The sequence below is a fragment of the Balaenoptera borealis genome (genome assembly GCF_965194805.1).
Source record: "Balaenoptera borealis genome assembly, chromosome: 21".
In the NCBI taxonomy this organism is placed as follows: Eukaryota; Metazoa; Chordata; class Mammalia; order Artiodactyla; family Balaenopteridae; genus Balaenoptera; species Balaenoptera borealis.
In genome coordinates this window covers 6,974,693-7,041,009 of record NC_138880.1, presented here as the reverse complement: position 1 = coordinate 7,041,009, position 66,317 = coordinate 6,974,693, and the positions used below count along the sequence as shown (strand labels likewise).

Genomic DNA, 66,317 nt, shown 5'->3' with positions numbered 1-66,317 from the left:
TGCTCTGGAAGGAGACATAAAGACTTTTCCTTGTGTTACCACATTGCCAGGAGTCAGAGTGCTGGACCTTCTCAGGGTAAGTGTAGCAGCAGAGAAAGAGGGTTAATATCTGGGGTAGAACAGGTGGGTAAGTTGATTTTCTGGTCAAGAAAAATGGTGATGCCACGGACCTCTGTGGACTCAGGTGGGATTAAACCCTCTCTCCAGGGACTGAAAGTGGTGCTGAGAACAGCTTATGTGATTCGTGTGGACGGCAGGACTTACTGTTTCTTTACTTCCTATTGCTAAACAATTTATGCCATTTGCTTTTCCTGACTCAATTAAATTTTCTTTTCCTACATTGTGGCCAGAGGATTTGGAGATCAAGGGAAAGCAAACTATGGCGTGGATATCCCTCTATATTGGGTAGGGGCTTGCTCCTAGAGACAAACTTATGGTTACCAAAGGAGAATGGGGGGAGGGATAAATTAGGAGCTTGGGATTAACAGATACACACTACTATGTATAAAATAGATAACCAACAAGGACCACAGGGAACTGTACTCAGTGTTTTTTAATAACCTATAAGGGAAAAGAATCTGAAAAAGATTCTATATGTGTATAACTGAATCACTTTGCTGTACACCTGAAGCTAACACAACATTGTAAATCAACTCTACTTCAATAGAGAAATTAAATTAAATTTTTAAAAATCGCCATAATGTTACCACTTTCTTCTTTCTACAGACGCCCCAGGATGGAGGTTACAGAAGACAGCCATCCCGTCCCTCCCTTCCTACTGTGGCAAAAGCAAAGGCAGCTGTGCTGAGCGCAGACAATGTCCTAGGGGGATGTTCCTTGCATTAAAAAAAGGCATTGTGTGAGGAAGCGAAATCCCAGATTCATTTACAAATCTCTCCAACAAACTGAGGCTCAAGTGCTATTCTTCCTTGAGGAGTTTAAAAAGAAAGAAAAATCTCAAGGGAGGGAAAACGTAGGTATCCTGGAACGTCTTCCATTTTAATGAGAGGAAGAAATTGGCTCCTATCTTGAAACAAAATATTGAAATTTCCAAGGTTCCTGCACCCACCGCTGTAAAACAAACATGGAGCAAACAGAAACAATGACAAGAAGACACGCCTTGCTGCTCATCTAAAAAGAATGGGCTAATAACCCTTAGTGATGCTAAATGATAAAATTACAAACATGAAAGCAAATAGTCTTGATATGAAAGCTACATGTTTTGTCAAACCCCCGCTGATACAAAACCTCTTTTTTTTTGCTGAAGGCGTCTGTCTGCTGCTCTTGAGCCATGAAATGATTTGTCATTTCTCCCTAGTGAACTTTTAATGGAGAGCATGAAAATTCAATTTAAAAGTGGGAGTTACTACATAATACTATTGTTGATGATGGATTATGGGATTTAAAGGAATGTCCACATCATAACTTTTTTAAAGTTATAAACCATCAGAAAGAAATGGCCTTTGTAATACGCTAATGCAGGAGCAGACAAATATGTTCTCAAGAAAATAGTTATTCATGAGACTCTATCATCATCTCATGGACAAGATCATCATCTCATTTCAAAGATCACCAACACCACCACCACCGCTCAGGAAGAGGGCACTGGATCTAGGTGGGTAAAATTATTATTACATCTCAGATGGGATATTGACAGCCAGTGGCAGTTTCCTCTACCTTCTGGACCATAGCTAGACTCCTTTCTTGCCCCATGTGGCAGGATGCGGGGACATGGCGTGTGATTGGAAGTGACTCTGATTCAATGTGCTCCATGCTCCTTCCACACACTCCCCTCCTTGGCCATCCCACAGAAACATGGCTGAGCCAGGAGATGGAAGGAACCAGGTCTCCGAATGATTGCACAGAAGATGCCACTGATTAGATATACACGTCTGGGTTTTACATGAGTGAGAAATCACTTCCTGTTGGAATATGCCATTGAGATTTTGGAATTTATTGTATCAGTGGTAAACATTACCATCATTTCTTTGGCTTAATTGACAAGTAGTTTTATTGTTTTAAATTTTTCATTAATTAATTAATTAATTTTTGGCTGCGTTGGGTCTTTGCTGCTGCACGTGGGCTTTCTCTAGTTGCAGTGAGCGGGGGCTACTCTTTGTTGTAGTGAGCAGGCTTCTCATTGCAGTGGCTTCTGTTGTTTCGGAGCACGGGCTCTAGGCGCGCAGGCTTCAGTAGTTGTGGCTTGTGGGTTCAGTAGTTGTGGCTCGTGGGCTCTAGAGCGCAGGCTCACTAGTTGTGGTGCAGGGGCTTAGTTGCTCCGAGGCATGTGGGATCTTTCTGGACCAAGGATAGAACCCGTGTCCCCTACATTGGCAGGCAGATTCTTAACCACTGTGCCACCAGGGAAGTCCAACAAGTAGTTTTAAAAGGTGGTCAAGAACATAGGCTTTGGGGCGAGATCTGAGTTTGAATCTCTGCTCTGCCATCATGGCCACGTAAACTTGGACAAATTGCTTAATTTCCCTGAGTCTCAGTCCTCTCATCTGTGAGAAGAAGATGACAATGCTTACCTTTCACATTTTAGTGAGAAAGTAATAAAATCATGTTTGTCAAGTGTTGGCACGAGGTTGGCACACAGCAGGTGCTTGTTTTTCTCTTCTTTACACCAGTTCCGTCCATTCAAGATCTAGGTGCAGCCCTGCTTCAAACCAACTTTTCCAAGACTCAGAACTTGGGAATGATTACATGTCATTATGCATCTACTGTAGATTTCTCCAATTCAGGGACTATAAAACTAGAGGCCTCCAGGCTGAATTCTACCCTCTGCCATATTTTGTTTGGTGTGTACAGTGTTGAAGGCTATTAAATGAGATGCCAATATTTAAACATCACAATAAAAATCCAATTTCTAGCTTTTCTTAAGTAATTGACTCATCTGGAGCATTGGGCCTGCATTTCCACCTCGTTTACGATGGGATGACAAAGATAGAAAATGCCATGTAATCTTCCCATGTGCCAGGTACTGGTCTAAGCATTTTGCTTATAAAGTAATCTAATTCTTATAATACACTTGTGAGAGAGGTTCTCCTATTATTCCCATTTTTTAGGAGAGAACACTGAGGCATGAGAAATCAATTGACATGTCCAAGGTCATGGCAATGAGAAGTGGCAGAGATGCGATTTGAGCCCAGGCTGTCCAGTTGCAGGGCTAAACTCTACCACTGCCCTCCCACTCCACCTCTTATGTTAACCGGACCATTGTTGGTGCTATAAACACAGGGTGTGTGTGCAACACTCACTTCTGCTATGTCCTATTGGTCGGCAACTCGCAGGAAAATCTAGATGGAAATTCATTTTTTAAATTGATTCCTGAGAAAATACTGCAGAGGACTTCAGTGACTTATGGATGTAGACTAATTACCCATGACTTCGGTCAGGTAGAGAGAGTGACAAATGACATGGAGAGAAAGCCAGATTCAGACAAAAGGAAATATCTGCCAGATGCCTCCTTCTTCCAGCTCTGTAGGAGAAAATAAACTGCATTGCAACAAATATCCAGATCCTTTTATCCTGCAATAATGAGGTAGTTTCTGAACTAATTTATTTATGGGCCCTTCATGTCCAATTATGCCACTGGCTAAGATCTCAACAGTGAGGAAAAAAAATATCAAGTGCCCATGAGACAGCCTTATTTAGGGTAGTGAATATCCTACAATCCTGTGAGGCTGATGATATTAATAATATCACCATGTAGCTCCTGGAAGCCTTGAAGTATCAGAAGTTTAACCAACTCCTCCAGGCCCACAGTTGGCTACTACCCAGTGCTCTGGCACCGTCTCCCCATGGTTCCAATAATAATAATCCTTAAATTAGTATGCTGACTATGGAATTGTTTCTTCAAAACTGGAAAGCATTTTTATTTGATTTTGAATCTTATAACAACTCTATTGCTTAGGTAAAACCAACTTCTCTGATATTTTCTAATGGTAAAACGTGACCCAAAGAGAGATTACTAACTTGCCCCTGGTCCAAGCACAAGATAATGGAGAAATAACCCCACATTGTCTGATTCCAACCCCAATAAGTATTTCATTACATTAACTGGCCATGTACCATTTCCTTCTTATGGTCTGGACTTCTGCAGCTGTTTCAGAAGGCTGAGAACAAAGGATATTTATCAGAAAGCATTCTGGGGTCAAGAAAATGGGTCTGGTCTCTAGGTGGGTTGTTGGAAAAAGTACAGGATCAGGGTACCTGGAAAGAGGAAGTGGGAAGGAAGTGAGGTCAAAGGCTAGAGAAGCCATTAAAGAGTTTGAGTTGTGAGACCTTGGGACAGGAGAAAGTCAGGAAGGTTATGTGAAGTCAGCATAAAGCAAGCAGAATTGGAGAAAAGTGCTAACTATTGCATTATATCTGTATGTATTACATCTGTTAGCATTGCATTGGCTGCACGTGACAGAAACCCAACCACGCGACTCATCCAAATATGGATCTGTTTTTCTTATGCAGCAAGTAATCTGGAAATTGGAAGCCCGTGGCTGGTACCGTGACCACTTCAGTGCCTTAAGGCTCCTAGACTCCTTAGCTTTCTGCCCTTCCCTTCCTAGCACATGGCTTTCATGTTCACGCTCAAGACATGGGCATGGCATCCACTGTCCGTGAAGGAAGAAGGTCAAGAGCTAAAGAAACAGAGAGGCAAACCAGCTGAGCCCTTCCCCTTTTAAAGAACATTTCGAGAAGGCGCCCACCCCTCCACAATTTTTGGCTTCCCCCCATTGGCCTCAGTTATGTCACATGACCACTCCTGGCTACAAGGGAACAGGGTAAGCTAAGTGTTTGGTTTGGGCTTGAGATCATCACATCGCTCTCCCAAACAAAATTTGGATCTGTAGCTGTATCAGGAAACAGATGACACATTCAAATGAAAACATCAAGACAATAAACAGATTGCACACAATGTTGTGGCTAGTGTAGGGCACCTTCGAGGATCAATACAGTAACCGGGGACTAGTAACAGACCATCCTGAGGCCTTGAGGGATGAGGAGAGAGTGTCCAAGAACCAGGTAAGGGCTGAAGCAGGTAGAGAACGCCATTTTGAAAGGAGCAGAGAGTTGGTCAAAGGACATAATCAACTCAAGACCACCCCAGAGAGAGAGAAAAGGGACTAAGAGCCCGAACTCACTTTCTACCCTCCCTCTGATAGCTGCCAAAGCTCCCTATTGTCCAAACCAAAGAGAAGCCAGATGAGTAAGAGTGCTTGGGAAGGAACAGAGAACTTCTGTGTTCTAACACAGATAAGAAACCATCCCAGGATTTTCACCCTCACGTTTTAGGGCTCCCTCTTCTTCCTTTCCTATTTAACACTGGGGATTTCCTCCATTTCTTTTTTAGGGTTTTCTTTTTTGAGGGGGTCCATTTTCATAGGGTGAAACGATTTCACTAGTCCTATTTTTTAATCAGCCGAAGTGTCGATGTTTCTGCCTTTGGGGGAGGTTTGCCCGTCAGGTGTGATTGAGAACAAGCAGGTCTGCTGAGGAGAACAGAATGGATGACAGGGCAGGATGGGAAAGAGGCTTTGCTAAAAACAAGAAAGGCATTGCCCTGCACTGGCTGCACCTTTTAGTATAAAAATCTTCATCCAACTCTTTCTTAATTCTTCACAATAAAAAAGGACTGATTGCAAGATCCCTGCTACAATCCTCACACTCGGATTGAATTTATGTGTAGTTAACGAACCAGCACCTCTCCCAATGTAGGATATGAGGGAAGCTAGGAATGCCAGCCGATGGCCTGGCTGCTTGAGCAGACATTCACAGGGTCACTCCAGCAATCCACCAGGACCCCCTCTTGAGTCTTGGTGGCCAAAGGCTCAGGGATGATTGAGCTGGACGACCTGCACATGATTACCAGACCCACGGGAAGTGGGTTTATAATCGAACAGACCAAATCCTTCTAGGACTGGAATTTCAGAATAGGGCATCTTCCCCCACCCCTACCCTTGCTCTCTTCCTCTGTTCCCTCTGCTTGCAACACTATTATTCCTGCCCACTGCCTCTCTCTCTCAGTAAGCTCCTCAACCTTCATCTTGAGAATCACTTCCACAGGGAGGCCCCTCTTGGCCCCTAGACTGGACCAGCCCCGCTGCCGTACTTTCTCAAGGCATCAGGAACTCCTCATCTGAGGCACACACTACCTGCTTAAGGGACATTGTCCTCACCAGGCTGCATGTACCTTTGTTTATTCCTTATGGCCCAGTGCAAATATAGCACTGAGATATTCAGATGTTCAGTAAGTATGTATTTCAATTTATTCTTTGAAATCGAAATTGCTAAACTGGCCACAGCTTGGGGAGCCTGGGGTATATAACACCAACAGTTGGTTGTCCTGTGCAATATTTCATTTCAGCCTGGAGGACTGGCCCTGCTCTAATGCTGAGAATAGCTCTGTGAGACCAAAACAGCAGATCCAAGGTCTCTGCCCTTGACCATGTTGGAGAGACACGAACTTATACTTCCAGGGCTTCCCGCACAGCTCCGTCCTTTGATAATGAACTTGTAGCTCTTCTCTCTCTTGCTTGGGTTATGAAGGAGGAGGTGGAACAACACTTGTACCAGATAAAGGAATGGCTTTGGCAGGGGAGGTGTGCGTGTGAATGTGCATGTGGATGTGTGTATGTCTGGGTCTGTGTCTAGTTGGGCACACATATGGCCGTGAGCAGGAGGGATTAGGGAGTGGAGCTTGGTCAAATGGTCCCAGCACATCCCTCTGGCTGTGAGAGAAGGAGTGATGTGTGAATGATGCAGGGAAGCTCATTACAGCCGTAGCCCAGGACTTAGCAGACTCGTCCCCTGATTTCGTCCAAGGATGACAAGAATTTCTGGCTTCCTCTTAGAAAACAGCAGGAGGTTTTTCTAGTTGCATGCTGTAGTTCCACTAATAAAACCTTTGCTCATTCTGCCCCCAGTAGAGACAGAGTCCTTAAGTACTCTTTGTACATTCCTTTCATACTCTACAAAGATGTCATCCACTTAATCGTATAATATGAAAAAGACAACTAGGCTGAGCACATGTTTATTGCTAATTTGTTCAGTATTTTAATCACGTCATGTAGTAAGCAACTGATAGCTGCTGAATAAATATAGAGGTAACACACTGTCATGATACCTGGGGACTCCGGTAGAGCCCTTCTCTCTTTTGTGTCAGTACTTCAGCCCCTTTTATTCCTCACGGTGACCCTTGGAGTATTATAATCCTCTAGTCCCATAGCCCCTCTTCCACTTCCTGTGTCCCACTTTCTATATCACTGCTGGTACCTTCAGCTGATCCACTTTCTGGGAATGCAATGACCTCAAAACATATGACATGCTACAATTATTCAATTACAGTTATTCTTACTTTAGTTATATTTTAGCCTACTTGATCATATTTGAGAATGCCTGGATGAATATTAGGATGCAATCTAGTGTGATTAAATAGCAAATTTTCAAAATTATTAGGAGATCGTGGTTTTTTTCCTTGATTCTGAGGTGCTGGGGAAGACGCGACTCGGGCCTATGAACAGCTATGGGTTCTAAAGACGAGGTGCTCACGCTTAAGTGGGTGCCCAGGATAACATGAAGATAGTCTTGCCGATCATTTAACCTATGCAGGGCTATGTTCACTTGAATGTTCTGTGTGTAGATTTCTACAGCACCTTTAAAGCTGCTTGGAATGCCTAAATTCCACGCGTATGGTAAACTGACACCGAACTTTCACTCATTGCTGACCATTTTGTTACTCCTTCCATCTGCCAGGCCACTTCCCGTTCTACCTCCCAGGCCCCAACCAAGTATGGATCCACCTCCTACTGATGAATCTCGTACTCAATTCTGTCTCTATGCTTTATCTATGTCACCCCAGGAAAGCCCATTTTCACCTATTTCCCTTATTTCCTACTTGTCTATAATGGGTAATTTTACATTTCATTATCGAATTTCATTTGTTTTATGTATGTACACATCTTAAGCCCCAACTAATGATAAAGGCTTATGTTTATCGAGCACTTTCCCAGTATTCATTCGTTGAATCTTCCCTGTAATTCTAAATGTATGTATTTTGTCATCTCCATTTTATCAGATGAAGTAATGAAAGCAAAGCGAGCTTAAGTAAGTTTTGCCAGGTCACACGCATTTAGATTAATTCATCTGTTCCTTCGATAGTCATTAAATATTCATTTGTATCCATGTTGTATTAGGTGTTAGACATCGCATTATAGGTTGTTCCTGAGCAGGGCCAGCAGTTTTGCAGCTATAGCTACACCTACAGCTCTAACCATAGGTGTCAGGCACATAGCAGCTGCCAGATATATACTTGTTGACCGAGTCACTGTGGATTGCAATATTATATATGGCATATGATTTTTAACTGACTGTAAGAAGAATCTTGTTGCCATAACTGTAATGTTAAGCTAATGGCAGTCCTAAGAAATCACGTGTCCTATGAGATCTGTTCTTTCCCACTGAGCAGGACCGGACAGCTGCACAGCCCAGCTCACCCAGCAGAAGAATACTGCGTTGGAGGGCTCTGCTCCTTCCCGAGAAATCTGCTGTGGGATTAAGGATGCGCTTTTAAGCCAAATTGTCCACATCCTGCTGTTTTGTTTTGTAATTGCATATTGACCTCAATGCTGTAAATGTCAAGGTGCCTCTGTCTAGCTGTCTGTGACTGGGGACCTTCTCGCTGGGATCTGACCCAATTGATCAAGGGTTTCCTTACAGCCAAAAGATTTGTTTCTGTCAAGGTTTTTTAGTGGGGGGAAAGGTATTATTTTCTAGATAGGGTTACATAAAGCAGTTCTCCAGTGCTAGGAAATACAGCTTTGCTAATATTTCTGCACACTGCGAAAAAAATAAGCGAGGTCCCAATTCCAGAATATATGGCAAAGAAAATATAGTGGAGCCACTAACATTTCCCAGCTCAGACTCACTGAATAGGTAACACTGAATGCTTTGTCAAAGAATTCCTGGAACGGGATGGTGTCTAGTTTTCGACATTTCTCACTTAGCACTTGATTAGATAAAAATCTGAATTGGTTGTGACTTGTCCAGAGCTATGATTATACAGCTAGGTGGTATCAGAATGGGTAATAGAAAACAGCCCTCATAATCCCTGTTCCAGAATTATTTTGTCAGTACTCAGGTACTCCTAACTGTTTACAGAGTATTCCACACTAACTGCATTGAAAATATATTTCAGTTAGGGAAATTCTGATAGAAACAGAACTATTTTGAAGCACAATCTGTGAGGCAAAGTGAAGCATGCCTCTGACATAAACTAATATATTGTTATATAACCTGAGGATTGGTTCACTACAGAATTGGCATCTTGCTCGGACCCTGTGGAAAAGACAAAATAAAACCAGAGAAGGTTTTGAACGTGGTACCAGAACAAAAGAGCTGAATAGCATTTAAGCAAATACCCACTGACTGCACCTGACTCGCCAGCATCTTTTACTTGCTTCTGCCTCTGCTTTGCTCCATTCTTTTAGAGGCAGCATTAGGACCATTCTGTATATTTGGAAGCCCCAGAAGCCTCACAGTCTTAGCTAAAATGTAAGTGTCAGTGAGTGAGCAACCTAGAAATTGTATGGTCTCTAAGTAAAGTTTGGGGACGTGCAGAGAGGCAAGTCCCATTTGCGCTTTGCTGGCTGATCCATCCACTGGAGACTAGATCCAGGCCAGAACTAGAAGAACAGACCCCAATCAATATATTCTCTGCAAAGGACAGACTGTTGTTTTTCCCATGACTCGCAAAAACAAAACGGGAGCATAGAGGTCAAAATGCATTGCATTTCAACCAGAAAAGACTAGTTCGAAAGATTTAGAAGAAGGAGTTTTTTTGCATAGAATAAAACTTGTGAGAAAAATCTGTCTCGGGGGTCATGCATATGTAGCAGTGATTCCTAAAGAACTCAACAAGGTGATTCAGAAAAAAAGATACAAGAGAAAAAGTTTATTTTACCTTTTTTTTTTTATGGAGGTGGGAGTCTTTTAAATGTTTATTTATGATGGTTTTAATATGAATATTTAAGGCCATTGCTTTCCCTCTTACTCTGCATTGATTATGGTAACTTAAACACTGATGTTTCTGAAGACGATAATTTCCAGAAAGATAATTTCCGTGGTTGGGAAGGAAATATCATCTTACTCAAAGAGTAGTTTTGATGAGGTCAACGCACCATCATCCATATGAAATGCCTTTTCATCGTTACCCACTTAGTGGTAGCTGGCTTTCATTCATCTAACCCAGATTTGGTTGCCTTCAGGATATGCACAGCTTCCTGGTCCTATCAGCTTTGGTTAGAAGAGCAGGGCTGTGTCCTTCCTTTTAGGTGCCATGAATGTCCATCACTCATGATCAAATGAACCGCTCAAAGCTCCCTTTCTCGGAAGGGCTCAGTGTACCTGACAGATACCGTGAAGTATTATGGACTTCTGCTGTAACCTGCCCAGTAGAATGAAGAAAAAAGATAATTCAGGTTTCGTTATGTTTGCTTAGACAAGCCAGTGGGACCTCTAACTGGAGCTGTTCAAGAGGCATTTTGTACAGAGATGTGTGTGTACGTATAAAGGAACTCAGGGGGAAGAAAGAAACGGGCTGAACAGCAGGGAAGAATTCTAAGATCATCTCTCAGATTTTCATACTCGTCCTGTATAATCAACCTCTTCAAGTGGGAGTGGGACTTGTACGTATAATGATGTTTCACTTCCATGACTAGATCACTAATTAGTTGAGTCCCAGTTAATCAAAAGAGAGATTATCCTGGGTGAGCCCTTAAAAGAGGGACTGGGTCCTTGCTGAACAGAAAGATCCTCCTGCTGGCCTTGAAGACATGAGCTACTATTTTGTAAGGGGACCTACAGAGAAGGACACATAGCAAGGACCTGAGGATGGCCTCCAAGAGGTGAGAGTGTCACCTGCTGACCACTAGCAAGAAAACGGGCACCTCAACCATACAGCTACGGGGACCTGAATTTATCCGACAACATGTGAGCCTGGAATCCCTCCTGAGCTTCAGATGAGATCACAGACCCAGCCACCAGCTTGACTTCAGCCTGGTGGGAATCTGAGCCGAGGACCCAGCTAAGCCACACCCGGACTCCTGACCCATGGAAACTGTGTGATAATTTGTCTGTGTTGCTCAATAAAGAAATGCATTTGTGGTGATTTGTTACACAGCAATAGGAAGGCAGTGTTTGGAGTCATCAGCATACTGATGATAGTTGAAACCCTGGGGGTGTATGAGATTAGATGTTAAGAGTGTGTGTACACAGAGATGAGGAGAGGGATTGAGTGAATTCCTAATGAAGAGTGACATTTAAGGGAGAAGAGAGGCAGGGAAGCTGTGAAGGGGTGGCCAGCCAAGGAGGAGTAGAATCAGACAGATAAGGTGGGATACACCGTGTTCTTTTTCTCCTGGCCTCCTACCTTATCTCGTAACACAGGAACATCTACACCCTCACTCATTGCTGTTTGGTGAGATTGTCAGAGGCAAGCATGCCTGGTCCAGCCTTTCAGGGTTGCCAGGACCACGAGCCCAGTGTCGTCTTCTCTCCATCCTGCCTTCCCCGTGGGGCAAGCTGCCTGTGATGAGAGGGAGGCGTGATGGGGGGAGGTGTGCAGTTGTCAACTGGGTCACTGGCTGGATGGGAGGGAACTACGATCTCATGTGGGTCCAAATTTTGGGGAGAGTAGTGAAATTCTCATTTTAGCTATAAGTAAACATCCCATAGTTTTTCTGCAATAAAGCAAATACATTGATTCTGATTTGATTCCTATTATGTTTCTCAACTTTCTAGAACTCACTGGAGAATTCTGTGATTAACATTGTAGGAACAGCCAACAGCATTAGCAGCAAAGAGGAGACAGAAAGTCAAAGAGAAGGAAGGTACCACAGAATCAAAAGTTTCAGGGAGGTCAAGGGCAGTAAGCCCTCAGTAAACGGCAGCATATTAGTCAGGACCTAAGCTAAATTCGTTAAATACATTTCCTCACTTAATCATCGTGACAGTCTTCAGATGAAGCACTTACATAGGCAGAAATGAGGCTTAAAATCAGGCAACTGCAGAAGGTCAAACAGCTTAGGAGGAGCTGGAATTCATAACCAAGAGTATGTGAACCCAAAGCCACTTCCCACATCCAAGGGATCTGACAGCAAAAGAGGTTCTTGATGACCTTGGGCACTATTTGCTGTTTCAGGGGAGCATGGAGATTGCGAACCAGATTGCCACTGGCTAACCAGATCGTGGGTGGTAAGGAGAGAGGAAACAAATATAGTTAAATATTTAAATGTTTAAATGAAGAGGTGTAGTAGGGGAACATGGGATGCGGGGTGGAGGGATTTTTTTTTTTTTCATTAAGAAAGGAGAGAGGGACTTCCCTGGTGGCACAGTGGTTGAGAATCTGCCTGCCAACACAGCGGACACAGGTTCAAGTCCTGGTCCGGGAAGATCCCACATGCAGTGGAGCAACTAAGCCTGCATGCCACAACTACTGAAGCCCGCGCGCCTAGAGCCTGTGCTCCGCAACAAGAGAAGCCACTGCAATGAGAAGCCCGCGCACCACAATGAAGAGCAGCCCCCGCTCGCCGCAACTAGAGAAAGCCCGCGTGCAGCAACAAAGACCCAACGCAGCCAAAAATTAATTAATTAATTGTTTAAAAAAGGTAGGAGAGATTTTGAAAATATTTTAATGCTGTTAGGAGGAAGAGCAGGTGGTAGGGGTGAACATGCCTGAGAAATTGAGGCTAATTCGAGGCTAATTGAGAGAGTGAGGTCTCTGGGGGGGTGGCTGGGGGCGGGGGAGATGGAGCCATGTAAGTTTCAAGAGTTCCTTTTCGTGGTTTCCATTTTCTTTTTTTTAAAATTTCTTTAAATTAAAAAAAATTTTTATTGGGGTATAGTTGTTTTACAATGTTGTGTTTAGTGAAGTGGAGTAGACTTCCCTGTGCTATACAGCAAGTTCTCGTTAGTTATCTATTTTATACATATTAGTGTATATATGTCAATCCCAATCTCCCTATTCATCCCACCCCCTCCCTTCCCCCTTTGCTGTCCGTACGTTTGTTCTCTACGTCTGTGTCTCTATTTCTACCTTGCAAACAGGTTCATCTGTACCATTTTCCTAGATTCCACATATATGCGTTAATATACGTATTTGTTTTTCTCCTTCTGACTTACTTCTGTTTTCTTGGTGAAGCAGAAAGTGAGGTTATCCACCCAGAATATGTGAAGGAGAAGAAGAGGTGGAAATGATCGTCCTTTGAGAGATGACTATGAATTATGGATGAGTTTCCAACCAGACACGACGACAGAGGAAATGACCTGAGAACCAGCTTGTCTGGATGGCCCAGCCTGTCAATTCTTTCTCTACAGAAATTATGTTTGGAAAGGAAATGTGTGCTCATCACCACCTTTACTAAAATTTTAATAATTTAATTTTTTTTAGTTTTCCTATAATTTCCTTTTTACCATAGACAAATTTTGTCATTGTTGTGTTGTTGCTTTGTTTATAGGTTGCTTTTTATTGTTTGTGTGTTTTTTTTTCTTTAAGAAAAACCGGTTTTCAGGGATGCTGATTTGAATAGGATTGATCTCATTCAGTTTTACATCACCAGCTTTGTCAGTGAAAGACACTGACTGAGATCTACTGTCTAGGCTATGACTTCAATACAATCCATTCTAACTTTGACTCGTTGGCCTTGGAGAATGTAGTTTCAAAGGTTCTAACTGATGCTGTAAACTCTTTGAATTTTCTCACTGAATTCCCCCCTCATTAAGTATCAAATTTTTAAAAAATAAACAATCACATGTGAATGAGCTCTTATAATGTATCCATGGTACATGCTATAGAACATAAAACACTAACAAAACAAAACAAAAAGCAAAATACATAGTTTCTAAACTTAAGGAGCTTATATTTTGGATGCCAACCTAAAACAGCATGCAGTAAACAAGAAGAGAACAATATTAAACAGAAAGTGCTACATCCTTTAGGGCAAATGATTATTAGTGTGGGCTGGCAAGGTCTTCATGGAGAATACAGAACTGAAGTGGTGACTTAAAGGTTAGTAGAACCAGACCAGCCAAGAGAAAGAGACAAGCTCACACCATTGTAAAGCAATTATACTCCAATAAAGATGTTAAAAAAAAAAGAAGAAGAAAACATCATACAATGTAAAAACTGTATTACACAGCAAAAGAAATTATTATAAAATCCTATTTCTTAAAAAAATAAAATTTCAATAGTATGAAAAAAAAAAAGAGACAAGCTATTTCTAAAGGGGAGACAGAATGAAAAGGGTTAGAGATAAGATTAACTAGGATATAGATGAAGGTTAGTGAGGAATCTGTGCAAGACAGTGTTTGTTTTTATTAGAGAAATCTGGGTAAACAAGTTTGATGGCACATAGAATCATATGATGAAAGGAACTTTCAAGTCAGCCTGTAATATCCCTTATTTAAGACTAAGGCTGAGAGGTAACTGATTTCCCAAGGATGCCTCAGTGATTTTGTTGGCAGAACTGGGTTAAGGATTCAGTTTTTATTCACTGACATTCTTGATGGCAAGGTTGGGGACTTTGCCATATACAACGCTGCCTCTTATAGGGACATTTACAGGGAGGCTTAATAGCACAGGACTTAAGCTTCCTGGCTGTGTGATAGCTCCAGCTGAAATACTGGTATTGATCCCTATAGTCATGTAACCTTGGACAAGGTTGTTGTCTTTTTAACCTCTCTGTCTGTTTCTTCATCAGTGTCCTGGGGATGCTGGTAGTGTCCTCCTAAAATGGTTTGTTTACGTGTGTCTATTAAATAATAGAAGTAAAGTGGTATCATAGAACATATTAAGTATCCAGTATATGTTACCTGCTGTTTTATTCATTTTCATTCAATGTTTATTTGAATGTTGACTATGTTTGGTAAGGTTATTTGAGATGTATAAAGGTAGTTAGATAGAATACTTCCTGCTTAATAGGAGAGATAAGACTAATAGATAAAAATGTATAATACTAGGTAAAAAGTGATTAGCGTTGTCAGTAAAGCATAGATAGAATAGGCCAAATACTGTGAGCATTAAAAAGCAAGAGGAATTTCTTCCATGTGGAAACAGATTTGTGGAATTAATTGTAAAAGAAAGATGCCGGAAAATAAACAGCTAAATAAATACTATCTTTCGGTCACCTTGGGAGGCTATATATTTATTAATATACATGAGACTGCAGCTAATGGTCAAGAGATATTTGGACACCCCTTTAGGAGCCACCTCCACAGACATTTACACAGCCACCCCAGAAACTCCTTGCCAACCTCATTTCAGAAGCGTGCAGCGCTTACTTGGATTCTGTTGTTCATTTATTTCTGAAGACTCTTCTTTGCGGTGACTTCACTTTAAAATTTTTTTTCTTTCTCTATCTTTTTTTTTTTTCCTTTTATTGTGATCTAATTTTCCCTGGAACTTTAAGGAATGGAAAGTGTCAAGGCTTGGGCTTAGAGCCCTTATTATAGAGAGAATTTCAGTTCGCTTCTGCGGGGCATCTGGGAGCCCTATTTACCTGGGAAGACTTCAGACTTAATTTGATACTTGATATTTTTCAGACCACATCATTATTGTAATTTTTAGACCCAACTTCACTTGAAAGTTGACTTGTAGTTAAGAATTCTTGGGTGAGGAGGTGTTTTTGTTTTTCTTGTTCTTCCTGTATCTGGAGGCAAGGCTGAGAAGGGTAAATTTCTTTTTCTTTTTTTAAATTTTAATTTATTTATTGTATTTATTTTATTTTTGGCTGTGTTGTGTCTTCGTTGCTGTGCAAGGGCGTTCTCTAGTTGTGGCGAGTGGGGACTACTCTTCATTGCGGTGTGCGGGCTTCTCATTGCGGTGGCTTCTCTTGTTTCGGAGCACGGGCTCTAGGTGCACAGGCTTCAGTAGTTGTGGCACAAAGTCTCAGTAGTTGTGGCGCATGGGCTTAGTTGCCCCGCGGCATGTGGGATCTTCCTGGACCAGGGCTCGAACCTGTGTCCCCTGCATTGGCACGCAGATTCTCAACCACTGCGCCACCAGGGAAGCCCCAGAGGAGGGCAAATTTCTTGATCGTTATCTGCTGTAAGGGGGGATGTTGTTTTCTTTTTAGTTTACACCACCCGGTGTTGCCTTTTGTGAGTCCTCATTTATGTCAAAGTCTCTGGTCCCAAGTCATCTTTCACTGTCATTAAAATGAAAGCTCTAAGCCATAAGGGACCAGCATCTGCTCCTTAGGCAGTGCCAGCTTCGACACTCACTCTGCTCCCGATTTGTGTTCTCTCAACATTTTTCTTTTGAAATAGTTTATTCAACATTTTCAGGAGGTTTTCACTGGGTAGGATTTTGGGGACCTCTAATCTCTGTGTTGGCAGAAATGGCAATCAAATTGATCAGATTTTCAAAAGAATGAATGACTCCCACTTCCCCCCACCAAAAAAGAAAAGGGCTTCGAATTATTACAGGGAAACACATTTAGAGCATGATTTTAAGAGTCAGATTGACCTGTATTCAAATTTTTAAAGTGCTGTTTATGTTAATGAGTTTTTGTTTCTCTTTTTGTACAGTAACAATAACAAATAATACACCTCTTAGGGTCTTGTGACATTACATGAAATAATCCCACATGTCATTCTTAAGGCATAGTACTGCTTACATATAAGAGCTCAAAACACAGTGACTATTTTTACTATTTTTAAGATCACCAACGATATAAGGCATTATGCAACTATAGCCAACTGAGACTAACAGACCATAAATGAGCTAGTGTTGAAAAAAGGGAGAAATCAGTTACCTGGAATAGCTAAGGAGTCTTCTGGAAGAATTTAATATTTAACTGAATTTGGGGAATTGGGAGAGAGACTGAGACAGGCAGACAGATGGACGAGCGCATACCAAAAGGTAAGAAAAAAATATCGCTGTTGAGATGGGATAAATTTTTCAAGTACTATCCTTTGTATTACTCAGATCATAAGTATATTTTGTAAGTCACTAATATACCACCATTCTCTAGTTTTCGTCTGCTATCTTTGTCTCCCCTATGAAACTATTTTTAAAAAATGAAGCCCTCATCTTTTATTTCTTCAGTGATTCCCCACAGCATACAGTGCTCTATATACAATAAGCCCTTAAGCAATACCGATTGAATGAATGAGTCCTCACTTTTGAGAAGCACCTCTTCTATTTTACTTCCAGCAGCTTATTCTCATAGTGAGGGTGCCTGCAGAACACCTAGTTACCATTAGGTGAGAAATCTAAAAGTAAATTGTGCCGGGATTATTTGGAATCAATTCACAGAAGGAAAGACCAAGAGGCTGCTGCAGCCAATTGACACGCCTTTGGAAATGTTTTTTGGTCAGAAGCTTCTTCAAGGTAAAAGAGAAAGCTTTCTTTTCCCCATTGATAGCAGAATGCTATTTCCATCAGGCTATACTAGACATTAAAGGGACTTCTGTCAAGAGGTTGGATTTTCTTCCCAACCATAGGAGCCAGATGGATAAAATCTTATCTAACGATAAGGAAGAACTATTAATAGGGAATTGAGAATGTTACATTATTTAGGACATAGCTATTAGGAAAACTAAATTACATATTTAATGTCAATTTATTTAGCATTTAATGAGTGTCTAATTACCAGCCACATTGTTGGTTCTTGGAGACAAAATGATGATTAAGAATCTTACATCCTTAAAGATCTTACACTGAACAACCAGGGAAATTCACAGGTATGAAAACTAGAATATAAAGTCAGACTATGCCCAGGGCAAGGATAGAGAGAGAAACAAAGTGTTATGCAATTGATAATCAGGGGGAATTAATTTTGACTTGGAGTCAAGGAAGATCCAGAATGGGAATACTAGAGATAGTTCAAGTACTAGTAGAATTTAAACATGTGTGTGGCTAGGGAATTTTAAATACCCTGAAAATCGTGATGTGTATGTGGAATGGACCACAGGCTGGCAGAGCTGCAATTGTGGGTAAATGAGGAGAGTGATGGCATATAGTGTTAGCTGCATACTTTGGGATAGGATTTGGAAGGTCGTGAGAAAGTACAGAAGGTTAGATATGAGAACCGCTGTAAGGACATTATTTGCTAGAAGTTGACAACAAGTTGAATGACACAGGTGAGAGAGATGAAGGAATTCATGATGAATAAGCTTTGTAGCTTGGGAAAATCATACACAGTGGTGTCTATTCTTGTGATAAGAAACCAGACCAGAAGAAACAATTCATAAGTGAGGTAGATGAATTGAAGTTCAGATATATTGAAAATGAGACATCGTAAGATAAATGTGGCTATAGAGTTGCCTTAGGAAACCTGAGATGGAAAAATACGTGTCCCTAGAAAGAAAAAAGAACACTTAGGAGACTAATGAGAAGTTAGGATACGTGAAAATTAGGCTTGCATTTTAAGTGGGAAGAAAGTGAGTTGCTAGCATTTGACATAGATAGCCTTAAATACCAGCTATACCCATTGACTCCAAAATTTATATCTCCAGACAGACTCTTACCGTAAAATGAATGACTGTGGATTCAACTAACTTCTCATTGTCATTACGTGGTTACATGATAGGAATCTCAGACTTAACATTTCCAAGTCAAATTCTTGATGTCTCCCAGCATCACCCTATAACTAGCCAGCCCCTCCCTAAACCTTCTTCATCTTTGTAAATGGCAAGTCTATTCTTCCAATAATCAAGGCAAAGACACTGGAGTCCTCATTGCTCTTGGCTCTAATACATCCAGTACCGTCACTTATATCAGTTATAGTTAGCGCTAATTAAATGTTATTTTCCCTTGTTATCTACATGATTTATATCCTCATTTCTTTCAGGTGTCTTTCCCAAATTCACCTGTAAATATAGCCTTTCCTCATGACCCTATATATAATATATATCCCCCCACCAATTTCTATCCCCCTTATTCTGCTTTATTTTCTCCATAGCAGTTAGTAATACTTAACATACTCCAAAACTCCCAGTCCTGCCCGAGCTCTGGAACCTCTACTTGACTCACAGCTCCCCAGTGGTTATTTACTGCTCAGCATTACGGACTCTTGCCCTGCACATGAGCAGCTTAGAGTTCATCCAAGAGTCAAGGAAACTCCTTTGCAGCTTTATTTGTTTGTCTGTTTCCATGCTCCCTACTAGAATCTAAGAACACAGATATTTTATTTCAGTCTTGCTACCTGGAACAGTGCCTGGTAATGCTAAGTGTTTAATTCCTAGTTGTTGCCTCTGTACCATAAAATTTCTCATGTATTTGGAGTAAATGTCATCCAATTAATAAGCATGAGTGAAAGCAGGATATTGAGAAAAGTCATAAATGTGTGGGCTCATTATAGGGAGTGTTAGAGGAAACCACTAGAAATGATTAAGAGAATTTCTGAAGAGCATTGAGAATCTTCCTGCAAAGGAAATCATACATTTGGAATGGGTCCAATTAGTACAGTGAAATCTCTTTTTTCCCATCAAGACTCAGCTTCTCAGGGATGGAAGGAGACTAAGCTGGTCAAACAGTGGCAGTTAACAAAGTTACCGGGGCAGAAGGACAAGGAAGGAGGAGGGTTGAGAATACGGATGAGCAGTGTAGGCTGGTCATCAGGAAGGTCGAGAACCTAGGAGGGGAGACCATCCTTGAATAATGGGACGGTATCAAAGATGGGTCATGAGGGACCACAGAGCATCCAAGGTGGGAGTGAAGATGAAATCTAGGTGGAAGATACCAGTTAAGTCTTAAATTTCTCTGGCCTAACTTTGAAGGGATAAAGATATCTTAGTGATGACTTGACCTAAGTTACTCATTTTATCAATGAAGTGGTTAAGTCTCAAAGTGGCGAAGTGACCCCTACAAGGTCTCCCAGATTAAAAAAAAGGAGTATCTGAATATAGCCCAAGTCCCCAGCGACCACTGAAGAGCAAGTCTGCCACGGGGCAGCTTCTCCCACCCAACTTCCCTTCCACTGGGATCCCAGCTACCGTCGCTCACTCATTCTTCCTCAATTTCAAAACTTCAAAATTCTCCATGAAAAAGAAGGGAATATCTAAACAAGAGCCCTGCACTGTTTTCTCTGTGGCTCAATAAGTTTTTGGCTTCAGGGCCACTGGAAGTTTGTTTTTCAGGCAAGTGAAAACGTAACTGCCTCTAAGCGTTTAGCTTTGCCAGCAGGAAGCCTGTCTCTGGCTGACAGGGCTGGCTGCCTCGTGTTGTTTGGGTTTCTAACCAGGTTGTATGACAGCAGGGTACTTTTTAGTTTGATCAAGGACAATGGGCTCTAGATCAATGCTCATCATTTGTCAAGCTTCCTTCTCAGACCCGGAAAACCTCACTGCCACGTCGGTTGTCGGTTCAGCTGGGACTAGGGGAGAGGCAAACGTGACTCACCTGGGTTATGAGTTATACAGGCATCTTCCGGATTCAGAGTGGTGTGGAGGAGAGAGGTCTGAGTGGTGAGTCAGGAGAGCTGCATTCCAGTTCTCCTCTGCTATCTACATGGTGCATGTTGTAAATGAGGGCATTTCACCTCACCAAGCCTTGGTTCAATCATCCCCAATGCGAAGCAGTAGACGAGATCATCTGTAGGGTGTATTCCTGTTCAGAAATCTGGAATTGTATGGAAACAGACAGGAATCTTTTCATGTGAGGACCTCTGGAATGAAACACAAGTGAAGGGAAGTCGCCTAAGAAATTCCTATTATTGCTTGACTGCTGGTTAATGATCGTCATGCAAAATACGTTAAGGAATGGAAGGAATGGAAGATTCACAGAATGTGGGAGTGGGGTGAACAAAGCCCCCTCCTCACCACATTTCTTCATCCCTTCACTACTGTCATAAACTATGTATAAGAGCAAAATTTCAACACATAGAGTTTCCTGCTAGTTGGGACATTAGAAACCATCTCAGCTAATTCCTTCCCTTTATGGTTAAAGACAACAGTTAGCATGGAGAAGAAAAGCTATTGGCCAACGATAGTTAAAGCCAGGATTCCAGCTCTTGCAGGAGAGTCTGGGGGACTCAGCATCCTGGCCAGGAAGAGGTTAAACTCCTTCATATGAAGCAGAGAGGGGAGGGAGGCCTGAGTCTGGACAGTCAGTAAGCAGAGGAAATAAGCTCCAATTCTAGGAAAGAGGTTTTGCTTATTGCTCGTTTTACACTGGAGATGAATTGCTTTGGTTTCTCAGATGTTAATTGTAGCCAGAAAAAGGCCAGAACACTGCAGTAGCACGATATATTTGGAAAAACACATGATTTGGAATTGAGCAGGCCTGGAGTCAAATCCAGTTCTGGTACTAACTACCCATCCTTTTCTGAATCCAAATTCTGTCATGAATAACTTGGGGATAATTATATCTGCATAGATTTTATGAGGATTAGAGATAATATATGCAAATTTGCTAACTGGTGTCTAATTTATCCACAAGATATAAGGAAAAGGGCAAAATATTTAGCCCAAATAGCAATGCAGACACACTGCAATGTTGCCAAATTTGGCACATTGAGAGAAACCCCCAGAGTTGCATGGATTTTGTGGAGAGGTCCTTGACACAGCCCTATGGGGAGAGCAGTATTCTTAGGACCCATGGCGGCTGCTGTAGAAAGACGCACAATCGTAAGTCTCTGAGCTTCCCTTTGGGGACTACAGAACTTGGTGACTCCAGAGTTTCTTTTCTTTTCTTTTTTTTAATATATTTATTTATTTTATTTATTTACTTTTGGTTGCGTTGGGTCTTTGTTGCTGCGCGCGGGCTTTCTCTAGTTGCGGCGAGCAGGGGCTACTCTTCGTTGCGGTGCGTGGGCTTCTCATTGTGGTGGCTTCTTCTGTTGCGGAGCACGGGCTCTAGGCACGAGCTTCAGTAGTTGTGGCTTGTGGGCTCAGTAGTTGTGGCTTGTGGGCTCTAGAGCGCAGGCTAGTAGTTGCAGCACACGGGCTTAGTTGCTCCGCGGCATGTGGGATCTTCCTGGACCAGGGCTCAAACCCGTGTCCCCTGAATTGGCAGGCGGATTCTTAACCACTGTGCCACCAGGGAAGCCTCAACTCCAGAATTTCTATAGAAGAGTCTTAAGGGGAGCAATTTAGTTGGAAATGGGGCCTAGGAACTTGCCTAGAGTTAAGTTTGCACATAAGTTTACAAATGATTGGAAAAATGTCAATTGTGCATATCAAGGATGGAAGACTTATAGAGTTGGGGGTGGGGAATGGACAAAACCCCCTCCTCACCACATTTCTAGATGCCTCCATCGCTGTCGTAGCAAAAAAAGTATAAAAGCAAAATTTTGACAGACAGAGTTTCCTGCTAGTTGGGACATTAGAAATAATCTTGGCTAGTTCCTTCCCTTTATGGCTAAAGACAACAGTAAGCATAGAGAAGAAAAGCTATTGGATAAATGTTAATCATTGGTTAAAGACAACAGTAAGCATGGAGAAGAAAAGCTATTGGCCAAATGTTAATCAGGGTCAAGGGACAAATATCTACAAAATCTGACATTGGACTTCAATCTCCCTCAACCCCCATACGTATGCATGCATACACAACTACACACACACACTCATTAGAAACAGGACAAAAAATAAGAAAGGCAACAGGGTTTCCATTGATTCTACACTCATGTACTATTCATATAATAAATGTGATGACAAAGAGTCTCTCCTTAGCCAAACTGTAGTTGGGTTCCTCCAAGCTCTTTTTCAACTAGACATGTCCTGAAGAGCCCTGTTTTAAGCAAGAATCCTGTCAAGTTGGTTTAGCCAGAATCCTCCACCTTCAATCTGCTCTCTCTCATAGCTGACCAAACCCCTCATCCTCCACCATCCCCCAGGTGACGTGTGATCACTTTGGCCTGCCTTCAGCAAGAATACCGTTAAGTCAATTGAGAAAAGAATTATTGGACCCTCTTAGTAATTTTCCATCTACAGACGGCCCTCCTCCCATACACACTCCCCTGCCCTGCCCAATTCTGCTCCTTATCTTTAAATTCCCACTTTTTTTTTTTGATTATATTCAGAGTTGAGCCCAATCTCTCTCTCCCTTACTGTAAAACCCCGTTGCTGTGGTCGCTATACCTGTCACAATAGTCCTGAATAAAATCTGACTTACTGTTTTAACAAGAGACAGAATATTTGATTTTTCTCTAACAATGAACATGGAAAGAAAGAAAGTAGACTTCAACACAAAGATGCGCAGAGAATTGAAAGCAGCCTCTTTAATACAAGTAATTGTGGTGACCAAAAACATTATGTTAAATGTAATAATTAATTAATCAAATGTAATCATTAATGTAATAAATTAATGTAATATTTGCACATTGATTTTATGGAAACTCAGAGATAGAAGTTACCATTCTTCCTCTCAGTGTGTGCCAGTCCAATATGCCACTTAACTGTCTACTCTTATAGTGGTTTGATGCTAGTAGTGCTAATGCAGGGAATGGAAGGAGCGTAGCAAGGGGCTGGATTGTTCTATCTGCTTAATAGATAAGGGACCTTGAGCACCTAGGACGGTGCTTTGAGGATCTGTGTCCTTATCTCTAATAAAAAGATGATAATACCTACCTCACTAGATTGCAGGGAGGATCAAATGAGTAAATGTAAGCAAAGGAGCGCTACAAACTTTAAGAGGCCAATACAAATACTAATCCTTGCTGTTTTCTTCTCCCTTCAGAGTGTGGTTGGTCCTTCCGATGAAGCTTTTCAGAGAAAGGCAAAGTTGACTCTGGGCTTTCAAAAAACTGCCCTTTCAAAGATAGTCTATAAATTATGATTTGAACTTAAAGAAAGTAAGAATGGATAACTTTCAAAATACCCAGTTTTGGCATATTCTCTCTGTTCGCCTTCTGTCACGTTTCATTGTGGTTTCATGCTATTTCTCAACTGTTAGCCATTTCTTCTCACCTCTTCCTGGTAGGAATTTTCTTCTTGCTTTTCTCTACCTTTCTCTTGATCCAAAACCTCTGAGAGAGGAACTGGCTAGTTAGGAGATCCTCACAGAGACCTCCTAGAACATGGCAATTATGAAACTCTCCACAAGAAAAAGTATAAGCTGATATTTAAGACAAAGTTATGGTCAATCAGGTTGTAGAAACGACTGTCATATAATAGGTGCTTCTTTGACATACCATCTTGTTTGATGGTAACAAAATATCATTTATAAAAGCAGAGTAGTGTCCTAAAATTAGACACACACACTTAAATGACTGAAGGCAACACATGAGAATCTGATGGGCGAGACAGAGGTGGGGATGCTGGGCCCCGTGTTGACCAGGAGAATACAAACTGGCTACAGGGATCTGCAGCTACTTCCCTCCAGCTAGTCTAATGCATAACTGAGGCCCTATTACAGCCAAGCGATTGATCTGGATTTTTTGTGAAATTCCCTGATTTTTAAATATTGTCAGTTGATTAATTTTAAAAATGTAAAGGTCCAACGACGCTGGGGAACAGAAAACACATTTACAAGATATCATAGGCCTACCTTTTGGCCTAAAGGAACTAGAACAGAAGGATAGAAATTCATCAGCCCAGATCCAGCCTCACTACTGGATATTAAAATAATTCAGAGTGTTACGTCCTACTGAAGGTATGTGAAGTGCAACCACTTTGGACTTTCAGGGTCACTTTTATTATACTACATAAACATTTATATTGATACATTTATTCAGCAAATATATATTTTGTTTTGGTTGAGAACAACTTATGCTCAGAGACTGAGATTGTCTTTGCCACTCATTTATTTAACACAGGCTCACTGCGGGAACTATAATAATTTCATAAGCCAAGAGCATACAGGATAATGTCTGTTAATAGGCCAATAAAAAAAATAGCATCACCAGAACCAATAATAGATTAATCATATTATTGTTCCAGGCAAGGAGGAGATGAAGAGAATAAAGTCCAAATTTAGTTGAGATGAACCTTTCTATGAATTTGTTCCCGGGAGAGTCTGCTTAGCCAACCAAGAGCTGGCATCCAGCTGCCAGAGCAAACGCGAAAGTCTCTTGTTGCTTGGAAATGTTGCCCAGGAAAGAAGACTGTGTTGGTGGCAAGATGCACGGTTTTCACCACTGCCCACAAAGAGTCACTTTGCCCAGGCAGGAGCTAGTGCCCCAAGGTCTACGGAGAGCTATTTAGATCTGCAAGGAGTAGGCTTCTCCAGACAGAAAGCTCTCGAGTTGCTAGTCAAACCCTCTTGGTATTTAAGGCTTAAACTTCCCCTGGCCATAGTCGCTCCTCCATGTGTTTTTATGGCTAAGCCCCCAGCAGTGCTTGTTAATAGCTGGGCTACTGAGTGCTACTGACCACTACAGATGTCGAGGACAACATCCTGACACAGCCTCCTCCATGTAAACAATCCACTCTTAGAACAAAGCAGCTTCATTCCTGGATGAAGACAAGTGGATCTGAAACCACAGCAAACTAATACACAACGTATCTATTGGGCCATTGTAGATTTCTGAAAAGAGGACCAGGCCAAGAGAAATGAGACAGCCCTTGGATTTTGGTCCCAAGGAGCATATAATCTAAACAGAAAAGTACTAGTGAAAGCAAATTATGTTATGATAATTGAAATAAGTCCATATAATGCAGTGATTAGTACCACTGGCCATGGAATCGAATGGATATGGCATCAAATTCTATCTCCTCTTCGTTGTTTGTGCCCTTGGCAAATACTCATCCTCAGTCTCCTCGACCTTAGACAAGGTATATATAGTAATGGAGTCTATGTAAAGGGATATTGTGAGTGTTAGATGAGATAATACATGTAAAGTTCCTTGCAGTGTCCTCGGGCACCAAGTTGATAGCACATGCACAAGTAATAATAACAATGGTAATAATAATAATAATAATAATAATAATAATAGAAGGGAGAGGACAGCTCAAATGTGTGGAATATCAAATTTAATGAGTCAACCTTGGGAAGACTTGGATAACTCAGTGAGCAAATGTTTTCCAAATGACCAATGCATGCTGTTGCAAAAATCAGAACATGGGTAAAAAGTCCACTTAAAGTAGACTAATGGATTTTAATGTACCAGTAGAATATAGACTAATGGATTTTAGTCTATAAAGACTAATGGATTTTAAGGTACCAGTACAAAAATTCATTGCACAGTGTTTTTCCTCGAGATAACCATCGTACGCAGCAGAAGATCTTTTTTGTGTACTTCCTATTGAAAATAATAAAAAGAGATATACTTAAGGGTTAAAATTAATGCTTTTTACTGTTTCATCTGGGGCATTGTTAAGTGAAACTGAATGCATGATGGTGAGGAATACAGTGAGTATTTGTCCACTGGGGACCACTGCTTTGATTGCCATCAGACACTAACAGTTTTACCACAGTGCTTTTGTACCATCAGTGCAAACTTTAACAAAGAGTAAAAAGCAAGTAAGATCTGAGTCATATTGTAAAAATTGTTTTGACCTCTCAGATGGCCTTGAGAGGATCTTGGGTACTCTAAGAGTCTTCAGACCATCCTCTGAGAACCACTGGACTAGAACATTGGAAGACAAGGGTCAGATGAGAGGCTAGGAGGGATGAAAGGCCATATTGGACAAAGGGAATTATTCCAGTGGAGGGCTGGAAAAGGGGTAAGCAAAGCTCTTTCCACCAGTCTACGTGAAGCAGGGCTTACACAATTCAGAAACAGCTGCTCGACCTGCTTTGTTCTGCCCTAAAAACAGAAGCATATATAGAAAGCCACTTTCCTTTCAGCTTATTTATTGAATCAGCCTCAACTTCAACTGGTCTACATTTTGCTACCTGAACTTGAAAATCTGGGCAATTGATTAAAGTTCAAAATTCACAGAGAAGACACACATGGATCAATTTCTTTTGCCATTCTAACTGAAGAAATGTCACTCTCCTTTTAAAAAAGAAGGGAGGGGTAATTTATTATTTTAAAGCAAACTGCCACTTTAGTTTTATCATTCATATAAATACTATTTTCCTGTATAAATTACACTCCCCACCCTCAAAATCCAAGGAGTTGGGGATACTATTACTAATTTTTATTTTATATACTTTAGAGAAAATGTTCACAGCTTGGAAAACCTAAGGCATTAGGTTGGAGATTGCGGGTCACCTTAATTTCTAAATGTTTTAACAATTATCCTCATGTATTAAGAGATTTGCATTGTTGACTGTGGGGAACACAATAGAAGACTAGAACAAAAATTCCAGTGACTTGGCTTTTTTGTCCCTAAATTTCAGCCAAAGATCAGAGTAGTCTGTGAGATAGCAACAAAATGAAAGCTAGATCTCAAATGGTCTGGCTTGCCCTCCAAACGTTACCCATTGAATTGATGAGCACCTGGAAGTCTGTAATGCAGAGATCATCCAGCAGGTAAACATATAACAGCCTAGTATCTGAGGATACCTGGGAATCTCTTGCCTTCTTGGGTCATGGCCATCTCTTACTCTCAGGCCATTCCAATCTGGTCCAACCCTACAGGGACCAGGTGTGGTACCTTCTTGATCCGCCACCTCTTCCATCACCAAAACTCTGCAACTCAAGCTCGCAGGGCTACCTGATTTCCCCAAGTGGTGAGGCCTGGCCTGATAGCTCTAGGAAACAGTGTGTAACTCAGAGAAACGTACAGTGAAGCTTCTTCTCACCCAGATGAGGCTTTCACAGCTCATGCCTAGGGTCGCTCTCATTTTCTCTGAATTAGACTTTAAGGGATGCTTGGCTGCTTAAAACCATTAGTGAAAATAACTCACAGGAGGACTTTGGAGTTAACAGAGCCGAACGTGCCATTAGAGTCCCATTCAAAATCCTCCTCAATGTGCTTTTTCTCTCCTAACCTGACTTAGCTATTTTACTCTTATATTTAGAGCCAAGTACAAAATAGTCTTTTTTCAGTTTATAAAATTAATGCTTATCTATTTTAGAGATTTTATAAAATTACAGATGATGAAAAATGAAATTACTCATATTTCTGATAATAAAAATTATTCAACGCTTGGAAACAGAAATATGCATGGCATGTCCTTTCAACACCATGAGGGCAAGGACCCACCCAAGGATTATCTACGACCAAGAAAAATATAATGTGAAACACAAGAGCAAACTGCGTAATTTCAAGTGTCCTAATAGCCATGTTAAAAAAATAAGCAGGGGGATTCCCTGGTGGTGCAGTGGTTGAGAATCTGCCTGCCAATGCAGGGCACATGGGTTCGAGCCCTGGTCTGGGAAGATCCCACATGCAGCGGAGCAACTAGGCCCGTGAGCCACAATTACTGAGCCTGCGCGTCTGGAGCCTGTGCTCTGCAACAAGAGAGGCCGCGATAGTGAGAGGCCCGCGCACCACGATGAAGAGTGGCCCCGGCTTGCCGCAACTAGAGAAAGCCTTCGCACAGAAACGAAGACCCAACACAGACAAAAATAAATAAATAAATAAATTTATTAAAAAAAATAAAATAAGCAGGTAGAATTAATTTTTATAATATAATTTATTTAACTCAATATATCAAAATAGTTTCAATTTAATATGCAGTTGATGTAAGAAATTATTAAAGAAATAATTATTATTAAAGAAATTATTAAAGAAATATTTCATATGATTTTATTGTACTACATCTTTGAAATCTGGTGTGTATTTTATACTCACAGCACATCTTGATTTGGACTAGTTCCAAAGCTGTTTGTGGCTGGTGGTTACCACGTTGGACAGCACAGATCTGGGGAAAGATATGTCGTTCAGCTCACTGTTTACTCTTAATTAAAATTCCTGGTCTTACTGAAGCCACATGTTAACTTATAGATTTTTGTCCAGTAGAGATCTAAATAATTTCTGTCTGGTAGGAAAGATAACATCAATCATCACCATCTTGTGCTGTAGAATATTAACCAGTTTTGTATCTACTCCAGCAATCATATCCTAGCATTCTGTTGTTGTTAAACTGACTATAAATATCTAGCCTCTTACATATTCTTTGAACTAGTCTTAATATCTTCCCTCATTACTTCATCAATTGAACAAAATGTTGGACATGTGTTCATTTTATACTTTCATGAGTCATGGAGTTTACCTTGTTGAAAATGTGACGTTAGCATTTCCACCACCCAGAGCTATCAACATGTAGCTGTCTTTTATTCTCTCTCTACAGAACTATGCAGGTGCATTTAACATGCAGAGCTCCATCATCTCAGTTCAATCTACGTAAACCTTGAAAACACTGCATTAAGTAAACTCATATATATATATTTATTTTATTTTTATTTTTTCCTCAGTTCTATTGAAATATAAATTGACATACAGCACTGCATACATTTAAGGTGTATGGCGTAATGATCTGACTTTTACACCATGAAATGATGACCACAGTAAGTTTAGTGAGCATCAACGCGTATAGATACAAAATGGAAAAAAACATCTTTTCCCTGTGATGAGGACTCTTAGGATTTACTCTCTTAGCAAGTTCTGAATATAACATATAACAGTGTTAATTATATTAACCGTGTTGTACATGACTTCCCTGGTACTTATTTATCTTATAAATGGGAGTTTGTGCCTTTTGACCCCCTTCCCCCAGTTCTACTCCCTCTCCTCAACCTCCTGCCTCTGGTGACTACAAATCATCTCTTTTTTCCAGGAGTTTGTTTGAAGCACAATTGACCTACATCACTACATTAGTTCCCGGGGCACAGCATGGAGATTTGAGATTTCTATACATGACAAAATTATACGTATATATATTTTTGCTTGTCTGGAATGAAAGATTCTTGATAACCATTACAATTTGGGTACCAAATTGTCCTTCTGAAATGTTTTATCACAAATATTCTTATTACCAGACGACAAAAGTTCTCGACTTCTCGTTGTTTAGAAGACTTTTTAAAAGAATTGATATTATCACTCTCCTTTTTGAAAATTTAGATTTATTTTATCTTATTATAGAGAGTAAAATGTTCAGAACAGTGACGAAAATGTCCACAATAGTAGTAGTAAATAGAGCTTTGTTTGTTTTATGTCTAACTTAGGAACAATACCATTAACATTCTTATCATAAGGTAAGACGCTTGTTATTGTTTTTGCATTTTTTAAAAATCATATTAGGGACATGTTCCTCTACTCCTATTTTACTAATAAAATATGGAATAAAATTTGAACTCCATCAAATGCATATTTTCCCTTTGTTCTCCTAATATTATAAATTATGTTCTAGGTATTCTAATATTTAATTAACCATATGTTTTTAGATTAAACCTTACTTGACAAAGTATATTATTCTTCTAATATGCTGACATACTGATATACTAATAGACTCTAATATATTGAAGAATTTGATTAGGTATAATTTTTTTTAGTAATTCAGCATCTAGATTCATAAGTAACATTGATCTAAGTGTTTCATCTTTAGAACAATTTTATCAGATTTTAATAGCAGAGTCATACTAACTTACCAAAGTGAAATTAAAAGTCTTTAGCCTCTTTTGAATCCTTAGGCACCATTAGGTGGTAACATAATGGTAGGGATTATCTGTTCCTTGAACTTTTGAAATAACTCTCCAGTGAAGCCCACTGGCATCTTTCTTGGAGGTTATTCTTTCATAAACTTCTAAAATTTCTTTCTCAATTTTGGTCTATTCCAATTTTGTTCCTCTACTTGGGTCATTTAAAGAGCCTTAAATGTAGTTAGATTTCATTAAGCATTCTAATTAGAGTACTGAGACTATATACATATGAAACTATATATAATTATATATGTGAAAATATTATCTCTGTAAATATATATTTATATCTTCTTTCTTATTTTCTTAATTAAATTAGCCAGAGATTTATCATTTTTCTTTGGTAGAGCATCCACTTTTCATTAGAGTTGATCCATTTTAAAATTTTCCCTGGTTTCATCTTTTTTATTCTTTTTCCTTCTGAGGGCAATACAAAGTCACGGAGGACTTTTAAGCAGGGGAGCAGCCTCTGAGGAGGTTTGCGCTTTGATAGATGCGGCTGTCTGCTGGGCGGGCCAGGAGTTGTGGGGACATGGAACGCAGGCTGAGCTCAGACCCACTGCAACCTCCAGGCCCAGCTTTTGGGCAACAGAGACTCAGGAACTGGACCAGAAGGACAGCTGACTCACTCTAGTGTAAAGCTATTCCCTGATGGGAGGTTGAGGCGTGGGGAGCAGCTGTATTAGAGGATTTCTCCTGAATCAGGCCCAGCTCAAGTCCCTGGATACGCACAACACAACTGGCACTTTTCTGACTAAGATGAAGCAGACATAACGACTTGTCGAGAGAGGAGCGTGGCCAAGATTTGGGATTAAGAGGCTTAACCCCTCACTCACAATCGCGGTGTTGGGAGGTGGCACCAGGACTGTCACAGAAGGTCATAGAGTCTGCGCACGCACGACCCCAAGGAGCCTGATTCACCTGAAGGGCATCATTTAAAATTGTGCAGGGCTGTGGGCACCCCTGGTCTGGGAATCTAAATAAGACTCCAGGCTCATTAAGCAGCTGAAGATAGAAGAAGAAACCTGTAGGTATTAACTGCGATAACTTGGTGAGGGTCTGGGGGAAGTGGCAGATCAAAAGGGATCAAGGAGTCCTGGGATCCCTCCAGGAACAAGGTCCTACCAGATGGAGACTAATTCCACACTTCAGCCGTAATGAGGATGAGATTGCTATTGTACTCTAAGCTCCAGGATTGGACCAGGAAACAGGTTCACTCAGTAAACCTGGTGAAAGGGGCTTGAACGATTGCATCTGAGAGGGAGGCTGGGAGATATTACTTCTAAGGCTCATGCTCCCACCTCTGCAAGCCACACCCCTTTTTTCCTTCTTACTTTCTCTGTTTCCCTCCTTCCTTTCTCCGCCCCTCCTCTCCCATTCATCTGCCTTTGCCTCCATCTTCCTCTGACTTCTGCTGTGCCAGGCGCTGCGATGGTCTCTTAGTGCTAATGAGGTCATCAAGCTCTGGGTACCACCCGGCGAGAACGAGCACCGAGCTGATGAGCTCCCTCACTCACGGGCAGGGTTGCCCGGAGACTCGTTTCAAGACACGTATCTGCCACAAAACAATGGCCTCTACTGCTGAGAAGAAATGAAAGCTACTGCTAGGTAGAGCAGGCCAGCACATAACCAACCGTCTTGTTGAACAAGGGAGGAGGGTGTTTGAGGGGGATGGCTGGGACGCCAGGGCTGCTCAGGGCTTCACCCGCATCGCCTGCAATCCCAAAGCAGCAAAAAACCACATTCAGGTGTTGGGGGAAATCCAACAAGGCAGGAAATATCTTGACCAGGATGCACTCTCTCTGCATATCAAAGTAGGGCTGCTAAAATAAAAATCTGGGAAAGAACAGTATGGAGGACAGGCGAAGAGTTTAAGCAAATCTGTTGCAGTGAGATCAAAACCAGGATGTGACAACCCTTCCCATTAAAACAGGACCCTTGTCAAGTAAAATAACCCTCATGAATTGGCTGCAAAGCCCACAGCAGGGCAGCTGACCTCTTGGTCATTTGGCAGTTGCAGAAGCTAAAAACTAGCTCCAATTAAATTTTAAAACAAGGCAAAAAGCACTGTGAGTAACAAATATTATTATTTCTCTGAGGCAAAGGCATGTATTTTTCCCTTCAGTGACCTTGGAACAATGGATTACTCATTTCCCTCTGTAAAGCAGAAACTGTGAGGCTTCGTACTTGGCAGACATGTCTCTGTCCCCTGCAGGCCTCCAGCGAGGGGTGGAAAGTGTAAGGTTCTTGGCCACAGGCACCAAACTGGGGTGGAGGAAAAAAGGGCAGGAACCTGAGTTTGAATATCAATTTCCCCACAGATTAGCTACGTGACTTTGGTCTAATAAATCACCCTGAGATAATCTTGTTTGTTTAAAGTCATAATAATAATCATACATCTCTCATAAGGCTTATGTGAGGGTTCATTGAAAAAAACTACATGTGAAGGCACTCAGCACAGGGCCTGGGCTATTTCAGGGAGTCAGCAAACATGAATTCCTTTCATCTTCTCTGTTAAAAAAAAAATCTCCATATCCCCAGAAACTAACACAGCACTTGGAATAAGTCCACAATACAGGTATGTATAGCTTAGTATATTAGACAACATGATAGTTTCCAATAACAAACCATGATATTCTATAACAAACCGTGGTAGTTTCTGAATGTATTGTAATTATTTAGTTCACTAAGACAACAAAAGCGCACAACTGAAGTTCATTTATTCACTCAAAATTGTATTGTGCATGTCGACTTTGCATTATGTACTGTGACAAAGATAAACATGGTCCTTACCTGCGTCACTCAGGATGCTTTTGATCCCATGTAACAGAACACCCAGCTCAAAGCAACTTAAATAATAAAAAGGATTACTGCCTTGCATAACCAGCAAAGCCAAAGGCAAGCCAGCTTCAGGGATGGTTTGATCCATCAACCCTTGAGGTCCCTGGGGACTCTTGTTTCTTACCATCTCTGCTCTGCCTTCTGCAGCATCTGCCAGATGATAAGGCTGGTTGCTGTCAAGGTTGTAAGGTGGCCACCAAGGTTACTTGCTTTCTCTTCCATATGAAGAAATCCCCATGTTCTGGGAGCTCCCAGCCAATCTCTCCTTGTGTCTCATTGGCTTTAATGGAGTCATACTCACCCCTGAATATACAATAGTTGGGATTGTATTGATTAGTTGAGGCTGGAGCCACATGCCCTACTCTGGAGTCAGGGTCCATGAGTTGAGGGCAAGGACCAGAGACATCCAATAAACCTGGGAAGGGAAGGAAGAGAAGAGGTTTGCTGCTGGCGGTGATAATCACAACAGTCGCATTAGGGTCCCCATAGAGCTTCTGGTCAGGCTTGGCAACTTTGCAAAGTACACAATTTAAGAAATAAAAAATAAAATCTTGTGCTGCTTTCCTGGGGAGAAATGTGTCTCAAGAATGAGTAATGTCATTTCACATTTAATTATGGAGTCATTTAGTAAATTGAATAGCTAATATATTCAATAAATGGTGCCAGGCACAGTGAGGTACACAGAAAAATGTGCAATTAGAGCCACTGTCATTAAGAAGTCAGCGGTACAATAGACAAAATATTTTATTCACTTATGAGATGACAAATAGAAAAATGAGGCCGTGTGGTGAGTGTCCAGTGAATTGAGCAGACATTTATTTTTGTAGGAGTGTGGGTTTCAAACTTATATGTGCGTAAGAATCACCTGGGGTGCTGGTTAAAAATGGAGAATTTTTAACCCAGAAATTCTGATTCAGTCATTTGAGATGGGGCTCAGGAAACTGACTTTTTTTTTCTATATGAAACACTTCAATGATGCAGTGCCAAAGAGCCTACTGTGGTCAGACAGAGCTCCGTGAAGGAAGCAACGGAAGTCACAGAATAGTGTTGTGCAGGCGAATGTCAAGAGTTCTCAGGATTCTATGAGGAGGACGTAGGTCTTGGTTTCTTTATTATTCCTTGTTGGGGGCCCATCACTTAGAACAGTGCCTCCTCCAGGTTAGATACTTACAATGGAGCGAAATGCAATGGAATGAGTGAGTTTATGGAGAGTATTTTTCAGAGTGGGATGGAGTGGAGATATAGCAGAAGCAGGGAGATGAGTGCATTGCATGAAACGATATGGTATCTGTCTAGAGAGCATAAAACAAAGGAAGAAATTGCTACCCAAAAGCTCTTCTACAAATGCTGTAGTTGCTCAGTAGATAATTTATACGCCATAGAAAAGATGGTAGAACGTTTTCATTTCTTTAAAGAAAGTGTGAATGGTGAGAAAAAGAAACCCAGAATCCCCCATTAGAATGGTACTGTATTTCACTCTGTGTTGGTGGACAGAAGAGTGAGACTGGAAGACAGGACACTTGGGTTCCAGCATCAGCTTTGCTTCTCAGTTGTGTCACCTCTGGGAAATCCCTTCCCTTCTTTGGAGCTATTTCCTCATTGGTAAAATGTAGGGATTGAACCAGGTAATCTTCTGTGTTCTTTGTCGCTATCACTGTGTGCACTTCGATAACTGTATTATAAATTTAATTTACTGTTTATACTGTTAAAATAACTATGGTGAAAACCAGAATGCATATTGTATTCAGTGTAGGAGTAATGGTGTGCTTTCTAATTATCTGCCCAAGCAATGTAACCGTAGTTAAATTTATGATGAGAACAGCACATCCAATTGGGCTGATCAGGTTGTAGCAAATTAAAACTTACAGCTGCCCTTTGTATTAATTTAAAGGCAACCCTCTGCCACCAGCAACAGAAGTCTTATCAGCATATGAATGAGGTGCATTAACACACAAAAGTTGTATCACATACTGTCAAGGTCCTGTGCTATGCATCTAACCTTGTAAACACTGAACTTGTATCTAAGGAGAAATTCATGTTTGTCTCTGGCAACGGCCCAGCTTCTCCTCTACCTGTAATTGAATTCAAAGGCATAGAGTAAAAGGTCAGGAATACTTTCCTTCTTTTTCATGAGGGCTGCAGGCACCTGTTGCTGGCATAGGTGCATTATATCCCAGTCAAGGCCAACTTAAATTTAAATATCTAGACCAACCGGTTGATCATTTAAAGGTCATAGTTTCCTTACAGAAAGATTATTCTCTTTTCAAAATAAAAAGAAAGTTAAAGGATTTTATTAGAGGCAAATTCCTAAGTGTATTTTAAGTATGATTTAATATCTAGAAACTTTATACCCAAATTTTCAGAGAGATGGTTATCACCTAAATAACCATAAAAGCTAACTTTTTGAGTCCCTACAAGCTGGCAGGTCCTGTGCTAATAGTGTTACTAAAATTCTTCCTAATATTTCTAATGAACCTGCAGGATAGGTACCATCTCTTATGTACAGCTGAAGCTCAAGGACTTTGTCACTTGTCCAAGGTCAAACATAAGTGAGGATTCAAATCTGCATCCAATTGACTCCAAGATACCTAATCATACCACTAAAAGCTGGTGCTTTTAAAAAAAAATCCACACCATTCCCTGAATCATTCCTAATTGTAAATGAGAGAAGTAGTTCTCACTGCTTCCAAGTCTAGGGTATATTTTCTTTGCTTTCACTATGAATAGCTATAGCTAGTGATGCATGTTTTTGGACTGGAACTAACGGTGTGATAGCCTGGAAATTTTCAAGACAAAGAGTTCTAGTATTTTCAAGGACATTTTTTATAATTGAACTTTTTGTGTCTTGAATGTTTTTATGATGCTGAATAAAACGTTTAAGATTTACTAATTCAATGTAATACCTTTAAATTATTTTAATAACTATGCAGTAAAGTCATTCTATATAAAACTATCCATTGCAGACTCTGCATTGGAACTAGACTGTTCTTTTTCTAAGTGACCTGGATTAAATAACTGGTTTGATAATTTAGCTGTAGACCTACATACACATAAAAGAAAAAGAAATATGAATTGTGCCAACATAAAATACCTTCCCCACAATCCTCAAATTCAGAGTTCTGAGAAGTTAAGTTTTTAAAAATAAATTTGTGGTACATTCCTTAGGTTAAAAAAAAAGTAACTAATGAAAATATTCATGTCTTTTACAGAAAAAAATTTTAATGGATTTGAGGATGAGTGGTGTCCCCAGATCCTTGGCAGTTATGAGCTGTACCATACATGCATGTGTGGACACACATGGTGTCCTTCTAAAATCTACATGTGACAGGGATGACCTGTAACAATAAAGATATTACAGAAATGATGGTTTGTGCCTTCCAAAACTAGGTCATCAGAAACATTTTTGCTCTGCATTCCTCTATCTTGGATTACTCACTCAGTGGAAAGCCAGTTGCCTTGTCATGAGACACACAAGCCACCTTATGCAGAGGTCCAAGTGGTGAGGAACTGAGGCCTCCTGCTGGCTGCCATGTGAGTGCGCCATCTTGGAAGCAGACCCTCCAACCCCAGTCGAGCCATCAGATGATTATAGACCCAGCCTACATCTTGGCTGCAATCTCATGAAAGACCTGGAGCCAAAACCACCTAGTGGAGCTGCTTCCAATATTTTGACCTACAAAAATTGTATAAGATAAACATTTATTGTTATTTAAGCCATTAAGTTTTAGATAGCTAATAAATACATCAGTTTTTTCAAGTTGCGGCAAATTCCTTGATTCCAAGATTAAAAAGCAGAAATGTGGGTGAATACATTAATTGGGTTATTTAAGGAATAAAATACTTAGAATATGCTGTTTAGGAAGGAATTTTCAAATTTTGCATAACACAGAATAACTGCTGTTGCACCAGCCAGGAAGAGAATGGGATTCGTTTGCTCCTATTACCTCCTTGTTGACACACAGGACTTCTTTATATACCATGAGCTCTTAACTTCACTGACTTATTTTGCAGCAGATTACTCATTTTCTGCAAATGAGAGATAAAATTAGGCAAAATTAGATTAGGCAGTCCAAATCAGGAAACACACCATAATTGAAAGGTAGAAAATCTGCTTTTTTTCTTTTAATTTAAGAAAACCGTCACAGTTCAGATGAAGTCAAACCAGTATAACTCCCTTCCATTGTTCTGAATAGCTATAGAAATACCATTTTTAGAAAAGAAACCAAAAAGGTAAAGAAGAATACACCTTCTTGAATTACACAAATAATCAGTCTAATTTTCTATGCTAGTAGGAAGTTCGGTTTTAATATAATACTGATAGCTTTTTCTAGTTTACAATAAACAGGCAAAAAATGTGAAGGTAAAAATATATGGTAGATTCTTTAAACAAGAAAATTCAAACTTCATTGTAGCACAATGTGATATAAAAGTGGCATCTAAATATCTTGTTTAAAAGGACCAAACCATATTTGGTCATTCCCTGAGCAAGTCAAACTAATCACAACTTGATCTCAAATACTTTTGGAACAAGGGAGAATATTTGCATTTATGTAATAGTACATAATTTTATATATTTTTATATAAAATATATTTTAAATTTTTATTAGTTAGCCAGTGTTAAGAAACAAATTGCCCTAAAACTTAGCAACTTACAAAAACAAACATTTATACTCCTACAGTTTTTGTGGGTCAGAAATGAAGGAGCAGATTAACTGGGTGAGGGTCTCTTGTGAACCTGTGGTCAAGACGTCAGCTGGGACTACAGTCATGTGACTTGACTTCAAGATGATTTACTCCATGGCTGGAGGCAGGGGGCCTCAGTTCCTTGATCAAGCGTCTCTATGGAACTGCTCGAGTGCCCTCACAACATTAGCTGGATTTTGAACAGCAAGCAATCTGAGAGAGAGAGCCAGCAGGAGCTGTAGGGTCTTTTATGACCTCTTCTCAGAAGTCACACATGTGATGGTGAGCAAGGAAGAACTGAGTGTGTTGAACAGACCAGAGGCTTCTCTCAACAGCTCATTTTCTGATGACAGTGATATTCCCAGGACTGGGGGTACTTGGCTAAATACCAGCCTGAGCAAGGGATAGAATACAAAGTTCTCCCCTCCTTTCCTCAAAAACTTCTCCCTTATCATCAAATCTTAATGCTTGATGTGCCGCACTTGGATACACATTTCTTTTGACTATGGAAAATTATCTTTAAAACGAGTGAACAACTTAGTGTAGATACATATACTTAGGTACGTTTTGTTCAGTAGTTAGTTGGCAGGAAAGGCATGGAGCAAGCATACTTGATGAGGAAAACTCAATAGAGGAGACAATGAAGGACTCTGGGGCAGGTTAGAACAGGTATTAGGGGAATTTGACCACTTAGGATGAAAATCCAGCGCCTGAAGAGGGTAGTAAAAACGAAGGTGGAACAGAGAGTGCTAAAGTGATTTCCAGGCTCTGAAGGTGCTTTGATGATAAAGAAGAAGTGAGAGGAGCCCCAAAGGGGGAGGTGAGAGGAGCTCTGAGAAGGCTAGAAGGCTATCTCCTGAAGGTACGCTGTCACTCTGGTCCTGAGGGTCAGCTGAATGATCATCTTACCCTTTTCTATATCAATTAAACTGAAAGTATTGTCAAGTCTGGATGGCAGATTCCTCATTATAATGGTGACAGGATACACTTTCTGTTGGGGCCATTTCTATATGGTTAAAACCATGCATTATCTTACTACTGAACTATAATTGATAGAGTTTTTTCTTATGCTTATACATCACTGGGTGTCTTCCCTTTTCCCTAGCTTTCTTACCTCTGCCCTTTGTTTTTTTCACCTTAAGATTCTATTTTTTGTAAACCATGTCAGTCAGAGCCCTGTTTACAGACTTAACAGTCAATGAGTATGTTTGTTACAGTGATGATGGGAGAAAAAGATGAAGGGTGGAAGCCAAAGGAAATGTAGGTTACCTAAGGAGGCACATGTGTATATAAGTTACGTACATTACCAAAAATCAGTGCTCTTTTAAGGAACCTTTTTCCTAAATCTCTAAGTCTGAATTTAGACTGTACTGCCCCACAAAATCTTAATTGTTTTTGAGAAATTTTGTTCAACCCCTCACCCTCCCACCTGTGCCCAAATTTGGACCCAGGATAGGAGGAGACATGGTGGCAGGCTAAGCAGAGGGAAAGCCAGCAAAGATGCTGGAGGATGGAGCACAGCAGCCAGACTCTGGGTCGTTTAGCCCGAAGCCTGTCTTTTATTAATGATAACCATCGGCTATTACTGAGTCTTAGGAAAAATGTGTTAAATGCTAAAAACATTTAAGGGAGGTGTGCATTTCCATGCTTAGAATGAAAAACGAAGGGATAGGGGCCCTCCTGGCACTGCCCTTCTTCTGAGACCACTGTAGATATACCAGCGTTTTCAAAGGAGTGTGATGGTCTCAGAGGCACAGATGCACATGACAACAGCCATGGGTTAACTCTCCTACCCGGTCTCTGCAAGTCTTCAGAGGAAGGAAATCTTAAAAGAAAAAAGGTCAGTCTTTGCACGGAAGGGCTCTGCATCCAGCAGCTATCTGTGCTCTGCATGCACCCTTTGGGTCACTGTCCAAAAATGTCCCTGTGACGTAGATTTCCCAAAAAGTCTGGATGAACCAGACATTTCTGAAACGCAAGACCAAGCCGTGACCAGCCAACGAGATAAAGGGATTGTGGCCAATACACATAAATCTCAAGAGTTGTCAGGAAACTCTCAATCAATTTTTAAGCCTGGAGGTTGCATCTTCTCTGCTGGTTAAAAAGTTCATTTATACATGCCCCTTTCATTTCATTATTCATGCAACACAAATTAAATGGCTTAGCTGTTTCAATACAGATTAATTACATTAGGCACAAAGCACATTTCCAGTTCAGGCCGTGGTTTCTACTTCATTTAATTCATTATCCCATGTGCAATCCAGTGGCGTCCTGAAGATAACAGCTAATTTCAATCACATATGTCTTTGTCAGCACTCCCTTCTCTTTCTTTCAGGTTTCTGTAAGAAGATTGCTAGCTAGAATAAGAGGAAAAGTACGTACTTGGACCAAAGGAATTTTATTCTAAAGAGCTTTTTCTTTTTTTTTTTAATCTTATTGTTTGTGTTTGGTTTTTGTTTCGGTGTCCTCTGATTGAGGTGACATAGAAAGGCATCACCTGGCCTCCTGGAGAAAGATGCTACTTCTCCTCCTATGATGTGGGATATACCTGGCAGAGGAACTTGTGGGGCACGGGTCTGGTTAGGGCTCCAAGCCTGTGTATGGAGGTCACTGCTTATGACTCCAGAATGAGAGGAAGAAGTTTCAGCCCCAGGCAGATCTGTTTACCCTGGCACACTCCTTGCAGGGTATGTGTCATTCAGCAAAAAAACAGTCGGATGCAGGCGTCTGTATGTGTATTTTCCACAGGGTTTTTTCAAATGATAACTCTTTGAAGATTACCTACTAAAAATGCTGAAACGTCTTTCTCTGCAGCTGTGAGCACAGGTTTATAGCACAGAGGAAGAGCCTGAAATCTAGAGTTGGAATACTTACATACACCCAAATTTATTATGAAAATGAAGTTAAAATGCCAGACACAGGGAACATTCTTACTGAAAAGTATCTTGGAAGTTGTTCTCCAGGTTGAAGTCGCACTGAAATAAATAAATAAATAAATAAATAAATAAATAAATAAATTAATTAATTAATTAATTAATTAATTAAAAACCTGTTCTGTGATTTAAGTCTTGAGATCTTTGTCAAGGATGGAGGAATACAGGGTATAGCATCCAACATTCTGCAGCCCGAGATGACGGCCAGAGTAAGGAAGCCAAGATAAGGGAAACTTCATTTATACTCAGCTTTGTGAAGGGAAAAAAAATTAAGGATTATTTACATTTTATCTCAAAAAAAAAAAGTTTCTGAGCCTTGTGGTTTAATCTAAATTGTCCTTCATGAACTTTCGTTTCTTCAGCTCAATTCCAGTATTTTAAGATAAGTAGATTCGGAAATGACAGTGCAAAGTGGATAACATTTGGGGAATTACAATGAATTTTCTGGAATTTTTTTTTTTTTTTTTTGCTATGGGACAGCTAACTTTTCTCACTGATTAACTGCTTTCCCACTTGCTCCCAAATTTTATACTATATATTTCAAAGAAAGGCTGTAAGAAAAACCCTTCCCCATGCTGCTTTGTTTGCAAATCCAGACTCTTGGATGATTTAGATGTCTGATCTTCGGGGCTCCGGTTCCTTTTTGTAACTCCTGCCAAAACATCACACGAGAAAGGGAAAGATAGTAAGAAACCATCTAAAGGCAATCAAACGACCATTAATCCCCTACTCTTTCCACACACAATAAACATTAGCTGCAGCTCAATTAAACTCTACGGTTCACAGATGTTCACAGTAATGACAGCCCCATGATAGCATCCTTCTCATTAAGGTGTTTTGGAACTGTGCACACGCCAACGCCACCCACCAGGGAACTGGGAACGGAGGAAAACACAGGGAAGCAGCCAGACCTAGTATAGGAAGCAGAAGACAGTTGTCTGTTCTCTCCAGAAAAGAGGCATCAGCAGGATTTATCATCATGGGTTTTTTTGGTTTTTTTGGTTTTTCTTTTGCCGGCACCTCACCCCCTGGTCCCCCTTTGAGTCATTAACAGTGAAAATACGCTGTTTTTCAGTGAAAATACACTGGAGAACTTGACAGAAGCAGAGACCAGAAATGTGTCCCTAGAGCCTGGAACCACCTGGAAGAAACCCAAGTTTTCCCTGTGCCTGGGTGCTGCCAGAACAGAAGGCAGCTCGGCTTACACATAGAATGTGTTCTTTGCCTGGCTCCTTCAGAGGTCCCAGACGCTTCCAACTACGCTTCCTTTGGGGAAATTAGTTGCATAACAGGGATAAGGAAGGTACCAGAGACGAATTTTAAATAGTTCATTAGATAGGAAGTGTCAGCAGAAGTGGAATCCCTTTCCTTGAAAAGCCAGGGGCTAATCAGCTCTTCGAAGAGGGTGCTTCCATCGCAAAGACTGGGTCCTCCACTCGGCCACCAACCAGACCTGAGCTGCCGGTACCCAGCCTCGGGCCCCGGCTTCCCCAGCTCGGGTGCCCCAGTCGTGGGCACAGTCATGGCATCACCTACATAACACATAGCAAGGCTCTCTGCTCTCTGCAGGTGGCCGTAGTTACAATCTCAGAATACATTGTTTTCATTGGCCAGACCTTTATGCTCATAAATGTCTCTGTCTCTGAAGCCTTTCGCAAGGATTACACAAGCATCTTTACTTTTAGAGAAGTAACAAAGGCATTGCAAGTCTAGGGACCTCAGCTCTAAAGATCCCAAGACTTCCTGGCTGGGCCAGATCCTCGTTGAGAATATGTATTTCTTGGAATAAAATATCATAGCTGCAAAGGGACACGTTCGGAGCAGGAACCTTGAATCCAATGTTCTCCATCCACCTGAGACCTGGTCTCTGGTGAGGTCAGTCAGCATGGGTTCTTCTGCGATGGACAGGTCAGGCTCACCGGCAGGAGTGGTCAGCCTTGGAGGGCTCCGGCTGCCTAACATTTTATCAGAGACTATTAAGTGCAGGGGCATGGAAACCTTCCAGATGCTGCACGGCCACATCTGAACTGGAAGGCCAGTATTGGAGCAACATCTAGGAAGGAAAAAATACTAGTACTGAATTAGCTTGTTTTAATTAGGGATTAACTTTGTCTTCAGTAAAGAAAATCAACCCAACTATTAAAAAGAGAAAAAAAAAAAAGAAGACTCTAAGGCATTTTAATGGTAGGAAAATTCTAAATGTGGTTCATTCAACGTTTTTTTGTTTGTCTGTTTGGCCGCACTCAGGGGATCTTAGTTCCCCCACCAGGGATTGAACCCGGGCCACTGCAGTGAAAGCACTGGAGTCCTAACCACTGGACCGCCAGGGAATTCCCCATTCAGCAGTTTTGCTAAACCTTTATTGAGGTAGTGTTATCGTTTTAATAATTATCCCAACTGCCTTGCAAATACAGGGAACTGGAACAGCTAATAAGCATCACATATACATATATAATTATATATACATGGAATTTGAACAGTTATAGGCATCGCATATACAATATGTGTGATGCCTATAACTGTTCAAATATATATATAGTACTTATATATATCACATATATATGATATATACATAGATATATATATCATATATATCACATATATGTGATATATACATAGATATATATATCATATATATAACATATATATGACATATACATAGATATATATATCATATATATCACATATATGTGACATATACATAGATATATATATCATATATATAACATATATATGACATATACATAGATATATATATCATATATATCACATATATGTGATATATACATAGATATATATATCATATATATAACATATATATGACATATACATAGATATATATATCATATATATCACATATATGTGACATATACATAGATATATATATCATATATATAACATATATATGACATATACATAGATATATATATCATATATATAACATATATATGACATATACATAGATATATATATCATATATATAATGTGTAGCATTTCCCACCAAGATTGGTATTAGGTAAAGCTCATCTTTAACTCACCTCTAACCTCCATACCCCAGTTATCTGCACCCCCATCCCCAGGACAAACACACACAATCACACACACGTAAGGTTAGAATTAGAGTTAGGATTTGCCTCTTTTTGCCTTCTGGTCTTTTCTGCTTTTCTCTTCTTCACATCAAACAAGTCTCTGCATTGGCCTCGCACGGGAGTTCCTTAGTTTCCATGATCATTATGACAACACCGTGCGTTCCGCATACTCTATTCTTTACCTGTTACCTGGCTGTGTGTGGTAAGGACAACATGCTGCCTGAATGGGTAGAAGGAAACCCCGAGAGGAGAACTTGCAGGTCCAGAGTGTGGGTGGCCTGAGGAGAGGGCTGCTTCAGGGCTGTCTCCACATGGCCTTGGGACTCAGGGAGTCTTTCAGGGGTTTCTGAGAGGTCCAAAAGGTTCATGGGTAAAACAAACATTTAAATGGCAAGACCAACCCCTGAATGTAATGTAACAGCGCAGGAAATAAGTACAAGTAATTATTTCAGGTGTACACACCCAGGGGCCATTTACTTTTGAGAAACTACCACGTGGAAAGTTTTGTGTGTAGGATCAAAGAAGCATCTTCACAATTATCTGAAGAGATTCCTAATATACTACTCCCTTTTCTTGCTCTATGTCTGAGTGAGGCTGGACTTTCTTCATATTCTTCAACCAAAACGTCACAGCAGATTGAATGCAGAGCAGATTGGAGCATCCAGCTGTCTTAGCCCAGATATTAAAGACACTGGCAAAATGGAAAACAATGCCATTTTCTACTATTTTTTTTAATAGAGTGACTTTTGTAGAAGATATGTTATTCATGTAATGCTGTTTAGGTAATAAATCCATGCAGTTCAATGAACTAGTAAAATATATTTAAAATTTTTAATTTCTAATATAGTAAATAATGATCCAGCTTATATAAAAAATCATTTGGGGGATTCTTTTTTTTTTTTAAATAAGTTTATTTATTTATTTTTGGCTGTGTTGGGTCTTCATTGCTGTGCGCTGCTTTCTCTAGCTGCAGCGAGTGGGGGCTACCCTTCGTTGTGGTGCACAGGATTCTCACTGCGGTAGCTTCTCTTGTTGCGGAGCACGGGCTCTAGGCACGTGGGCTTCAGTAGTTGTGGCGTGCGGGCTCAGTAGTTGTGACTCACAGGCTCTAGAGTACAGGCTTCAGTAGTTGTGGCTCACGGGCTCTAGGCACGTGGGCTTCAGTAGTTGTGGCGTGCGGGCTCAGTAGTTGTGACTCACAGGCTCTAGAGCGCAGGCTCAGTAGTTGTGGCGCACGGGCTTAGTTGCTCCGTGGCATGTGGGATCTTCCCGGACCAGGGCTCGAACTTGTGTCCCCTGCATTGGCAGGTGGATTCTTAACTGCTGCACCACCAGGGAAGTCCGGGGAGTCTTAATACTTTTAAAGAGTGTCAAGGGCTCCCAAAACCAGAATTTAAGACCCACAGTTGGAGGCTATCTCTTCCATTACATCTGGGCACCCAAAGCCTTGGGCCTGAGACAGTTGCTCTTATTTACTCTCCCAAGGGCTATTGTTTTCCCAAGGGCTTGCCTATTATGACTTTCGAGCTCTGCCCTATTGGCAGGGCCTGCTGCAGTTAACTGTGTATTGGAGATCTTCAATCTAGGCTCTACAGCTTCCTAAAATGGCATGAAAAGAACCTGTACAATTGTGTGGTTGCATGCCCTTGAAGGAGAGTTTAGCTAGCTTTCCTTGGTGTCCAAGGGCCTCGTGACCCTTCAAGGTCAGCAGCCTGCCTCTGCCTCTTGCGCCCCAGGTGCCCTCAGGGGCTTTGCTGTGAACTGTTGGTCATCTAGTTTCTGTCACAATTCACCTGATGTATGGTTACGTTGGTGTGGAGGAGGAGACAAGAAGGAGAATATGAAAGTTTACAAGTACTAGGAATGTGAATTTCCACAAGAATAAAGATTGAAATGGCATATGCAAAAACAAAAAAAAAATAGCTTTGACAAGTCTGGAGAATGATGCCTTCCTCATCCTCAAAACTGATTTGAAAACCTTTTTATGTTGTTTTACTACTAGAAAGTGATGAGATGAATGCTGGGCGTAACATTTTGATTCTCCTTCTGAGCCTTCTGGAAGCTTAGAATATTTAATGCTCTCAGGCGGTAACTCTGTTAGCCTACATATGGCTGTTTTTCTCCTCCCCATCTAAGTTTCCATTATTTTACGGTCATTGCAGTTCCTACATGTTCATTGTAAGCCATGTTGGATTTCTTTTTAAAAAACGAACTTTTCAGACAAAGCTGATGAATGAATCCTTCTTAGTGTATTGATTCCCATGAAGATGGCAAGTGCCTTGCCCCTGAGAGCCTGTGACTGCTTTGCATTGTCACAGCCTGCCGGCTCACGGGTACATCCTCGGAAGAGTGTCCAGCTAGAAGAGAGAGATTGGGAGGAAGATGAAAGGGAGGATCTAGCATGAACCTGTTTGTTTAACTGTCTTCCCACATGAACCATGTTTTCTTAGGAACACTGGAATGATGATAATTCCCAAGGTCCTTGGAACTCTTGGAAATGCCTTAAAAATGCACATGTGCCTCTCATCTGGCATGAAGACCACTTACCCAGGGCAGCACCGGGTCTGGACAGAGCCCATCCAATTCAGTTGGGTTTGGGAATCCTAAAACTCACTTTGCAGCTCCAGCTTTGGACCTGGTATGTGTCCCCTGGTGAGGACCATTTATTTTCAGGCAAGAACCTGGGAAAGGGCCTCGGAGAGGATCCCGGTCCCACAATGGTGGCTCATCCCTGGCCGAGCTTCAAGCACCGGAAGTTCTAGTTGCTTTTCTCCAAACAGTTCTTTCTGCTTTGGAAAAGAAAACGATACAGTTATAAATATTTACATTTGAAACCAAAACATTTTGACAACAATTGCAGCTGCTAAATGATTTATGAAACGTGTGAAATTGAATAGAGAAAGGCAGAAGACAAACACGTTGTTGCTAAGAAGGAAGATCTCCCTGACTTTGATTTAGGAGATGGTGGAGGTTTCCTAGAGCGTAATTATACAGTAATACTTCTTAAGGGAGTTTGGTTTAAAAATACGATACACTTAATTGCCACTTGGTCATTAGCATTGCTGTCATTAACTTTCAGCTGACAAATTACCTACTTAGGAGAGATATATTTCAATGTAAACTTAGAGTGGATGGCATACTCTATGCATTTGGGTCAAAAGCCAGATCCAAGGATAAAAACGCAACTCTGGAACTTACGGAAGGGAATACCTCAGTATGGCTTAAGTTTTCCAAACTACATGGGTAATTCTCAAATAATTAAATGTGCTAATCAACAATAAAGCACCTCTTTTTGTACATTTTAATATTTTTGGACAAAGTGGACAGATAACTGGGTAGCCCCTGTTCCACACTGAGGCTCCATCCCGTGGAGTTAAATGACTGACTGGCCTTGTAAACTGAGAATTACAAATCTAGACCCGCCTGGAGATTCTGCTTCTCACTGGGGAACAAGCCTGTCAGAAGAGAAATGGCATGCATTCTACAGATTCAGAAGACTTGAGTTTGAATCTCTTCTTTGACTCTGATGGACTGAGTGACCGGGGGCAAGTTAATGAATTTCTCTGACTCTGTTTCCTCACACACAAAATAGAACAAAAGAATATTTGCCCTATGGTAATACTGTAAGGATTTAATGAGATAATTCAAGTAAAGAACCCAGCAGCCTAATAGAAGCTGGACAAAGAGTAACTCTAATTGCTGTAGGGGTTCTGAAAGAGAGCTTTCAAATGATTGACCTCAACTCACATTTATTTAGAGTCCATCAGGGACAGGGAGTTACATAAGCGAAGTGGGGACTCTAGTTAGTGAGACAGATATTTGTCCACACACCCCTTCCTGCTAAAGAGTGAACATCCATCTCTGGGGCCACAGACACATGTGTAGGTCTACGAATCCAGGTGGAAGGAAATCTAGCTGTGGAGTGGGGATGGATAGATAAGAAACTGCCCCCAAAAGAGAAGGGAAGGACAAAGTTGGGGGTGGAGGAAACCCACATGCCTCGGTCAGCAGCAGGTACCCAGGGAGGCAAGGAGAGAAGAGAACCTGGACCCCAGCAGTGCCCCAACAGCTGGACCAGGAGGAGCAGGGATGCTTAGAGGGAGTTGTGGTGGAACCTAGCAGAGGGCCACGTAAGCCATAGGACCTGGTGTGCCCTGTATCCCCACAGGTATGGAACTGCTGTGTATGTGTGTGTGTGTGATGTGTGTGTGTGTGTGAATTAGGGTAGAGCAAGGGACAGAGAGGAAAAGGCAGCAAGTATAGTGTAGGTAATGCTCCAATATGACAGCAATCAAAAGACGATAGTGAAGGTAAAAAAACAAACAAAAAAGTTACAGAGAGTGAGCAGATAAGGGGCCCGACTTGCCTTCTGTGAGCTAAGAGCACCTCGGCCCCACCCCATCCTATGTCAGGACTCGAGAAGCCGAAAGCGAGCCCTTGCCATCGGAGACAGTATGTGCCCAGAATTACTGACCACCCTCTTCTTCCTCAGGTGGGTGGCCCAGAAGATGCTTTGGATGAACAGATGCTGAGTCCCAACGCAAGATGATCTGTGAAAACGGTCACATGGGCTGTCGACTGATTCAAGATGAAGGGGAAATCACTTTGGGCTGCTGAGGTCCAAGAGAAGCTTCATTTCAAACTGAATCCTAAAGATGGATGGTGTCGAGATTTAATAAAAAAACCAAAACATTAAAAATGGAAATTAGCATGAGCAAAACATGAGGGCTGAAACCTGCTTGCCATATTCAGAAGTCAGCAACAGTCCTATTAGAGTCAGGCAAATAAACTGGAAAGGTAGATGTCCAGACATGGATAGGCACTTGATCCAAAGCCAGAGAAATATGCAAATATTGATTTTAACTGGCCATCAAACTCTGTTATATAGTACAAGGAAAAGCATTAAATATATCATTTTTCCCCTCATGGTTATTCATTGTTGACAATAATATTTTCAAAATCACAGATACTGATTGTAAAAAAAAAAGCAAGAAAAGAATAGTTGTTAAAATCTATTTCTGTAAAGACCACGATTGCTGGTTCCTCCCCAAATGCCTGGCCATGAGCAAATAAAGATAGTGTTCACATTTAGTAGCTGCTGTAGTCACCTTGGCATAATAGAGGAAAAACAGCCTTTAATGGCAGTTTAATTAGATTTACCATGGGGAAGAGGTCACATAGAAGATGCGATGCTTTTATATTTACAAACCTGGATAATGAGATGAATAAATAAAAAATGCACACAAAAGAAAACATGGTGAAGACCATGGCAGCTCTTTCTCTTTCTTTTCCCCTCACAGTTTAAATTCATAGGGTGTGGTTTTCCTGTAATGCAAGTGTCTAAGTGGCTTTAATGTTTATGGGAGTTGGCTGCATATGGAGAGGAGGGTTATATGCCATGTTTTACATTTTATGAGCAGCAGGATATCTCCAAGAAAGATTTTTAATTGATTCTACTTTTTGTGAAAGAAGAAAAGAAGGAAGTTTTTATCTCTACTATGGAAAAATATAGAGGTTCCCCTACAAACTCAAGAGGCAGTAGATAGTCAATTAGACCAGGAGAACAAATAATATAGATAGCATTTTCCCCTAGGACTACAGAGACGGAAAACTCAAGAGACCTAGGCAATTTTTAAAATCTGTTGCCATAGAAAGAGGATAAAACCTTCTATGAGAGAGGCAAGGATGAAAGAGAGCATGTGGAAAGAATAAGTTCTGACTTATTTCTGTAGTTCCCATTTTAAAATAAGGCTAGAGAGGGCAGACAGCAGAAGCAAGAAGAACTACAATCCTGCAGCCTGTGGAACAAAAGCCACATTCACAGAAAGGTAGATGAGATAAAAAGGCAGAGGACTATGTACCAGATGAAGGAAGAAGATAAAACCCCAGAAAAACAACTAAATGAAATGGAGATAGGCGATCTTCCAGAAAAAGAGTTCAGAATAATGATAGTGAAGATGATCCAGGACCTCGGAAAAAGAATGGAGGCAAAGATCAAGACGATGCAAGAAATGTTTAACAAAGATCTAGAAGAATTAAAGAAAAAACAAACAGAGATGAACAATACAATAATTGAAATGAAAAATACACTAGAAGGAATCAATAGCAGAATAATTGAGGCAGAAGAATGGATAAGTGACCTGGAAGACAGAATGGTGGAATTCACTGCTACGGAACAGAATAAAGAAAAAAGAATGAAAAGAAGTGAAGACAGCCTAAGAGACCTCTGGGACAACATTAAATGCAACAACATTTGCATTATAGGGGTCCCAGAAGGAAAAGAGAGAGAGAAAGGACCAAAGAAAATATTTGAAGAGATTATAGTCGAAAAATTCCCTAACATGGGAAAGGAAATAGCCACCCAAGTCCAGGAAATGCAGAGAGTCCCATACAGAATAAACCCAAGGAGAAACACGCCAAGACACATAGTAATCAAATTGGCAAAAATTAAAGGCAAAGAAAAAGTTACTGAAAGCAGCAAGGGAAAAATGACAAATTACATACAAGGGAACTCACATAAGGTTAACAGCTGATTTCTCAGCAGAAACTCTACGGGCCAGAAGGGAGTGGCATGATATACTTAAAGTGATGAAAGGGAAGAACCTACAACCAAGATTACTCTACCCGGCAAGGATCTCATTTAGATTTGATGGAGAAATCAAAAGCTTTACAGACAAGCAAAAGCTAAGAGAATTCAGCACCACCAAACCAGGTCTACCACAAATGCTAAAGGAACTTCTCTAAGTGGGAAACACAAGAGAAGAAAAGGACCTACAAAAACAAACCCAAAACAATTCAGAAAATGGTCATAGGAACATAGATATCGATAATTACCTTACACGTGAATGGATTAAATGCTCCAACCAAAAGATACAGGCTTGCTGAATGGATACAAAAACAAGACCCATATATATGCTGTCTACAAGAGACCTACTTCAGACCTAGGGACACATTCAGACTGAAAGTGAGGGGATGGAAAAAGATATTCCAAGCAAATGGAAATCAAAAGAAAGCTGGTGAAGCAATACTCATATCAGATAAACTAGACTTTAAAATAATGTTACAAGAGATAAGGAAGGACACTATGTAATGATCAAGGGATCAATCCAAGAGGAAGATATAACAATTATAAATATATATGCACCCAACATAGGAAAACCTCAATGCATAAGGCAACGGCTAACATCTCTAAAAGAGGAAATCGACAGTAACACAATAATAGCGGGGGACTTTAACACCTCACTTACACCAATGGACAGATCATCCAAACAGAAAATTAATAAGGAAACACAAGCTTTAAATGACACAATAGACCAGATAGATTTAATTGATATTTATAAGACATTCCATCCAAAAACAGCAGATTACACTTTCTTCTCAAGTGTGCATGGAACATTCTCCAGGATAGAACACATCTTGGGTCACAAATCAATCCTCAGTAAATTTAAGAAAATTGAAATCATAGCAAGCATCTTTTCTGACCACAATGCTATGAGATTAGAAATCAATTACAGGGAAAAAAAGTAAAAAACACAAACACATGGAGGCTAAACAATACGTTACTAAATAACCAAGAGATCACTGAAGAAATCAAAGAGGAAATCAAAAAATACCTAGAGACAAATGACAACGAAAACACAACGATCCAAAGCCTATGGGATGCAGCAAAAGCTGTTCTAAGAGAGAAGTTTATAACTATACAAGTCTACCTCAAGAAACAAGAAAAATCTCAAATAAACAATCTAACCTTACACCTACAGGAACTAGAGAAAGAAGAACAAACAAAACCCAAAGTTAGCAGAAGGAAAGAAATCGTAAAGATCAGAGCAGAAATAAATGAAATAGAGACAAAGAAAACAATAGCATAGATCAATAAAACTAAAAGCTGGTTCTTTGAGAAGATAAACAAAATTGATAAACCATTAGCCAGACTCATTAAGAAAAAGAGGGAGAGGACTCAAATCAATAAAATTAGAAATGAAAAAGGAGAAGTTACAACAGACACCGTAGAAATACAAAGCATCCTAAGAGACTACTACAAGCAACCCTATGCCAATAAAATGGACAACCTGGAAGAAATGGACAAATTCTTAGAAAGGTATAACCTTCCAAGACTGAACCAGGAAGAAATAGAAAATATGAACAGACCAATCACAAGTAATGAAATTGAAACTGTGATTAAAAATCTTCCAACAAACAAAAGTCCAGGACCAGATGGCTTCACAGGTGAACTCTATCAAACATTTACAGAAGAGCTAACACCCATCCTTCTCTAACTCTTCCAAAAAATTGCGGAGGAAGGAAAACTCCCAAACTCATTCTATGAGGCCACCATCACCCTGATACCAAAACCAGACAAAGATACTACAAAAAAAGAAAATTACAGACCAATATCACTGATGAATATAGATGAAAAAATCCTCAACAAAATACTAGCAAACGGAATCCAACAACACATTAAAAGGATCATACACCTTGATCAAGTGGGATTTATCCCAGAGATGCAAGGATTCTTCAATATATGCAAATCAACCAATGTGATACACCATATTAAAAAACTCAAGAATAAAAACCATATAATCATCTCAATAGATGCCGAAAAAGCTTTTGACAAAATTCAACACCCATTTATGATAAAAACTCTCCAGAAAGTGGATATAGAGGGAACCTACTTCAACATAATAATGGCCATATATGACAAACTCACAGCAAACATCATTCTCAATGGTGAAAAACTGAAAGCATTTCCTCTAAGATCAGGAACAAGACACAGATGTCCACTCTCACCACTATTATTCAACATAGTTTTAGAATTCTTAGCCACGGCAATCAGAGAAGAAAAAGAAATAAAAGGAATCCAAATTGGAAAAGAAGAAGTAAAACTGTCACTGTCTACAGATGACATGATACTATACAGAGAGAATCCTAAAGTTGCCACCAGAAAACTACTAGAGCTAAACAATGAATCTGGTAAAGTTGCAAGATACAAAATTAATGCACAGAAATCTCTTGCATTCCTATACACTCATGATGGAAAATCTGAAAGAGAAATTAAGGAAACACTCCCATTTACCACTGCAACAAAAAGAATAAAATACCTAGGAATAAACCTACCTAGGGAGACAAAAGCCCAGTGTGCAGAAAACTATAAGACACTGATGAAAGAAGTTAAAGATGATACCAACAGATGGAGAGATATACCATGTTCTTGGATTGGAAGAATCAATATTGTGAAAATGACTATACTACCCAAAGCAATCTACAGATTCAATGCAATCCCTATCAAATTACCAATGGCATTTTTTACAGAATTAGAACAAAAAATCTTAAAATTTGTATGGAGACACAAAAGACCCCGAATAGCCAAAGCAGTCTTGAGGGAAAAAAAAAAGAGCTGGAGGAATCAGACTCCCTGACTTCAGACTATATTACAAAGCTACAGTAATCAAGACAACATAGTACTGACACAAAAACAGAAACAAAGATCAATGGAACAGGATAGAAAGCCCAGAGATAAACCCACACACATCTGGTCAACTAATCTATGACAAAGGAGGCAAGGATATACAATGGAGAAAAGACAGTCTCTTCAATAAGTGGTGCTGGGAAAACTGGACAGCTACATGTAAAAGAATGAAATTAGAATACTCCCTAACACCATACACAAAAATAAACTCAAAATGGATTAGAGACCTAAATGTAAGACTGGGCACTATAAAACTTTTAGAGGAAAACATAGGAAGAACACTCTCTGACATAAATCACAGCAAGGTATTTTTGATCCACCTCCTAGAGTAATGGAAATAAAAACAAAAATAAACAAGTCGGACCTAATGAAACTTAAAAGCTTTTGCACAGCAAAGGAAACCATAAACAAGATGAAAAAACAACCCTCAGAATGGGAGAAAATATTTGCAAATGAATCATTGGACAGAGGATTAATCTCCAAAATATATAAACAGCTCATGCAGCTCAATATTAAAAAAAACAAACAACCCAATCCAAAAATGGGCAGAAGACCTAAATAGACATTTCTCCAAAGAAGACATACAGATAACCATGAAGCGCATGAAAAGCTGCTCAACATCACTAATTATTAGAGAAATGCAAATCAAAACTACAATGAGGTATCACCTCACACCAGTTAGAATGGGCATCATCAGAAAATCTACAAACAACAACTCTTGGAGAGGGTGTGGGGAAAAGGGAACCCTCTTGCACTTTTGGTGGGAATGTAAATTGATACAGCCACTATGGAGAACAGTATGGAGGTTCCTTAAAGAACTAAAAATAAAATTACCATATGACCCAGCAATCCCACTATTGAGCATATACCCTGAGAAAACCATAATTCAAAAAGACACATGCACCCCAATGTTCATTGCAGCACTATTTACAATAGCCAGGTCATGGAAGCAACCTAAATGCCCATCAACAGACGAATGGATAAAGAAGATGTGGTACATATATACAATGGAATATTACTCAGCCATAAAAAGGAATGAAATTGGGTCATTTGTAGAGACGTGGATGCATCTAGAGACTGTCATACAGAGTGAAGTAAGTCAGAAAGAGAACAACAAATATCGTATATTAATGCATATATGTGGAACCTAGAAAATGGTACAGATGAACCGCTTTGCAGAGCAGAAATTGAGACACAGAAGTAGGGAAAAAACGTAGGGACACCAAGGGGGGAAAGCGGAAGGGGGGTGGGGTGGTGGTGTGATGAAATGGGAGATTGGGATTGACATGTATACAATGATGTGTATAAAATGGATGACTAATAAGAAAAAAAATAAACATTAAAAAAATCCAAAAAACCAAAAAAGAAACCAAAATAAATTAGTCACAGGCATAAAATGTACAGTGAGGAAAATATAGTCAGTAATAATCTAATATTTTTGTATGGTGACAGATGGTAACTAGAGTATAGTGGTGATCATTTTGTAATGTAAAGAAGTACTAAATCAGTATATTGTGCACCAGGAATTACTATAGTGTTATAGGTCAATTATACTTCAAAGACAAACAAAAAAAATTTTTTTTTAAATAAAGTAAGGCTAGACACTCAACAATGGTGTCTACACCTGTAATGGAAACCAAGCGCCAAATCCAGCAGATGGCAAAAGCTTTGACTGGAAGATCCTGGAAAGCTGTGGATGCCTTCTGAGCACTTTGGAAAAAGACTCAAGGGTTCTGAAATGATGGTTTAAGTATCCCACTGGGAATCTTCCAAAAAAGTTAGGTTATGTGTGGGAACTGTCCACACATAAGGTAGAGATTTCTTAAATCTCTTGAAAGAGCTTTAAAAGTACAGAGTTCTCAACACATCAGCTACTGAGAAAATCAAATTTAGTAGCAATTCAATAAATCCAGTGAGCCTGTTGTCAGGCTCTCAGCTAGATGCTAAGTCTGGGCTCCTCCGTGGACCAACTGCAGGACAATGGGGGGTGGAAGAAGCCTTTGACAACACAGATTCCTGCCCCTTCCCCAAGTCTACTGAAGAAGAATCTTCTGAGAATGGGCAAAGGAGTTGATCATCTGCATTTTACCCACGCCCGAGCCCCAGGTGAGCCTCATAAATATGAAGTTAAACACTCCAGGAGAACTGTGGAAATTTAATTAAAAAATAGGAAAGAATAGCAAAGCCTCCTCAAGATTTCATAGTGACCCTTTCTTGCAAGAACAGAGGAACATACATTTTGATTATTATTGTTTTTACTGAAATCACTCTCTGACTTGATCAGAAGTGTCATGAAAGAATAAGCAGGACTTTTTTTTCTTTTTGATGACTTTCTGATGACTTGTTGCCAACATTTTTAAGAACTTACTACTATGTGCCAGGCACTGCTCTAAATCCTTTGCATGTATTATCTCATTTAATCCTTATGGCACCCTTACCTAACAAGCAGGTGCTTTTATTATCTCCAATTGACAGAAAGTTAGATAAGATCTCCTAAACCAGATCCTGTTCAATGCAAGTGGCAGTCAGGGAGGAGATAAATTAGAAAAGGAAGTGAAAGACCCTTGGACCTTGTCCAAAGCAGCATATCTAGTTGATTTCCCCTCTGAGTAGAGAGATGAATGATAGAAAGTTAAAAAAAAAAAAAAAAAGAAGAAGATAATAAAAGAAATCAGAGTGCCCTTTAAGTCCTAGAAACAAAGATAACAACTCCCTCCAGATCTAATAAAGATCTGACATTCTGTATGTGTTTGTCATTAACTTTTATGTATTTAGGAAGGTGAGTTACTCCAGAGTGGTCAAGCTACCTTTAGTTACTTGTTTCTATGTATAGAATAAAACACTGGAACATTCCCATAAAACACATGACACTCCTCTCCACGGATTTATTAAAAAGACCCCCAGAGAAGAAAGTTATAAAATCTGATCAAGTCAGCAGTTCCAGCTGTGTAATTGATATGCATTGTTTTCTATCGACTGCTGAGAAGAACCTCCATTTCTGTAGCATAAACAGAATTCCCATTCCTTTTGCAAGGGGACTGCCATGGGGTAAATCTAAAAATAAGGGTCATCAGCAAACTTATTTCATAAATTCCCAGAGACTTTCAGGAAAGCTCTGCAGAGAATGGTTTCCTATAAATGTACTTCTTCCCTGTAAGTCATTTTTATATTTCAAGTCATTACGTTTGTTCTACATGATTCTTTTCTGTGTATAACACATAATATATGCAGAGTATTAATCTCTTGAAGGATCAAGGAACAGCTAAGAAAAAATGGGAAAGTTGAAAAATATCCAAGGCTCTGTTTTTCCTTCTTCTCTCTTTCACAGATTGCTCTGCTCCAAACACTACAAATATTCCATGCTTTATAATTAATATTGCTTCCATGACCCCAAAATATAGCTTCATGTTTTATCTTGGAAGTGAAGGGTACTAGGATATGCCACACGAAAGTATACCTCTCTGGCATAAGAATTATTGTGAGCTGATTATTTTGAGAAACAACAGACCCAGGAGAAGCTCTGCAAACCACAGTAGAAGTTACCCTTTTATAAGGGAATTTTACTTGGATAAAGAAAACCTCCATTTGTAAGGGTGTCTCCTTCTCTGTATCAGGAAGGGAAGGATGACTGAATCACAAGAGCATCTTATCAATGGAGAAGACACCAGTTTAAATCTACAAGAACTAACCTTACCCTTGTTTACCAGGCTTTACCTGGTAACCTCCCAGACTCTCCCCCCACCCACCCCCATACTTTTCCTTCTTTTGCCTTTAGCTGAAGACAGTCTTTAAGGTGGTGGTTCAGACCACCGTGGAGTGTTACTCGTTTTCCCTGGTATCTCTCTTTTATACGTGGGGAAACATGTTAAGAAACTTCTGTTTGGGGCTTCCCTGGTGGCGCAGTGGTTGGGAATCTGCCTGCCAATGCAGGGGACACGGGTTCGAGCCCTGGTCCGGGAAGATCCCACATGCCACGGAGCAACTAGGCCCGTGAGCCACAACTGCTGAGCCTGCGCGTCTAGAGCCTGTGCTCCACAACAAGAGAGGCTGCGATAGTGAGAGGCCTGCGCACCGCGATGAAGAGTGGCCCCCGCTTGCCGCAACTAGAGAAAGCCCTCGCACAGAAACGAAGACCCCAACACAGCCAAAAATAAATAAATAAATTAATCAATTAAAAAAAAAAAAAGTTAAAAAAAAAAAAGAAACTTCTGTTTGTTTTTCTCTTATTAATCTGTCTTTTATTTCTGGTGGTCTCGGCCAAGAACTCAGAAGGTAGAGGCAAAATTATTTATCCTCCCTTACTGGAGAAAATAAGATTAAATATTGCCCTCATAAGATTTGTAAATTCTATAGCTGAGTTGTAGGAAACAAAACAGACGCCTTTGTAAGTACCTGAAGTACATTAGTAAGACCTACCCTTTTCCCATGTTAATCTGTTTCAAAAGGCAGTCACTGTGTTACAAACAAAAGGCTTCAAGCTCCATAGAGGTAATAAAAGGGTCTATGAATTCCGCTGAATCACCGAGATTGGTTCACCCCAGCTATGACCTGTAACCTTTCCAGCCCTTATATTTGCATTTATAAAACAAATTTTTTGGCTGCACGGGATCTTCGTTTCCTGATTAGGGATCGAACCCGGGCCACCTGCAATGGAAGTGCGGAGTCCTAATCACTCGACCGCCAGGAAATTCCCTATATTTGCATTTCTGATTTCATGATGAGAATTTTAGTAGGCAGACCTATGATATCTGGGCCTTCCATTCAAATCCTTTGTGTTCTTAATTTTTCTTCTGAAGCCATTTGCCTATTGTAATTTTAGTCTCCTTGGTGGGCGTGTTAGTGAAATTACTTCTGTAAACTTTTGGGGGGAAAAAGTGTGAAGTCAGCACAGAGTGAAACTAAAGTAAAGACATTTTCCAAGCCTTTTGACAGTAAGCACTGATCTGCTCATAATCACTATTTCTCCTCGAGCAGAAACTGTTCCTCAGTGATTAGTTTCCTCGGCTAAATATCTTCAGCAGCGTTGCCCTTCGGCGTGGAGATGGCTTAGTTGTTGCCAAGTCAACGTGATGAGCTCACATTGTGAGCTTAATGTGGTCCGTTTGTTTGTGTCTCTTGGAGAGGTCGGAAGTGTTTGGAGAGAGCATTTTGGATTCCAGTCAGAGAATTCACAAAGCCCTGCCCCCGGGTAAAGTGTCAAATAGGAAGTGCCAACGTTTGTCTATGTTTCTGACACTTTCTCACCTTTTATACTTTCTCTCTCTTAGGGCCCTTGCTATTCCATCAATGTCTCTTTCCCCAGGGAACTGACATCTTACCTACTCATCCCAGTGTGGTACAGAAGATTGGGTCCTTTGCTGCCCTACGTGTCCTGATGTCCACCCCTTACCCCATATGCTCCACCCTGCTCTGCCACCCTATTTTCTCCCATATGGCATGCACCCCACCCAGATCCCCCATCTCCTATCCCACTACCCACCCCACGCACACCTTTCCAACCGCACCACGCCCAGTGTCTAGGGTTAAAAGTTGAACGGAAGCATATTAAAAATGTTAACAGTGTATTTGAGCAAAAATTGATTTAAATCAGGCAGCATCCAGTCTAGCAGGTGGAAAGGAGCTCCAGGAACTCTACAAAATGAAAGACCTTTACAGGCAGAAGGGAGTGGGAACAAGGGAATTATACTGGCCAAAAAGCAGGTTGGTTATGGTGAGGTTACTTTCTTTTAGGGAATGCAGGGGTCTATCAGGCAGATCACCTAACCAGTGCTAGGCAGGTGATTCCTGCTTGACTGCCTTAAGATTCCATTTCTGGGAGAACCCATATTGTAATTTTTAAGTCTTGGTTTGGCAACTCAGGGCTTAGCAGAAGCAACTGCATTTGGGGCCTGTTGTCTTGTTTTTCACAGTAATTTAATATGGCTCTTAAGATACTACCTGGTTCACTGTCGGCCCTCCATAAATGTTTCTAAGATCTTTCCTCCCTGTTCTCCTTACCCCATCTCTCCAGGGATCTTTGGGCCCTAAGAGAGGACACTCATCGAGGGCAATCTAATCACGAAGATGAAAGAAAATCACCGAAAGATGCACTTCAGCTTCAGGGAATATGCATTTGGTTGGGGAGGGAAGGCGGGTATATTAAATCACAGATTTGTGACAAACAAATAAGACTTTTGTATTTCTTTTATTTGAGTGTAAAAAATTATGTGCACTTTTCAGTCATATTTTGCTTTGTATGGACAATCCAGGAATCTTCTGTGTCTGACACAGTGTCAGACAGCGTACCCATCTGTGAACCCAGTGGAGAGCCGGTCTCTCCGCTGAGCTGCCCCTTCCTGGGGCAGGAACACTAGCAAACGGGTACTTTTATATATAGCTCATCTCCCATGTACCACACGCTCTGCACCGTCATCCCCAGGAAATATTTTCTGTGTTTCCATATCATTCCTTCCCTTCTAGACCTCCAGCTTCTCAGCAGAAGAGCCACTCATTAGGTCTGATAAGAGGTAGAAATGGTCCTCTTTGCTCTGAGTGAAAGGAAGCAGTGTAATTACCCACTTCACTCACTCAACTGCTGTTAGAGGATTTCAAAGGCTCTTCTGAAGGGGGTGAAGAGAGGACAGGACAGGAGGACGTTTTCCTCTGTCCAAACATGAGCTACATTCAGGAGGAAACACGCAATACCCAGCCACTGCAATTGGCTCACGTAATTCCCTTCTCTGATATTAGGCTCCTGGAAGGGAGTGAAGATACCGAGCAAGTTAAACTTCAAGTAAAATTCTGCAGGAATAGAGGGAAACAGCAGAAGCAGTGAGCTATGTAGCATCTCCAGATTTTCCCTACCCCTCCTCATTCTGGTCTCTGGGTTCCTGGCTTTGTCTTATCTGTTTTCATTCATTAGGATGTCAATTGCCTGAACTTATATGCTGCTATAGTGGCTTAAACAAATTGGGATAAATTTTCTCTCCTAACAAAATGTCCTGAAGAAGGAAGGTGATAGTTTGGGTTTACCTGTTTAGTGATACTATCATGGCCCCAAAGTCAAACTCTCTTTTTAACTTTTTGTTTCATTGTTAGAAAATTGTCTTCTGTTCTCATGTTCTTCCCTTCATAGATGGTAGTTGGCTGTTGCTGCTTCAAACACTGCATCCACATTCAAGGGAGGAAGAAAAGACAGATGGGGCATGCCCAGAACCTTTGCCACTTTGATCAGGAAAGCAGAAACCAATTCCAGAAAATGCCTTCTCTTATTTCATTGGTCAAACAGGGTCACATGATCACTCCTCACTTTTAAGTAAAATAACTAGGTGGCCATGGGTTGATTTTTCCAGTCTTGTAGAAACAGGCAAGGAAGTGACCGCCATCATACTGTACAGAAACATGATCTGATTCTGTGACCTTGATCCTTGTTGGTGGGAGGAAAAAAAAACCTTCTCTACCCTTTTAAGTTCCATTATGGAGGAGTGCAAATTAAACTGACAAAAGACATTAGTGAGAAAAAATACAGATTTTTATTTATATACATGTACATGGAGTTCAGAGAAAAACGTGACTCAGGAAGGTTGTTAGAGTTTGGGGCTTTTATACCATCTTAATAGTGAATGGGGTTGGAAAGGGGGAACTTCTGGGAGATAAAAATGACTTTTTAGAAGGGGGAAGAAAGGACACTTATGGAAATAACAAATGTTTTTTTTGAAAGATGAATAAATAGACCCTTGGGAGAATAGATGAGAGATATGATAGTTTTGTGACAATGTTTATTTGGGTGCAGTGCCCATTTCTCATCTTATGGAAGACAAGATTAGAGATGCTTCCAGAGAGGAGTTTATGGCCACTGAGTTCTTTGGGGAGGCTCTGCTTTTAGGCAGATGAGAGATTTTAGGAACTCAAATAGCTTCAGCTCAAAATAGTTTTATGCCACAGTGGTTTACTCTGGATCCTTCATTCTCAACCTGATTCCAATTTCTCATTTCAGTCAACTCATAGCAACTTCAACCAGTGACTCAGCATTCTGAATCCTGAACTGTACTCCGACTCCATCAAACCCCACAATAGATGTCTTCAGGAAGGACTTGAACCTCTCTTCTGACACACCATGCTATTTGGGTTAAAATAGTTATACAGAAATTAAATTTAGAAACTGGCTTTGGTAAAGGCATCAAAAACAATCAAGGTCACCCCCTCCAAAGACAGATTCATTTCAGTGAGTGTTACTATTTCTTTCCCTTGAAAATATTTAATTATCCACGGACAAACTATAAGAAAAATAAGTGATCATTTGTCAGTAAGGTGATGAACCTAAATTACTGCTTGGCTCTGCTACTGCTGAATTTTGCTTTCTCTTTCTGATTATATTTAACTTTGATTGTTCCTGGTCATCATCATGACCTGCGAGGGGGGTTATTGCTTCTCTCCACCTTTGGTGATGGATGCCCACCTAGAGGAAGAGTCAATTCCTTTAGGAAAAAAGTTCCTGACAATTATTTGCAGGTAATTGTTGAATTTTGTGGCATTTTACCTTCTCTAATGAACACACAGAGTGCTTTATTAACTAGCCTTTCCAGTGCCGAGCTATTTAGGAAACTTTTTACGGCAAAGCCGTTATTACAAAAACTAGAACACAAGTGAAATTTATGCTTCTGTTCAAGGTGGAGCCAAAGTGATGTCCCTTAAATGTATTATCCACTGCTCATCTAAAATTTATCATAACTCAAGGTCACAGATGAAACAGCCCTGTGTCCATAGTCTGGAATCTTCTAGCAGCCCAAACCAGTAAGGTTTATACTTTAAATTTATGACTCCTATAAACTCACTGTGGCTTCCATTTTATGGATCAGCTTCCAAATAGTTTATGACAGGGGAAAGCCAGATGGTGAGAGTGTGCTATTTACAGCCTTTTTCAACCGGGGTTCTGCAAGAGAATTATGCCCTAATGTCCTAAGACATCCACTGGATGTTATGAATTAACTTCTCTCTTATTACTCCAAAATGGTACTAGCTCTGTACCATCCTTGGGAGAACTGAGTAAATATCATGCACACGTTATGCTTTCTGTGGTTCAGATGAATCCCAGCTGAGAAAGGCTATCTGGGAGTCAGTTGCAGTTGAGCCTGTGAGCAGCCATGTGACTTGAGGCAAATCATCTATTTGGTAACCTTACTCTGCTTATTTAAGAAATGAATGGATTGCTTCAGATTAATTCTATGATGCCTTCTAGCTATGATAGAAAATCTGCTCTGCAGAAGGTAGTTCTAAGAAAGATCTTAGGGAAACATATTGAATACTGTGTTTAGTCACACATCCTTCTTTTTGCATCTCATCAAAAAAAAAAAGTGTGATAGAAATTCAAGAAAAATATTTTCTAAGTCAGCCCTCTCCTTCCCCCATCCTCATCGCCCCTCCAACTCGCCCCTCATTTCTGCTTTGAAATCATAGGTGCTGAGGAGTACCAAAGTCCTCATTCAGTTAAACACTATTTGTGCTTTACAAGTTGTGAGGGGTTAAGCTCTTTGATGCTGGCTGGGTTGAGAACAAATTCGGCACCTTCTCCTCTACATTCGCTGCTCACCTGTTTCTCTCCTTAGGTCTGTCTCTCTGCACTTGCCTAAATTTGGAAATATGGAACTAGCAGTCCCCCATGGTACCTCCTAGTGTGCAAATAGGTGCCAGGAGACATGAGCAGTGTCAGAAGCTATAGAAACTGTCAGATCTTTTTCTTTCTATCTCTCTTCCTTCCTTCCTTCCTTCCTTCCTTCTTTCTTTCTTTCTTTCTTTCTTTCTTTCTTTCTTTCTTTCTTTCTTTCTTTCTTTCTTTCTTTCTTTCTTTCTTTCTCACCAAAGGTGTTACACTAATTCCACAGTTGAAATAAAAAGGAAAGAAATAAATAGTAAAGGGAAATAACAGGAAAGGAAACATCACCTGATGTCAGGAAAGGAAAGATCACCTGATGTCAAAATCATGCCTTTTGTTCAATAATCTGCATATTGTCTCCTTGATTCTTTTATTTCCCTTGTATTTTCAGGGTCAGAGATTGATTAATAAAAGGAGTAAATAGACATTTGATTATAAGTAACTCTTCCATTGATTCCTGTGCTGTTTTGAATTAGTCCCTGTTCTTTGGTGAATTAAGATATACAATGAGGAAAGAAGGGGTCTTGAGACTAATCAGGGAGATGCAGGACCCAGCATCACCACCTGATCTTGCATACCCAGTGGGGATAAGTGTATATGAGTCTGACAGTAGTAGAAAGAAGATCTTAGGGGTTCACCAAAGCTTTCACTCTCCATTCTAGAGATAAACTCTTAGGACTAATGTAGGAGAGTGAAAGATGTGTTTTGAGAAGAATTTTGTTTTTTTTGAGAAGGATTCTAAAGTTGAATTTGAGTTATGGGAAAATGCCACTGTTGCTTATGGATGTCTGCTATGGCTCAAGTTAAGAGAGGAATGCCATGAGTCTTTTCTGGCCTTACAGACTCTCTGGTTGGCTGCCCTCAAATAAATTAGACTTAGTCTCTGAAGCAGAGCTAATCAAACTCTAATATCATCATTTCAACATGCAATCAATATAAAAATTATTGAGATATTAAAAAATTTTTATTCTTGATGTCTTCAAAATTCAGCATGTATTTTATATGATAGCACATCTTAATTTAAATTCTCCATGTTTCAAGTGCTCAATAGCCACAAAAAGCTACTGGCTATATTGAAGAGTACAGCTCTACATTTTACCTTTCCTTTGTCATTTATCATTGTGTGCCTGACTTTCTTCTTTCCATCAGAATGGATGTTTTCAATTTTGTCTCTCCCATGATACCTCTGATGTTTGTTTGGATGTTGATCTTAATCTAGGTCTGACCAGGCATTAAATGAATAAATAAATACACACATAAATAAACCATTTAGAGTAACAGCTAAAGACATAAAAACACTGAGGTACAGATTAAATAATTTACAGACTAAACACTTATCATATTTGCAGATGTGTAATCCTACCTTGGGCTTCCTCAGATCATCCTAGATAAGATTTAGAGGATAGAGTATCTTAGAATGTAACACACATTCAAATGATTTTTTTTTCAGTCATTAATTTGATCAACCTATGAAGAGCAAAGTTCTCTCTCTCACCAGGTAGCTGAGGTTTACTGAAACAATTCAACACACCTTACTTTTTATAGATACTGCTTAACTGAAATGACTGCAAGGTTGTTATGTGCCTATAAATAAATCCATAAGAAGCAACAGTGCATGTAAGGCAGTAACTTGTGGGAAGAATCAGTGCAGTATCTATTGAGATTGGGTAGGAAATCAGGAAGACAGCTCATGATCTATAGGTTAGGACGTGCTAGGTATCAATGAAGAATGGTTGTCTATAGCCATTTGGGTTACTGACGGTCAAGGATCCTGAAGTCTTTCTTTCCATACTAATCTGCCTTTCCATGTTTTGTCAAAGGCTGGTTTATTATGTGTGATGGGTGCTATGGGGCACAGAGGAGTATAATGGAAATATAACTTGTATATTTCCCAGATCTGTTTCCCAAGTTGGTATTTTGATATACATTTATCTCACGGGTGAGACATAGTATTTAATACTAGATATTAATGGGTAAAGTTAAGACTTTTATTTAATAAAACACATAAATCTTATAAACCAAAAGAATATCCCAGTCTTAGGATCTGTGTGAGTACAAGATGTAAACACGCAGATTCCCACAGATACACGAAGAGATGTTCTTTGTAGAGACGAGCTGGTAGAGACCACCAGCTTTGTTCAGGCACTCTGTGCTTCAAAACTCACGCTTCTGAATGTGAAAAAGAATACATATATACATATATATATGACTGAATCACTTTGCTGTATAGCAGAAATTAACACAACTTTGTAAATCAACTATACTTCAAAAAAAAAAAACCCAACTAGGTCTTCCATTTGTTAGCTGTGGGTCCCTGCATAAGCAAGTTAAACTAAGTATCAGAATTTTTTTAATTTTTAAAATTGATACGATAATAGTAAGTCCTTCACTGGCAGGGTTAGCCTTTCATATACAAGCACTCAATATATGTTAACTGTTGTTAACAATTTTAGGAAAGAGACAAGATTTTTGGCCATTTTTTTCCTGCAAAATCTCTTCCTCTATACCTGAAACAGAGAATAAAATACCTACTGCAGAGGAACGCTGGACAAGATTCCCAAACACGTAGCTTTCTTCATACCGTTTTTGCCTTGCTTTCTAAAGCTTCTTTTTAAACTGACATATCCATGAAGAAATAAGGACCTAATAGGCACATTTCAATTAACTCTAAACATTTTGAAACTGGGCATTATTATTCATCACTGATCTTCTGGTTTAAAAATTGGAAGAAGCAGAAAAACCCGATTGCTGTGGAAATTGACAGTCATCCCCTATTTGTTTTCTTTGTGTCTCATCTATGGCAGCAACTTCTGACTTCTACATCTTAGAACTGCTTCTCAATTATGCCAGAGTCATTATTTTGTTGGAATCTATCCATCGTGTGAAAGATACAGATGACGACTGTATCAGCTTATACATCTCAAATGCATCTCAAATCATAAGGCACGGAGAAAGTTGGTCTTAGAATGTAATTAACTGCTTTGTCCTCTGTGAATTGAATTAACAATCTAGTTCTCCAATCCAGTCTAGCTGATTGTTTCTATTTGCAGCCTGATACTTTGCTCTCAGACTTTGTGTAATAAAAGATAATTAAAGACATTTACACTTATCTTGCTAGTAAGAACATTGCTCTTGCTGTTAAGGAGTAATTCTAATCTAATGTGATTTATATTTGCATAATATCTTGTTGCAATATCAAAAAAA

General features: G+C 40.2%; 1 long non-coding RNA gene across 1 annotated transcript; it reads left to right on the top strand.

Annotated features, from left to right (window-relative positions):
- The first annotated feature begins 5,818 nt into the window (after window positions 1-5,818).
- Window positions 5,819-49,271, top strand: LOC309619698. The gene is made up of 2 exons (XR_014239170.1): window positions 5,819-16,918; window positions 48,509-49,271. It is a non-coding gene; the product is annotated as an uncharacterized lncRNA (long non-coding RNA).
- The last annotated feature ends 17,046 nt before the right edge of the window (window positions 49,272-66,317 follow it).